The sequence below is a fragment of a genome, unplaced genomic scaffold (genome assembly GCF_019419815.1).
Source record: "Pyrus x bretschneideri cultivar Hongxiangsu unplaced genomic scaffold, Pyrus_bretschneideri_v1 Contig1, whole genome shotgun sequence".
Classification (NCBI taxonomy): domain Eukaryota; kingdom Viridiplantae; phylum Streptophyta; class Magnoliopsida; order Rosales; family Rosaceae; genus Pyrus; species Pyrus x bretschneideri.
Genome location: NW_025999390.1, coordinates 18,327,990 through 18,399,663, shown reverse-complemented (window position 1 = coordinate 18,399,663; position 71,674 = coordinate 18,327,990). Strand labels below are relative to the sequence as shown.

General features: G+C 35.2%; 5 protein-coding genes across 7 annotated transcripts; all 5 read left to right on the top strand.

The window, feature by feature from the left end:
* The first annotated feature begins 18,319 nt into the window (after positions 1-18,319).
* Positions 18,320-21,037, top strand: LOC125476842 (TMV resistance protein N-like). Its single transcript, XM_048583429.1, has 5 exons — positions 18,320-18,900; positions 18,998-20,114; positions 20,215-20,490; positions 20,598-20,967; positions 21,030-21,037. The coding sequence occupies exons 1-5, from the start codon at positions 18,383-18,385 to the stop codon at positions 21,035-21,037; spliced, it is 2,289 nt and encodes a 762-aa protein (XP_048439386.1). The 5' UTR covers positions 18,320-18,382.
* A 153-nt stretch (positions 21,038-21,190) lies between these two features.
* LOC125476801 (disease resistance protein RPP2B-like) lies at positions 21,191-22,269 on the top strand. The gene is made up of 2 exons (XM_048583368.1): positions 21,191-21,681; positions 21,760-22,269. The coding sequence occupies exons 1-2, from the start codon at positions 21,370-21,372 to the stop codon at positions 22,267-22,269; spliced, it is 822 nt and encodes a 273-aa protein (XP_048439325.1). The 5' UTR covers positions 21,191-21,369.
* A 7,441-nt stretch (positions 22,270-29,710) lies between these two features.
* LOC125480054 (PH, RCC1 and FYVE domains-containing protein 1-like) lies at positions 29,711-32,988 on the top strand. Of its 2 annotated transcripts, none has more exons than XM_048590300.1 (5): positions 29,711-29,862; positions 30,919-31,005; positions 31,816-31,902; positions 32,019-32,105; positions 32,762-32,988. In XM_048590300.1, exons 1-5 carry the CDS (start codon positions 29,815-29,817, stop codon positions 32,864-32,866), a joined length of 414 nt encoding a protein of 137 aa, XP_048446257.1. In that variant the 5' UTR covers positions 29,711-29,814; the 3' UTR covers positions 32,867-32,988. The 2 variants fall into 2 exon arrangements, with proteins under 2 accessions (XP_048446257.1, XP_048446255.1); XM_048590298.1 differs by lacking the exon at positions 32,762-32,988 and adding an exon at positions 32,201-32,363.
* Positions 32,989-33,105: 117 nt separating this feature from the next.
* On the top strand, positions 33,106-38,525 carry LOC103957978 (TMV resistance protein N). Its single transcript, XM_048590223.1, has 5 exons — positions 33,106-34,741; positions 34,841-35,957; positions 36,058-36,333; positions 36,441-37,529; positions 37,629-38,525. The coding sequence occupies exons 1-5, from the start codon at positions 34,020-34,022 to the stop codon at positions 38,169-38,171; spliced, it is 3,747 nt and encodes a 1,248-aa protein (XP_048446180.1). The 5' UTR covers positions 33,106-34,019; the 3' UTR covers positions 38,172-38,525.
* Positions 38,526-46,090: 7,565 nt separating this feature from the next.
* LOC103957979 (PH, RCC1 and FYVE domains-containing protein 1) lies at positions 46,091-53,602 on the top strand. Of its 2 annotated transcripts, none has more exons than XM_048590251.1 (9): positions 46,091-46,627; positions 47,681-47,767; positions 48,604-48,690; positions 48,807-48,893; positions 48,989-49,114; positions 49,606-51,708; positions 51,836-51,982; positions 52,373-52,920; positions 53,097-53,602. In XM_048590251.1, exons 1-9 carry the CDS (start codon positions 46,580-46,582, stop codon positions 53,260-53,262), a joined length of 3,399 nt encoding a protein of 1,132 aa, XP_048446208.1. In that variant the 5' UTR covers positions 46,091-46,579; the 3' UTR covers positions 53,263-53,602. The 2 variants fall into 2 exon arrangements, with proteins under 2 accessions (XP_048446208.1, XP_048446211.1); XM_048590254.1 differs by having other exon boundaries at positions 46,092-46,627; positions 48,989-49,108.
* The last annotated feature ends 18,072 nt before the right edge of the window (positions 53,603-71,674 follow it).

Here is a 71,674-nt window from a genome sequence, read left to right as displayed (position 1 = left end):
TAGTTTTCCATCTGTTACTACTCCAGAAAATAACCCAAAAAACCAGCGCTGACGTAGTATATTTTTGGCCGTTCTAGTATGAATTCAAACATGCGGTGCCAAAGTAGAGAAACTTTTGCCCCATGCTAAAATCGACACCATCGACTCGACATCCACAATTTAGGTTTATTTTTGGTCATTCTCTCTCCTCACTCTCGCTTGTAGTTAGTCGAGGTGATGGGATGCGAATGTTCTTCCAAAAGCGTTTTTTGAGCAGTTTTGGAGAGATCAAAATTTCATACCATGCTCAACTAGAAGATGTTCATCTCTTATTGTAATGGTGATTCTACTTCTCATGCCAAACCAAATCTATATTTCCGGCTAGTAATTCTAGTTGGTTTATTCCATTTACTTTAAACTGCATATTAATAGAACTCTCGTTGTCAATTAAAATTCCATAAAACTACAATTTTAATTTTCTAATTAAACTGAATATAATTAAAAATGATTAGTAATTACAAGAACACAAATTTTGTTGTTTTTTAAAAGCATCATCCACATATAGTTTTTAATGTCTTCCATTTAAAAATAAATAAATAAAAGATAAAAGATAATAATAATAAAAAAAAAAATCTTTGTCTACTCTCTCCACGCTCTCACATTCTCTCACACTCTCTTACTCTCTCCATCCATTTTAAAAAAAAAAATTAAAAATGTTCACACATACTTCGTCTTTGGACATTACTATTTATCAAGATGAGAAGAAACTTTTTATCCTGTAAACAATTTTTTATCAAAGCAAATTAAAGTCAGAATTTAATGGTCCGAAGACGGTGAAGAGGTTTTAAATATTCAGACTGGGCTGGGAAGAAGGTAGGTGGAAGTCAAATTTAATAATCATATGGAAACTGCTAGTGGATTGTATTTTGGGTTTAAACCCAATTACCATATTTCATTCAGATTTTCTTGCTGGACCTATAACCGTTATGTATGGGCTTTTTTGAATTTGTTGGGCTAAATGCCATAATTATGTAGTTTTTTCTTATTTGATTCATGCGTAGAATTCGATCTTGAGATTTCTTTCAATACTAAGAAATAAACCAATAAATATTTTCATTCTATTCTCATGTCGTAAACTTTACTAACTACGCTAGAAACCAAGAAGAATGTGGATATGAGTGGATATTATCTACCATCCAAGGGCCCAGATTTGGTGTTAGCAGTTATTAGTACTTCGCGTTCTTCCATGCTTATACTCTTTGATGTCATCAAGTTTCAGCAAGCAAAGTACATCCTTGTGTCAAAGGCTGCAACATCTGCCCTAACTAGTAACTGCTAGGCTGCTTTGGGTGGTCCATCGTTTAATCTGCAGTTGGCCTTTTCCTCAGATGCAATGCCAAAGAATTATCTTCATATCTTCATAGATGTTGGTGCAAGTGTGTTGGGGTTGTGTTATTTGCAGGTAACTTAAGTAAATTTGTAAATATCAGATCATTTGACACAATCAAACATATAATATACAAACAACTTTTTGTTTTTTATTTTTTTCTGCTAATGTTATTGACTACAATAGTAACATGTATTTAATACAATCATCGTCTGACGGTCATATGTAATTCATATGAATATATATATATATATATGTATAATAATCAAGAGACCATATCAGAAGAACTTGATAATTAGTGACACTTGCAGTTTGTTTGTACCCGTCACAACATGGTTGGGTATTACGAAGTGAAAAGAACTTGATGAGTAGAGGATCTCCTGAACCTCTATGGGAGTTTTGTTTGTTGTGTCTTCCTCCCACTACACATCTATATTTCCTTCGGGTTTTAAAAAGCTCACTAGCTACTATGGTAACGATAATGATAGACAACCAATTGCGTAAAATGTAGTTGGCCAATCGAAAAGAGAATTAGGACTTGTTCGACAAATACTTTTAAATGACTAAAAACTCTTTTAGAAAAAATATTTTTAGATTTCAAAAGCATTTGAAAAGCTTCATGCTAAAAAGTACCAGTTATGTACATCTTGCTGGAAACACTTCAAGTGTTTTTCCGTAATTAATTTGCGTTTTACTAAAGTTCAGTTCCAAAAACATTTTATCTAAAAATATTTTCAATATTTTAAAAGCACTTATGAAAAGTCCTCAAAAGAGTGAAAGTGATCCTTAATTTGTATGCAATGGTCCCATATGCATGGCAAGAAGGCGACCATGCCAAGTAGGTAGGTTTTGTAGCTGTGTCAAATCAACTTTGCAATTTTGGCTTCTTGTCCGCAAAGCAAGCCTTTGGAAGCCTCGTTCCTACATTATATATACTTCTCGGTTCTCACATAATGAAGAATTCTTCTTTCGCTGTACTTACCGCCCTACTTTAATTATAATTTGCATCACGAACCAAATACCAAACAGCAAATAGGCGGCTTTCAAGTGGTTATCTGTTATCATCATGCAATTATACTACTGCCATTATTAGTAGCATAAGTTACCCACTCTTCCAAATCCACTTCATCAATAAAATCATGTCCCACCTTGTTGCTTTCAGGATTTTAAACTAAGTGATCAGAGAAATTACCCTTTGGTATCAGATTTTTTTTTCTTTGGTTTGAAATCAGCAAATAGGCTAGCCCTAGCATGGGAAAATTGCGCAATCATGGCACTGCCACAATGGCTGAGCCAGAATTCTTTGTGAGAGAGGGTTTTTCATTATGTATTGAGAAAAAATTGTGAACTTGTAATATGAGCAATTGAAATAATCTTCACAAAATTAAAGATCCGCTAAATTTAATAGAGAGAATCAAAGAAAGTGTATAATACAACTAAGTAGGATGTAGAGACCAGGGTAACTAGTAAAAAATGTGAAACTATATGAACAAAAATACAAAGAAATTTGGTTTGAATTGTTTGACATAAAAAAATAAAAAATAAAAAAATAAAAAAAAAGGAGGGCAAAGAGAAGGATTGCAAATAATAGTTGATTAGGTTGCTTTAGAAATAACATTAAAGTCGATTTTAAAACCTCATTCTTGAGTTTCAAGAAACCACAAAGCCAAAGTAAACAAAACTGTTAGAAAAATATAAGCTATGATGTCGTTTGACTTAACTTATTCACAAGCATAATTCATATTCTTTTCATGTCGCTAGAAATTTTTTTACACAGTTGTTAGGATGGATCCGAAACCACTCTAGTCCCTTAGTGGACCACCATGCACTGCCAGTTGCCACCATTCAGAGTTAACAAAATTAGGGTTAGGGTTGTCGAATTAGGGTTAGGGTTTAGGAAAATGTGTAAACATAAGGTGCTATATATCTATAGTATGAGTTTTTCTCTTTTTAGCATTATTCATGGGTGAGTACGTAGATAAAAGCATCGATCATGTAAGAAGAGCTGAGTGAGAAATCAGAATGCAAAACAGCCACCTTGGTGGAACATGCGCTTCAAATAACTGCTTACCATAATCCCTCCTTATTTTTTTCTTGAAGAACAAAGTCCCACAGGTTTTAGGGGTTTTTGGCTATTTTGACTTCTCAAACTAAAGAAAATTAAATCATGCTCATTGCATGTAAGAATAAATCTTATCTTTAAAGAATCGAGGAAGATGAAGTTATTGTCGACTTCAATAGTAAGTTTCTGCTCTCAATATACATAACGCATAATTGGCTTAAGCTTATTGATGCCCAATATGTATGTATAACAGTGTGAACTTACTTATAGAGCAAACCGAAGTTATTCGCTCCTACTTATCTGGACAAACTTAACGATAATAATGTTAAGCTTCAATTAACAACAAGTTCTGCTAACCTTCACTTACTCAAACACAATAAGTAATATATTAATAATTCAACAAATTGCTTAGTCGAAGTACAATTTGATTTACAAGCATCAAAATGAATTACAACTTCACTAGAGACATGGTCAATTGGGACAAAACAAAGCCAAAATTGTTTGATTCTACTTATCCACATAATGTATAACATGATCATCATTCAACCAATTGGTTAAATAAAAATCTTAAAAAGATCCATACACAACACCATGAATGATTATATAACAATTTCACAAATTGCCTTGTCAAGTCAAAAGTGATTTAAAGCATCGATAAGATATTATAATTCAAAACTACCTAGCCTAAATACCCTTATACTTATACTCACATTCGAACACTTGATTCTCCTGCTGACACCATCCGACCTGGATATCCACCAAAGTGAAGGTACGATAGCTGACAAATGAAAAGTAACGAAACCATATCATGAAAATAAAAAGTGTGAATAAATCAAAACCGAAACTTAAAACTATTGATGAGAGTGCGCAGTACGGAATGTAAATTGCAATTGTTATAATAATGGTGCAGTAAATATACGAAAAGTTCCCATCCTAAGTAAGGATGAATATTACACAAAACTACAATAATTAAAAATTCTCACATTAATTGGACAGTACGTCATAACTGCCCAAAATCCTTTGCTCGCCAAAGAAGTTTAAAGCTCGTTTGGATGTGCTTTTGGTGAAAATATTTTTAGAATCAATGATTAGTAAAGATGCAAGTAAATCCTGAAAAAACACTTAAGGTGCTTCCTGAAAGAATCACGTAACTGGTGCTTCTTGCAGAAAACACTTAAAGTGCTTTTGAAACCCAAAAATGTTTTCTCTAAAAACGCTTTCAGTCATTTTAAAAGCACATCCAAATAAGCTCTTAGCTACTAAGTCTTGGAGGGACACAAAACAGAAAGTGTGAGCTAGAAAAAATAAGTGTAATAAAACTTTTGTTTTTCTCAACATAATATAAAACCAAGTAAAAAAGATAAATAATTTTTTTAATTAATAAGGGTATTAAGGAATTGAAAATATATATTAAAGGTTCAACTCAACTTTTTATGGAAGTAACTTTTAAAGGCAACATGCATGCTGGTTTCAAAGATAATGTCTGGAGGCTACTGCTTTTAAAATAAGCAAGATATTTTGTTTTTACTAGACATTTTTTTAATGTTTAACTTTAAAGTGAAATAGCTTTTAATGAAAAAACAATACCAAACAAATTTTAGTTATAAGTGTTTTTAGTTATTAGAAAACACTTCCTAGTATTTTTTTTCCCAAAAAAGGAACCCCAAACAAACCATATAATCGTTTATACATTCGAGTTCATGCAGTCATTCTTTTATCTTTAGTAAGTAAAGAATGATTATATTTTAACATGCACATTACTAGTTGATATTCATGTTTACAAAGGAGTCGAGTTTTTTTGTTGGATTTTCTCCACTTAAAAATGCATAGAATATTTGTCCATGTATTTCCTTAATACAAATCAATGACATTCGTGCACACAAATTAATATGGATTTATGAAACATTGGTGCAATAGTAGGTATTCACAAACTCCTACATTCTCCTCGTTTGGGTTCAAAATCTGTTACCTTTGGCGTTACAACCGCCACCAAATCCCTCTGAAGTTCTGAACCCACCTTCACTTGTACAATACCTTCTCTACCCTTCTCCAGTCTTGCTTGTGTGTAGACCAACGTACAACTTGGTCGCTTCTCTTTTCTGTGTAGACCAACGTACAACTTGGTCGCTTCTCTTTTCACCACATCACTCCTAATGAAGGCCATTATCGTCATCCTGCTATTCTCACAACGCTCAAAGTCAAACCTAATACCACCTGTAAGGAAGAAAAGGATGCATCACTTGCACTCTTACAAGGACCCAAAATCATCACTAAAGTATAACCACAATCTTATAATGATAAAGTGTTTTCGAAATTGAGTATATCATAACGTATATGAGTAGTTACGTAAACATTTATGTAAAACAAAACGAAAAACGGAACACAAAACTTAGACTGCAATTACATTCAGTTCAAATTTGGTTGAAGACATTACACCTCGCCAATTTTCAGCGATGGCACCTTTAGAAAATAACAAATAAAATTCCTTAAAGAAAGAAAAGTTATACTTATATGGCCGGTCGACACTATTTATATAAAAAAAAAAAATCGAAACTGATTGCTGCAATCTTAATCTTACAACAAAACGTTTTTAAAAACAACATACGAGGAGGACACATCTAAATGGCTTGTTTAACCTTGTTTATAAAAAGAAAAACTTTGAGTAACTTTCCACCTTGGTCATGTAGTTTCAACAAGTTCGTACTCAGTTGCATCAAATTCTAAAATTCTAGATACATATTTTATTTTATTTTATTTTAAGAGTTTGATTTATTTGATTGGTAGTACTCAATTTTTCACAGGTTTGACCAGTTGTGCTTTTTACAGACTCGGACACGCCCCACGGCCCCCACTCCACCCCCCCTAAATTTTCTCTCTCTTCTGTTCCCTCCCTCGCTCCTTCGTCCGGTCCGCTTCCCCTCCCGTCCCATTCTCCGACGCCCTTTCGTCCCTTCTCTTTTCTCTTTCACTCCCTAAATTCCTCTCTGAGGCCCTTTTTGTTTTTAAACCCGACATCGGTCTCTCCGCAACCAGCTTCCCAACAGTCCACGGCTTCGAGCTCAGTTTCTTCTTTGCTCGGAGTCAAAGATCAGAACTGGAGGTCTTAGGGTTTCGGCAGATCTGCGCCGCGTAGTGTAGAGAAAGAGAGAGCTGAGCAGTGGTGGTTGTGGTGGTGGTGACGTGGCCGTTGATGGTATTGCACGGAGGCGCGAGAGCCAGTTGGAAGGTAGATGATGAACGGAGCTCCGGCGGGGGATCGGAGAGGGTGGTGGCGTTACGGTAATTTCTGTCACATGGAATGGCAGATCTTGTTAGCTACGGGAATGCCAACCGTGACATCGACCAGGTCGGTCTCTTTCTCTCTAAATTCTCTTTGCCTCTTTTTAGTTTTTGCAGATGTATCAAAAAATACAAAGAAAATGAAATAAATTCCTAATTATTTATCTGTTTAATTACTTAGAAAAGCAGAAGATTTTTTTTTTTTCCTCCTCTAAAAAGTGGAAATTGGATGGAGAGCTCTTTATTTTAGCTTGATACGTTTAAGTTTTGTAGGTATGTTAAAAATGTGAGGGAATTTTGATTTGGTAATTGAAAAACAACTCTCTAGATATAATTACTGGGAACATAATCTTCAGGTATGTTAAAAATGTGAGGGAATTTTGATTTGGTAATTGACACACAACTTTTTAGATATAATTAGTGGGAACATATTCTTCTCAAGGTTTTGGTTTTGAGGATCACTTCTGGGTTCATCGTTTTCGGCTCAATGGATGCAGTATGGGTGCTTTTACAGAACCAAACAGGGCCGAAGTTTCGAACCTTTTTTAATTTTGTATTTTTCCCATGTGCATTTTCCATATCGACAACTGGGTTTGCTCCGAGGCATATGTAAAGTACTGACATCTTCGAACGATAAATGTCTAGTGATTATTGCGACAGAGTGATCTAATGGAAATGGCATTGCATGGAAACCACATTTTTACTTTCTTCGCAGGGTGTAAAACCTGCTGCTCTATTTGGAACAGTTTTTATAGTAACGTTAGAAGACGCATAGGGTTTCTTAATATCTTAAAAGTTTGGATTTAGTGATTTATTCTCTTAGTCGCAGGATAACAGTTATGAATTATGATATGTTTTGGAAGGTTGTAACTTGTAACTGAATGAGAACTAACTTGGTATGCTTCTTGAGCTGGAAGTCAAAAAGTCATTACTATATGCGGTATGGAGTTCAGTAATGTTATAATTAGAATAGCATTTGATATGGTGTAGAATTCTGTATTCAAGTATAAATGATACTACTCTTTTGTGTGGGTTATTGTGGTCCTATTTTTAGTTCATACAGCGTTTATCCGCCCTTCATATCTTTCTCATGGTTTTGAATGATTCTTAAATGATTTTCAGGCAATAATTGCTTTGAAGAAGGGTGCTCAACTACTGAAATATGGTCGTAAGGGAAAGCCTAAGTTTTGTCCATTTAGACTTTCTACTGTAAGTTTGTATCTAAAGCTTCTCTATTAGGATTTATATTTTATTTTTAAAAATATTGGTGGTTTGTACACTCCATGGAAGGAAAAGAACATGGTGTGCTCAATTATTAAGGTTGAAATAAAAAATTTATTCCACAATTCCTGCATGAACAGACAGTAAAATTTGTAAAAGGATGAAGTCAAGAATGCTACAAAACATATTTAATTGAATTTCCTGCTTAGCAGTGGTAATGTAGTGCCAATTAGGTAATTTCTATCTTCTCCCACAAGCATATAATTTCCATTTGTGCTTATAACGGAAAAGATAAAATTTCTCAAGTTTCCCTTCTGCTAATTAAATTAATAACTCAAGGGGAAATCTGAGTTGATTTAGGTTCTGATCCATATGGCAGATTGGAACCAAAGGGTACAGTAGGCAGTTTGCCAGATTCTATGGCATATTGAATTTGGATGAGAGATTTGAGAACTTATTCGTAGTGTAGTTTGAGGTCAGTCAAGTCAAAATATGGTCTATAGTTCTTGGAGGAACATATCATTAATAGCTACGAAGGTTTGATAGACTATACATTTCACCTTGTAAGGTATTGGAATATGTTAAATGTCAGTTGACATTAGTTGTGCTGCTATGTTGCTGCATAACCATGCTACCTTGTGTTTTGATGTATGCAATGTAAAATACTGCTAATGGGATAGCATTTCACTGGCCTTCTGTGGTAGATAGCATTTCAATGGCCTTCTATGGTTCTTGCTTGTGATTATATTTATTGTATTTTAATTTACAAATTTGTCTGCTTAAATTCTTTCTGTTTTCTACTTACTGCTGCATTTAATAATTTCAGGACGAATCAACTTTGATCTGGATTTCAAGTAGCGAAAGAAGTTTGAAGTTGGCTTCTGTCACAAGAATTGTTCCTGGACAAAGAACTGTGAGAAATTTGATATAATTTTTTAGTACATGATTGGCATCAACATGCTGTATTGGAGCTTTTGAGCTAAATTTGAAATGCTGAAATACTATGATAAATTTGAAATGCTGAAATACTATGATAATTTTTTAGTACATGATTGGCATCAACATGCTGTCGTGGCTTTTCGTTCACTTTTCATTTGCTTTGCAATGGCGATGAGCACCCAAAGAGCCTCTGCACCACTTCTTTCTCTCGAATCAGCTCCTCAATGGAAGTACGATGTGTTTTTGAGTTTTAGGGGTGTAGACACCTGCAAGGGTTTTGTATCCCATTTATACCACGAATTGTGCAAGTTCCAAGGAATTAAAGTTAAAAAACCCCGAAATTTATTTTAAATTTCAATATTCTTAAAGGATTAAAGTTAAAAAACCCCGAAAAAAAAATACCCATCTCTTTGTCGTCTATTCCTACTTTGGTGTGAAGTTATATTAGTTGAAATAAAATTTCTCATAAAATATTTTAGCATTGTGAATATCCAATGATAATTTTTGGTATACGAATGATGCTAGTAATTTTGCCTACTGTATTCAGTAATTTACAAGTAATCATCAACTCATATTCAAACTTTTCACTCACGAACATGTGCTTGTTACATGATTATTTATTTATTTTTGTTATATATAAGGAGATTGAAAACTGTTCATTGATACTATTTAGTTTAAATTAATTCTCACAAACACATCGAGAGTGAGCTTCCTTGAAATTTCGTAACTATTAAGTCCAGTCTTCTTTCACTTGTTTTTGGTTGTCAAGTTTTGTCCTTTCATTTGGTTGTTGGCCAAGTTCAGCTCTTTCTTGTGGATTACTCAGTTTTTTTTTAGTCTTTGTTTTGGCTCAGTAAACAACTGTTTATTTATTTATAGAGATACTTTCGTTCTCGACTGATCAAATAATTTATCGTTTCTTTACTTTCTTGGTTTGATTATGCAATTTAAATATTATTTGATTGTCCAAATAATTAAAAGAGAGGATTGGCGAAAAGAGACATAATCTTCTTTGGGAAAGCTAATAAAACCAGGCCGAGGGTTTTCTGTTCCAATTATGTCTCCTCCACGTCTTATTCTTAGTTTTTTGACACTATTCTTTCACATAATTTTGAATTTAACAATGCTTTTTTTATGGATTGAAAAAAAAAAAAAAATTTCCAAAGCCACGACATATATTTCATAAGGGTAATGCAATGGAGACTAAATTCGTATACTAAATTTACACACTAATTGATGTGTCACTAATATAAATAAGCATGTTTATCAACGTTAACTAATAAACCAATCATCGACTTCTATGTTCTTTAGTTTCCAAAACTTTGTCTACAAATTTAGGGGTGTATATTTTAGAGATATTAATGGATTTATAAATCCATGAAGTTTAAGGGAGTTTAATTTATTTGTATAGATTCCATGAAATTTTTTGATTCAACTATCTCAAAATCTCAAGGGAAGAGGTGAGATTTGTGATGCATAAATTGTAATACGAAAACTCTCAAATCCCCTCAAATTCCTTAATGTTTTAAAATTCTTTAAAATAAATTCATAATCGAATACACCTAGAATGCTATAAACTTCTTTGAAATCTTAATTGAATACAAATATTTTTAAGGATTTTAATATTATCTTAAAATTTTGATTGAATACACGTTAAATTTCAGAAAATCACTTAAAATCATGATTGAATACCCTTAGATTCATTAAAAACATTAAAAACCCTCAAATTCTCAATTGACTACATGAGTGCGCTTAGCCTCACAATAGACTAATAATAATATGGATCAAATTCTTTTTCGGCCTGAATCAAACTTAAAACATTTTATTTAGATAGTATTAAATAATTAACATTTAAAAGTTAACCCGTGATAATACCTCAGCCTCAACCAATTTTTCTCAATTATTTCATTGGTCATTTTCACTTTAAATTAATTCCACAAGTAAAAAACCGCTGCAGTCTTACCAAGCAAGTGGTTAGAAACCATCGAGGTATTTGAAAAAATGGGGTAAGCCACCAATCCTGACTTTTTGGTACCATCTCTTGTTTTGTTTTTAGTGGGAAAAAGAAAAATCCCATCATAACCGACTGAATGAGAAGAGTAAGCCACCAATCCTGACTTTTTGGTGCAATTTCCATCTCTTGTTTTGTTTTTAGTGGAAATATAGTTTTCTTTTTCTTGCATAAATTGTTAGTTTTGGTACTCCTACACTATACTACACTTGTTATTGTTGTTGTTATCTTACCTCTGTTAATTACTCCGTGTTACTTATTTTATCTATAGATAGAATGATGAAGTGAGGAAAAAAAATTTCACACAAGCGTAGAATTACAAACGAATATCTCCCATCAAAGAAAAGAATAAACAGGTTAGACTTTGTCAATACAAGTGTCTCTCGATACCTAAATTTGACCTAAAAGATGAATGAGAATTAAAGAGCTTAGGTTTTTTCCTTTTCTTATTTTTTATTTTTTTTTTTGTGGAGGAAATGTTCTTCCCTTTTTAGAATTTAGTTAATTATTTGGTGTTAATTAAAATTTAAAAGCTACTTGTTTTGAATCTAATCTAAAAATAACTACTAGCGTTGATTTGTTAATTAACATTTAAGAGTTAATAATCCTTGATGATATGCCTCAACCTCAACTAATTTCTCTTCATTATTTCATGGGTCATATTCACTTTAAATTAATCTAATTAATCAGAAATCGCTGCAGTCTTACTAAGCAAGTGGTTGGAAAGCATCCAACAAGTACTTGGAAAGTGTCCATCAAGTAGTTGGAAACCGCGTCTAGAATGCATGGAGGCCCCAGAAGGATTTGGATTTCATCGGAATCCAATTGTGAGAATACTAAGAATTCTCACATTCTAACCGTTCATTATATATCACAAATTATTTTGACATTTTTATTTAAAATTAAATATAAATAGTACTTAATGAAAATTTGATCACACAATATCAATAAACAACTATAATATGAGAATCTCTAAAACTCCAAAAAAAATCCTAAAAAGATCCTCATCCTCTCTAGAAAATGAAAAATTGTTTTTTGGTCCAATTTAGGAGCAGGAGTAGGAGTAAGTAGAGCGCTGCCTGTTCACACTTACTTTTCTCAATCTATTTGTGCAATTTACCTGTCAATAATGGATTTGGTCCTTCGGATCCGGTCCGGATCCAAATGGTTGAGATCTAAGGATTCTCACATCTTAACTGTTTATCATAAATCATACGGTCATAAATCATATAAATTTTATTATTTAAAATTATATACAAATAGTATTTGAAAAAAATTAATTGTACAATATACGATGAATGGTTAGAATGTGAGGGTTTCTAGAATCCCTACCATTTGGATCTCAATGGGATCCTTATCCAATAAAGTCCGCTTCTTGGTCTCTTGCTTTCTTGTTGGATTGATTCGTAGTATCTCACTTGGCTTCCCCACGACTTTCACTCTTTCTCTCTTCCATTATTTCCTTCCCCCAAAACCTCTCTTTTGGTCTGCTCATACTTTTGTGTGAGTATTTTGATCGTGGTTTTTCGTTCACTTTTCATTTTCTTTGCAATGGCGATGAGCACCCAAAGAGCCTCTGCCCCACTTCTTTCTCTCGAATCAGCTCCTCGATGGAAGTACGATGTGTTTTTGAGTTTTAGGCGTGTAGACACCTGCAAGGGTTTTGTATCCCATTTATACCACGAATTGTGCAAGTTCCAAGGAATTAAAGTTAAAAAACCCCGAAATTTATTTTAAATTTCAATATTCTTAAAGGAATATGTAATCTAACACCAAATTTATTTTAAATTTCAATATTCTTAAAGGATTAAAGTTTAAAAACCCCGAAAAAAAATACCCATCTCTTCGTCGTCTATTCCTACTTTGGTGTGAATGATTTTGGTCGTCTATTCCTACTTTTTTTTTTCCTGAGCTTCAATGTTTGGGTTGGGAATGGAATTGTATGTTGGAATTTTTTTTTTTTTTTTTTTTGTTCTTAATAATAAAGAATGTTCTTAATTTTTTGGGAGTAAAAAATATTTCGTCCTTCTACATGACGACATATGATTATCACTTAATGGGCCATAATTCTTAAATTTTAATATTTATATTATATTTATTCATAATATGTTAAAATATAAATAGAATGCGTGAATTTTGTTTGTATTATTAAAAATACTTGAAAATGATATGTTTTAAACGTAAAAAGTGTGTTTTTATGTGTATAATAGTGTCACATCCCGCCCGGGCCCCCACCATATTCCAAGCTTGACTCCACCATAGCACGATATTGTCCGCTTTAGGCCCCGATCACGACCTCACGGTTTTGTTTCTGGGAACTCACATGAGAACTTCCCAGTGGATCACACATCATGGGATTGCTCTCGTACGCTACTCGCTTGACTTCGGAGTTCCTATGAAACCCGAAGCTAGTGAGCTCCCAAAAGGCCTCGTGCTAGGTAGAGATGGGAATATACATATAAGGATCACTCATCTGGACGATGTGGAATCTCACAAATAGTGTATCATACATTAGAATTTTAAAAAATGTGCAATTTAATAGATTATTTATATGCGTACGAAAAACAAAAAGTTTTATTGAAAAATACATACCTATGACACGAATATTATACGCAAGTTTACAAACATGCTGGAAACCAACAACACTGAGGATATGAGTCGATATTATCTAACTATCCAACGACCCAAATTTGGCGTTGGCATTTGTTAGTACTTCACGGGTTCTTCCATGATTATACTCTTTGATGTCATCAAGTTTCAGCAAGCAAAGTACATCCTTGTGTCAAAAGGCTGTAACATCTGCCCTAATAGGCTAAGAGCATCCCTACTCAGGGAATTTATATAGGACTAGAAAAATTATGGATATAGTTCATTTTAGAGCTTCGAATAATCTTTTAGGCTTTATAAAAAAATCTCTCACAATAAGGGACTATTTCTTTTAGGCTTATATAGGGCTGTATATATTTATTTATGTAGTAATTTGATTATGCGATGATTTTTTTTTGTGTTAGCTTTTTAAAGCTGATTTTTGGACGTGTAAACCTAAAAAAAATAAAAAAATAAACAAAAAATTGTGAACCTTTCAACCTAAAAAGTTCAAATTATGATAAAGTTAGATTTCATTACTTAGGAACCGTTCGTTGGATTAGATTCTTATCTCAATCTCTATCCGTTGAAAGATACAAATCTCCAATACACTCTCTGAAATAATTTGATTTTCACGTACAACACATTTTACCTAGCACCAATTGGTAAATTAGTATCATACAATTTTGAAAAACTTTATTTGAAAATTTCACCTACTAATTCCTATGAACTTTAAATCCATTTGAAAGTTTGATTCTTATAGAATTTAAAACAATCATAATTAGCCAAATTGCAAGAAAAATATATAAGAAAAAAGAATTTAAAAAAATAATAAAAGAGAGTATAAGTGTTATCGTAAGTGGAGGGAGAGTGACAGAATGTGGCTCATATGGGCTGCTACTTTTCTCGTGGGACCCATTGTTTTTTAGGGCTAGATGTAACCCAAGTTTATGCTACACAAGAAAGGAAGTTGATAGCCCAAATGGTGGATCTAGCCCCATTTTCCTCTCATTGGAGATGAAATTTCTCACTAAGGCTTGAAATAGAGTAGCCTCTTGGAGGATAAAGCCCCCATTTGGGAATGCTCTAACTAGCAACTGCTAGGCTGCTTTGGGTGGTTCAGGTTCTTCCTATAATCTGCGCTCGGCTTTGGGTGGTCCTTCCTTTATACTTGGAAGAGTGTATTGTAGTGCATGGTGTTGATTTGCTTAGAAAAAGTATGCTATGGAGGATAGGCAATGGACTGAACACACAGGTTTGGATGGACCCTTGGATTTTAGAGAGCCGCTAATCAATAAACTTGATAGCGTTAGTGATATGTCTACGAACTTTGTGTTGCTGCTTACATTAAAGATGGTTGGCGGGATCTAAACAAATTAAGGAATGATCTTCCAGAAGAGCTGGTCCAAATTATAGCTAGTCACCCTCTTGGTGCTTTGTGCGCTGGCACGTATAAGATAATATGGGGACAAAGTTCAAATGGTCAATTCAATGTCAAAACAGCTTATGATCTCCTTTTTTAGGGAGTTGAATGGTCTCATTCTCCATCGTATTATATATGGAAATTGAAGTGCCATCCAAAATGTAAGATCTTTCTTGGTCAATTACCAAAGATAGGCTTTTAACAAATGAGCAAAAGGCCAAGAGAAACTCGACTCTTGATTCTTCTTGTACTTTGTGCTCTTGGCCTTAAGAAGAGCAAGGTTGTCCTTTAACCTTGATGTTGAAGCTTGGTTACTGGCTAATTTGAAATACAAGGCAGTATGGTGTAAACAAACTGGGTGGGGTAGTATATTTATTTTCATGAAGATTTAAAGGCCCAAAAGGTGGTAAAGGGATAAAAGTACAAAATACACAAGTCGAGACCGTAGTAGTACGAAATACAATACCAAACTAAACAGAGGTAGAGTTGAGAATTGAGTATTGACACAGAACACAAGTACTGATCCTATGAGGAGCTACAATCAACTATGATCCAGGTGATGAAGAACATGGAGAAAGCTATCATGGATACCAGGGGAGAGATCATCAAGTTGTGCTCATCCGCTTGCGAGTTACAGACAAGGTTGGAGACAAAATTCTCTAATTTGTAATGAGTTTAAGAATTCTTTTTTTGGTTAAAATAATGCACAAAGTTAATTTTGGAGAGTAAATTAATAATTAAGCTTGCAATCTATACGAAATATTACGGGTATATGGCAAGAAAATGACAATATTATCTCCTATAGTGTGTTATGTGCAACTTGACACACCCCGACCGAAATCAGGGCATGCTGGCCGTCACGTGGAAGTGACGTAACCATGTGCACAGTGCGGAAGCTAATAAAATAATAATAAAAGTACGAATAAATAAAAACCAGCTATACACAATGTAAGAACATACATGTGCAAGCGAAGGTGTGAAAAATAAAGTTCAGAGCTCGAAGACCTAATGCAGTCCGGGAGAAATAACGCTACACAAAACACACCCAAAGGTGATCCTAATGCTTTGTGCTCTTGTACTTAAGAAGAGCAAGGTTGTCCTTTAACCTTGATGTTGAAGCTTGGCTACTAGCTAATTTGAAATACAAGGCAGTATGGTGTAAACAAACTGGGTGGGGTAGTAGCCCAAAAGGTGGTAAAGGGCTAAAAGTACAAAATACACAAGTCGAGACCGTAGTAGTACGAAATACAATACCAAACTGAACAAAGCTAGAGTTGAGAATTGAGTATTGACACAGAACACAAGTACTGATCCTATGAGGAGCTACAATCAACTATGATCCAGGTGATGAAGAACATGGAGAAAGCTATCATGGATACCAGGGGAGAGATCATCAAGTTGTGCTCATCCGCTTGCGAGTTACAGACAAGGTTGGAGACAAAATTCTCTAATTTGTAATGAGTTTAAGAATTCTTTTTTTGGTTAAAATAATGCACAGAGTTAATTTTGGAGGATAAATTAATAATTAAGCTCACAATCTATACGAAATATTAAGGGTATATGGGCAAGAAAATGACAATATTATCTCCTATAGTGTGTTATGTGCAACTTACGTGATTTAAATTGATAAATTACCATCAAATTTTTTATCAAGGATGAAATTGGCAAATAATAATCAGTTTAAGGACATATTTTAGCGAAAAAAGTCAGTTTAGATTCTTGGTTTTTCACTCGCATTATAGTCGATAGACTGGAAGATTTTTTTATTATTTAAGGATGAAATTGGCTTGAATTTCCCCATTGTTTTTTATTTTATTCAAGCTAAATTGTACACTAACTACACTTAGAAGAATAAGAAAGTTTGAACGTGAGAGACTGATTTGAAAAGAAAAATTCAAACCATCAGTTGAATCCACCATTAACTTCCCAGAAAGATTTAAAGTCAAGGCTAGAGTCTAAAAGTACAAAATACACAAGTCCAACCCGTGGTCGTCCAAAACCAAACTAAACAAATCAAGGTTATTTTTTGAATAAGCGATATTATTTATATTAAGGAAGAGTGGCCTAAGTTTCACAACAGATGAGTTCTAATAATGTGGTTAAAATTTGCTTTTAACAAGAATCAAACCTAAAACCTCTCATTTCAAGTAAAGAGTAATATCACTAGACCGTAGTACTAAATAATACTGAAAAAACCAAAGTTGAGAGTTGAGTATTGACGCAGAACACTAGTACTTAATTCGCTCTCCTTCATCCCTCGGATGAAATGGGTTGCCAGGGGATGGGACTAGACTAGCAGCAGCAGAACAATTCCTGTATTTTTTCCACCACAACTATGGCTGACTTAATACAAGAAGGGGTAAGCCACCGATCCTGACTTTTTGGTACATTTCCATCTCTTGTTTTGTTTTTAGTGGAAAAATAATTTTCGTTTTCCGGCATAAATTGTTAATTTTGCCCCTACTACACTACCCTGCACATCACATTTTATTGTTGTTTTTATCTTTACCCTTGTTAATTATTCGGTGTTACTTGGTTTATCTATAAATAGAATGATTTTGTTTCTGGACAAAATCTATAGTTAGAATGATGAAGTGAGGAATAGAATTAGAAACGAATATCTGCCACCAAATAAAAGAATAAACATGTTAGACTTTGTTAATGATGAATCAGGTGTCTGCGGATGCCTAAATCAGACTTAAATGATGAATGAGAATTAAAGAGCTTAGGGTTTCTTTGTTAAGAAAATATTCTTCCTTCTTCATAATTTGGTTAATTTATTCGGTGTTAATTAAGCTAATTGTTTTGAATCTAATCTATAAAAAGAACTTAGTAGCTAGTGTCGATTTTTTAATTAACATTTAAAAGTTAATCCTTGATGATGCCTAGCCTCAACCAATTTCTCTCAATTATTTCATCGGTTTTTCGCTTTAAATTAATCCCACTAGTCAGAAAACTCTGCAATCTTACCAAGCAAGTGGTTGGAACCCGTCTAGCAAGCAGTTTGAAATCGTTCAGCAAGTAGTTGGAAACCGCGCTCAGAATGCATAGAGGCCCCTAGAAAATGAATAATTATTTTTGGTCCAATTAAGGAGCAGGACTAGGAGTAGGTAGTCACACTGACTTTTCTCAATCTTTTCTTGCCAATTAAGTCTGCTTCTTGGTCTTTATTTTGTTGTTTTCTTGTTGGATTGATTCGTATCGATTTTGTTTGCACATTGAGAGGGAGATGGCGAGACTCGGGGAGACAAATCGGGTCTCGCTACAGATGTTCTTTCTCAGGCCGTCAAACCACCCAGCGTCCCACCAGACCGCCTAGCGTCTGCCCAGACAGCACGCCGCCTAACAACCTTGCCGATTTTAGAAACAATTTCGGGTTAATCGCGGCCGAGCACCGCCGCCCAGCGCCTAGGTGGCCGCACCGTTTTTTTAGACCACTGCTTTTGTGTGAGTATTTTCATCGTGGTTTTTGGTTCACTTTTTATTTGCTTTGCAATGGCGATGAGCACCCAAAGAGCCTCTGCACCGCTTCTTTCTCTCGAATCAGCTCCTCGATGGAAGTACGATGTGTTTTTGAGTTTTAGGGGTGTAGACACCCGCAAGGGTTTCGTATCCCATTTATACCGCGAATTGTGCAAGTTCCAAGGAATTACGACTTTCCTTGACGATCGAGAGCTTGAAGAAGGAACAAGTATTCCACTTGAGCTCCCGAGTGCGATCAAAGAATCGCATGTTGCAATCGTTGTTCTTTCACCAAACTATGCTTCTTCCAAATGGTGCTTGAATGAACTTACAGCCATTCTTGAATGCATGGAAGCTAGGAACTCAGTTCTGCCGGTCTTTTACGAGACAGATCCATCTGACGTTGGAAATCAACGGGGATCTTTTGCCAACGCCTTCGCAGAGCATGAAGAAAAGTTCATCACTACCGAAGATAAAAAGAAGGTTGTCCAATGGAAAGCTGATCTAAAAAGACTGTCCAAAATTTCTGGTTGGCATTCGAAGCAATATAAGTAAGCATGCATGACAACTTTAATTTCCCATGTCTTAACAGAGTCAAACTTGAATGCTTCGCTTATGTTTTTTGATTGGTTATTTTATACCATGTAGGTGTGAAAGTGAGCTTATTGAAAAAATCGTCAATAGAGTGTGGTGGAAGGTGCAAGCTGCGTTCACCGTGTCAGATTCCTCACAGAAATTAGTCGGAATTAATTTTGGGCTTGAGCAACTAAGTTTGCTATTAGCTCATGATGCCAATGATGTTCGCTTTATAGGGATAACGGGGATGGGCGGCATCGGTAAGACAACCCTTGCCAAGCTAGTTTATGATAGAATCTTCCATCATTTTGAAGTTTACTGCTTTCTCGCAAATATCAGAGATTGTACTCCAGTTAGTCTTCAACAACAACTTCTTTTCCCAGTCTTGGAAGAAAAGATTGAGAAAGTTCGGGATCAACAGTTGGGAATCATATACACAGAGAAGTGCTTAAGCAACAAAAAGGTTCTTCTTGTACTTGATGATGTGGATCAAATAAACCAGCTACAAGTATTAGCTGGAAAAGAAGCTTGGTTTGGTAGTGGGAGTAGAATTATCATTACAACTAGAAATGAACGTTTGCTAGTCCAGCATGGCATAACTTTATGTCATAGCGTCAAGTTGTTAAATGATTATGAAGCTCTTGCTCTGTTTAGTCAACATGCCTTTAAGAAAGATCTGCCCGAAGTTGGGTTTTTGGAACTGTCTAAGTATTTCATTAATCATGCTGGAGGCCTTCCATTAGCTCTTGAACATTTGGGGTCGGCTTTGTTTAAGAGAGGTCTAGATGCATGGAATAGTGCACGGGATAATCTAAAGAAAATTCCTAATCCAACAATTTTTGATAAACTCAAAATAAGTTATGATGGACTAGAAGAGATGGAGAAGAGAATTTTTCTCGATGTTGCATGTTTTCACAAAGGGAAGCACACGCAGCGAGTAATTGAAATGCTAGACAATTCCTTTGATATTTCAAGCCGGATCTTGATAGATGCTCTAATTGAGAAATCTCTTCTGACCTCTGAAAAATGCTTCCTGTATGATACTTCAGTCAAGTACAGCAGGATAGGGATGCATGATTTGATACAAGAAATGGCATGGAGAATTGTTGGTAACGAGTCTAAAGAGCCTGGCCGGCGGAGTAGGTTGTGGCTTCCCAATGACATTTTTCATGTATTCATGAACAATACGGTAAGAAGTTATGTAAGATTACCAAGTTTGATAGAAGATATTATTTTTTTGGCACGATACTAAATGTGAAATTGACATTTCCTACATTCTTGGTTATTAGGGGACAAGAGCTATTGAAGCCATAAGCCTACGGTTACCCGAAAAAGAAGAGGTGCACTGGAATTGCGAAGCCTTCTCTAACATGTCTGGACTGAGGTTTCTGGAATTTGACAATTTGATCGTTTCTTCAAGTCCCAAATTTCTTCCATGTTCCTTGAGAATTATGAATTGGAGTTTGTATCCTTTCAAGTCTCTTCCACCAAGCTTTAACCCGCGTTTCCTTACTGAACTTCAAATGCGTGATAGCAAACTTGTTCGGCTTTGGGATGGAAAAGAGGTAAGAATATACCCAATGAATGCTATTGAACAATTTTTTTATGTCCAATAAAATTGTAAGGTTTTTGGAATTGGAAGCTTATATACATTATTTCTTGTATTCTGCAGAATTTCCCCAACTTGAAATATATTGATCTTAGCAAGTCACATAAATTGATAAGTACCCTAGATTTTACTGGTCTTCGAAATCTTGAGGAGTTGATTCTTCAGTCTTGTACTAATTTGGTTGAGGTACACTCGTCTTTTGCAGTTCTTAAAAGACTTAAAGTTTTGAGCCTTGGTTTCTGTGAAAGTATTGAGAGTCTCCCAAGTGAGCTAGAAATGGATTCCCTTGAAGATTTAGATCTTAGTGGATGCTCCAAAGTGAAAAAGATTCCAGAATTTTCAAAGCAGATGAAAAATTTGTCCATGGTTTCATTAGGTGGGACTGCGATTGAGAAATTACCTTCAACAATTGGACATCTGGTTGGACTTACAGGTTTGTTTATTAATGAATGCAGAAATCTGTTGGATATTCCTATTGAGATTTGTAACTTGAAGTCTCTTGAAACGCTGTATGTCTGCGGAAGTTCGAAAATAGAAAAACTCCCAGGGAAAGTGGAGTTTTTAAAGGTACTTAAAATGGGGGGAAACGCAATAAGAGAGCCACTTGTTGATATGAAAAATCTCAAAACGCTGCGTGTTTCTGGATCAATGGGTAAGCCAAGGGACGAGTGGGGCCTTCTCCGCTTATTTGGAATTAGAAAGAGCCACTTGTTGGGGTTTGGTGTTGTCTTCTTTAAATTGTTTGTGTTATTTGGAGAACTTAGCACTACCCTATTGTGATCTTGGTGAAGGTGATATCCCCCATGATATCGGGGATAACTTGTCCTCTTTACGAATGTTAGATCTTCGTGGAAACAATTTTATTACCCTTCCAGCAAGCATCAAATGCCTTTCTCGACTTGTGTCTCTTCGGTTGAATGGGTGCCAAAGACTTGAGCAACTGCCAGAACTTCCGTCAAATAGCAAATTACACGTAATCGTAGATAATTGTACCTCCTTGAAAAGGTTGTCGGATCCCTCGAAGTTGAGCAGCAGATTTGCCAATATTTATGATTTTACTTTCAGTTCTCTGAATTGCATTACATTGGTTGAAGATGAAGACTGGATGAATACAATATGTTCAAGGATCGTGAAATTCGCCAGTAAGGTACTCTTGTCTCTCTGTCTCTCTCTCTCTCTCTCTCTCTGTTCTCTGAATTGCATTACATTGGTTCTTTTGGTGCAGGGAATCTGTCGTTCTTTGGATCATAATTACATTGTATGCCCCGGAAAGGGGATTCCCGAGTGGTTCAACAATCAAACTGTGGGACATTCGCTAAACGTGAAGCTACCTCCTCAATCATGTAGCAGCTGGATGGGAATTGCTTTTTGCGTTGTTTTTGCTAAGAAAAACTATCCTTATTATAGTTTCGAAATTAAGTGTTTGCCTGGGATTTCATGTTGCATTTCTGCAACAGAGCATATGGTGTCAGAACACCTTTGCATATTTTATTTGTCTCGAGAACAATGTCAGGAACAGTTTTCATTTGAAACATGTTATCTATTTGGAGGAAATGAACCAAATATGGTGAAAATGTGTGGGGCTCGTTTGGTGTACAAGCAAGATTTGGAAGAGCTCAACCGAACATTGAAAATCTTGAAGCGATCGCATGGATATTGGGAAGAAGCAGCTTCAAGTGAAAGTGGTAGTTTTGATGACCAAGAACAAGCTCACAAAAGGCAGAAGGAAGAATAAAAATTGCTCTCTGCTTTATTTAACCATTCAATGCTTCAGAGTCGTACTTGGAAAGCTAAACATGGTGCTTTTTCTCAGAATCTATGTTAGTAAGTCACCATCTCAATCCCAGTATAACCCACCTGATATTTGATTATTTATTTTTCCCTCAAAGCTAATTTATTTGATCCAGCAATGAAGTATGTGTACATACAGTTAATAATGTGCGTCTCTCATCTATGTCAAATTGAACCAAAAAAGATGCAAAGTTGTATTATGTAAATAAGTTTTCAACAAAAAGTGCAAGGTATGGAAGATATGTAAGCAATATATGTTATTACATTTTCATATCAGCAAGCAAAATTTACTATGCTATGAACAGATAAGTAGCTGTAGGGATAACTCTTGTTGTTAATTAAAATTCCATAAAACTACAATTTTAATTCTCTAATTAAAACTGAATACAATTAAAAATGATGGGCAATTTAGTAATTACAAGAACACAAATTTTACTGTTTTTTAAAAGCATCATCCACATATAGTTTTTAATGTCTTCAATTTAAAAATAAATAAATAAAAGATAAAAGATAAAAATAATAATAAAAAAAAAATCTTTGTCTACTCTCTCCCGCTCTCACATTCTCTCACACTCTCTTACTCTCTCCATCCATTTAAAAAAATAAAAAATAAAAAATGTTCACACACACTTCGTCTTTGGACATTACCATTTATCAAGATGAGAAGAAACTTTTTATCCTGTAAACAATTTTTTATCAACGCAAATTAAAGTCCGAATTTAATGGTCCAAAGACGGTGAAGAGGTTTTAAATATTCGGACTGGGCTGGAAGAAGGTAGGTGGAAGTCAAATTTAATAATCATATGGAAACTGCTAGTGGATTGTATTTTGGGCTTAAACCCAATTACCATATTTCATTCAGATTTTCTTGCTGGACCTATAACCGTTATGTATGGGCTTTTTTCAATTTGTTGGGCTAAATGCCATAATTATGTAGTTTTTTCTTATTTGATTCATGCGTAGAATTCGATATTGAGATTTCTTTCAATACTAAGAAATAAACCAATAAATATTTTCATTTTATTCTCTTGTCATAAACTTTACTAACTACGCTAGAAACCAAGAAGAATGTGGATATGAGTGGATATTATCTACCATCCAAGGGCCCAGATTTGGTGTTAGCAGTTAGTAGTACTTCACGGGTTCTTCCATGCTTATACTCTTTGATGTCATCAAGTTTCAGCAAGCAAAGTACATCCTTGTGTCAAAGGCTGCAACATCTGCCCTAACTAGCAACTGCTAGGCTGCTTTGGGTGGTCCTTCGTTTAATCTGCAGTCGGCCTTTTCCTCAGATGCAATGCCAAAGAATTATCTTCATATCTTCATAGATGTTGGTGCAAGTGTGTTGGGGTTGTGTTATTTCGCAGGTAACTTAAGTAAATTTGTAAATATCAGATCATTTGACAAAATCAAACATATAATATACAAACAACTTTTTGTTTTTTATTTTTTTCTGCTAATATTATTGGCTACAATAGTAACATGTATTTGATACAATCATCATCTAACGATCATATGTAATTCATATGAATATATATATATATATATATATAATCAAGAGACCATATCAAAAGAACTTGATAAATAATTAGTGACACTTGCAGTTTGTTTGTACTCGTCACAACATGGTGGGGTACTACGAAGTGAAAAGAACTTGATGAGTAGAGGATCTCCTGAACCTCTATGGGTGTTTTGTTTGTTGTGTCTTCCTCCCACTACACATCTATATTTCCTTCGGGTTTTAAAAAGCTCACTAGCTACTATGGTAACGATAATGATAGACAACCAATTGGGTAAAATGTAGTTGGCCAATCGAAAAGAGAATTAGGACTTGTTCGACAAATACTTTTAAATGACTAAAAACTCTTTTAGAAAAAATATGTTTAGATTCCAAAAGCACTTGAAAAGCTTCATGCTAAAAAGTACTAGTTATGTACATCTTGCTGGAAACACTTCAAGTGTTTTTCCGGAATTAATTTGCATTTTACTAAATTTTGGTTCCAAAAACATTCTATCTAAAAATATTTTTAATCTTTTAAAAGCACTTATGAAAAGTCCTCAAAAGAGTGAAAGTGATCCTTAATTTGTATGCAATGGTCCCATATGCATGGCAAGAAGGCGACCATGCCAAGTAGGTAGGTTTTGTGGCTGTGTCAAATCAACTTTGCAATTTTGGCTTCTTGTCCGCAAAGCAAGCCTTTGGAAGCCTCGTTCCTACATTATATATACTTCTTGGTTCTCACATCAAGAAGAATTCTTCTTTCGCTGTACTTACCACCCTACTTTAATCAGTAGCACAATTATAATTTGCATCACGAACCAAATACCAAACAGCAAATAGGCGGCTTTCAAGTGGTTATCTGTTATCATCATGCAATTATACTACTGCCATTATTAGTAGCATAAGTTACCCACTCTTCCAAATCCACGTCATCAATAAAATCATGTCCCACCTTGTTGCTTTCAGGATTATAAACTAAGTGATCAGGGAAATTACTTTTTGGTATCAGATTTTTTTCTTCTTCTTTGGCTTCGAATCAGCAAATAGGCTAGCCCTAGCATGGGAAAATTTCGCAATCATGGCACTGCCACAACGGTTGAGCCAGAATTCTTTGTGAGAGAGGGCTTTTCATTATGTATTGAGAAAAAATTGCGAACTCGTAATATGAGCAATTGAAATAATCTTCACAAAATTAAAAGATCTGCTAAATTTAATAGAGAGAATCAAAGAAAATGTATAATACAACTAAGTAGGATGTAGAGACCAGGGTAACCAGTAAAAAATGTGAAACTATATGAACAAAAATACAAAGAAATCTGGTTTGAATCGTTTGACAAAAAAAAAGAGGGCAAAGAGGAGGGTTGCAAATAATAGTTGATTAGGTTGCTTTAGAAATAACATTAAAGTCGATTCTAAAACCTTATTCTTGAGTTTCAAGAAACCACAAAGCCAAAGTAAACAAAACTGTTAGAAAAATATAAGCTATGATGTCGTTTGACTTAATTTCTTCACAAGGACAATTCATCTTCTTTTCATGTTGTTAGAAATTTTTTTACACAGTTGTTAGGATGGACCCGAAACTACTCTGGTCCCTTAGTGGACCGCCATGCACTGCCAGCTGCCACCATTCAGAGTTAACAAAAGAACAAAATTAGGGTTAGGGTTGTCGAATTAGGGTTAGGGTTTGCGAAAATGTGTAAACATAAGGTGCTATATACCTATAGTGTGAGTTTTTCTCTTTTTAGTATTATTCATGGGTGAGTACATAGATAAAAGCATCGATCATGTAAGAAAAGCTGAGAGAGAAATCAGAAAGCAAAACAGCCACCTTGGTGGAACATGCGCTTCAAATAACTGCTTACCATATTCCCTCCTTATTTGCTTAACCGGACAAACGGAATTGGGATCTCTTTTGCATGCAACTATTTCTATCGGCTTATTCAAAGGGCTGATTATTTTTTTTATAACCCCTTTTGCTCATAAGTAAGTAAGCGTTGATAGGAGCGGCGGGATGATGATAGATCTCGGTCAGAGCAGGCATATGCCAAACGTGAATACCCCCTGAAGTCTAATTAAGAATTCTCAGATGTACTAGCAAGTGCATCAAAGATGCAGTCATCGATTCGCCCGAGAGGCCACAATTACCGCGAGCAAACATATTAATGACGAGGAACGTTTCTTGAAGAACAAAGTCCCACAGGTTTTAGGGGTTTTTGGCTATTTTGACGTGGCTTCTCAAACTAAAGAAAATTAAATCATACTCATTGCATGTAAGAATAAATCTGATCTTTAAAGAATCGAGGAAGATGAAGTTATTGTCGACTTCAATAGTAAGTTTCTGCTCTCAATATACATAACGCATAATTGGCTTAAGATTATTGATGCCCAATATATATGTATAACAGTATGAACTTACTTATAGAGCAAACCGAAGTTATTCGCTCCCACTTATCCGGACAAACTTAACGATAATAATGTTAAGCTTCAATTAACAACAAATTTTCCTAACTTTCACTTACTCGAACACAATAAGTAATAAATTAATAATTCAACAAATTGCTTAGCCGAAGTACAATTTGATTTACAAGCATCAAAATGAATTTACAATTTCACTAGAGACATGATCAATTGGGACAAAACAAAGCCAAATTGTTTGATTCTACTTATCCACATAATGACTAACATGATCATCATTCAACCAATTGCTTAAACAAAAATCTTAAAAAGATCCATACACAACACCATGAATGATTATATAACAATTTCACAAATTCCCTTATCAAGTCAAAAGGGATTTAAAGCATCGATAAGATATTATAATTCAAAACTACCCAGCCTAAATACCCTTAGACTTGTACTCACATTTGAACACTTGATTCTCCTGCTGACACATCCTGATTTGGATATCCACCAAAAGGGGTGTGTGGATAGCACACCCGTAAATCAAAACCGAAACTTAAAACTATTGATGAAAGTGCTCAATATGGAATGTAAATTGCAATTGTTATACTAATGGTGCAGTAAATATACGAAAAGTTCCCATCGTAAGTATGGAAGAATATTACACAAAACTACAAGAATTAAAAATTCTCACATTAATTGGACTGTACGTCAGAACTCCCCAAAATTTTGCTTGCCAAAGAAGTTTAGACCTTGTTTGGATGTGTTTTTGAAATGATTGAAAGCGCTTTTGGTGAAAATGTTTTTAGAACCAATCATTAGTAAAGATGCAAGTAAATTCTGGAAAAGCACTTAAGGTGCTTCCTAGAAGAATCACATAACTGATGCTTCTTGCAGAAAGCACTAATGCAGAAAGCACTTTTAGTGCTTTCGAAACCCAAAAATGTTTTCTCTAAAAGCGCATTTAATCATTTTAAAAGCACATCTAAACGAGCTCTTAGCTACTAAGTCTTGGAGGGACGCAATACAAAAAGTGTGAGCGAGAAAAAATAAGTGTAATAAAACTCTTCTTTTTATCAACATAATATAAAACCAAGTAAAAAAGATAAATAATTTTTTTTAATTAATAAGGGTATTAAGGAATTGAAAATATATATTAAAGATTCAACTCAACTTTTTATGAAAATAACTTTTAAAAGCAACATGCATACTGCTTTCAAAGAAAATGTCTGGAGGCTACTGCTTTTAAAATAAGCAAGATATTTTGTTTTTACTAGACATTTTTTTAATGCTTAATTTTAAAGTGAAATAGCTTTTGATGAAAAAACAATATCAAACAAGACTTTAGTTATAAGTGTTTTTAGTTATTAGAAAACACTTCCTAATATTCAAACAAACCAAAAACTCGTTTATGCATTCGAGTTCATGCATTCATTCTTTTATCTTTAGGAAGTAAAGAATGACTATATTTTAACACGCACATTATTGATTGATATTCATGTTTACAAAGGAGTCGAGTTTTTTTGTTGGATTTTCTCCACTTAAAAATGCATAGAATATTCGTCCATGTATTTCCTTAATACAAATCAATGACATTCGTGTGCACAAATTAATATGGATTTATGAAACATTGGTGCAATTGTAGGTATTCACACACTCCTACATTCTCCTCGTTTGGGTTCAAAATCTGCTACCTTCGGTGTTACAACCGCCACCAAATCCCTCTAAAGTTCTTAACCCACCTTCACTTGTGCAATACCTTCTCTACCCTTCTCCAGTCCTTCTTGTGTGTAGACCAACGTACAACTTGGTCGCTTCTCTTTTCACCACATCACTCCTAATGAAGGCCATTATCATCATCGTGCTATTCTCGCAACGCTCAAACCTAATACCACCCGTAAAGAAGAAAAGGATGCATCACTTGCACTCTTACAAGGACCCAAAATCATCACTAAAGTCTAACCACAATCTTATAATGATAAAGTGTTTTTGAAATTGAATATATCATAATGTATATGAGTAGTTACGTAAACATTTATGTAGCACAAAACGAAAAACGAAACACAAAACTTAGACTACAATTACATTCAGTTCAAATTTGGCTGAAGACATTACACCTCGCCAATTTCCAGCAATGGAACCTTTGGAAAATAACAAATAAAACTCTTGCAAGAAAGAAAAGTTATACTTATATGGCCGGTCGACACTACTTATATAAAAAGAGAAAACCAAAACTGATTGCTGCAATCTTAGTCTTACAACAAAACGTTTTTAAAAACAACATACGAGGAGGACACATCTAATTAGTGGCTTGTTTAACCTTGTTTATAAAAAGAAAAACTTTGAGTAACTTTCCATCTTGGTCATGTGTTAGAGTAAATATAAAAATATAGAGAATTTTCTATAGAGAATAATCTGAATGATGACTTTGAGGTACAACTTGAATCGTTTCCTTAAAGTGTTATTTGCCCCCACTAGAATGAGTTTGTTAAAGGGTTCTTGGCAAGTCACTTCGAGGATATAACAAAGTATAAAATATTCGATTAGCAAAACCGAATTGCATTCCCTTAGAAATAAGTAGAAGGAAATTGTATGAATGTGATGGAGAGAAGAGAGAACAAGGAATGTAAAAATAAATTTCTGAAATTGTGTGTGAAACATTATGTCACAATAGGTATTTATAGGCATTAAAGCACCCATTCATCGAGTTTTTTTATTTTAGTTGAAGATATATAACCCTTCTTAATAGTGTTGACCCAAAAGACATATCTTCTATTTAGAATTTTCAGAAAGTAAATTTTAATTATTTATATCTTTTAATTTTATCCATACAATTTGAGTAAGCATCATATTTTTTTAACTAAAAATTGTAACAATGCAGCACCAAGTCAATATAATATATATATATATAAAATAATTTATATATTTATTATTAAAATCTCTAACATCATGTAGTTTCAACAAGTACGCACTCAGTTGCATCAAATTCTAAAATTCTAGAAGATACATATTTTATTTTATTTTATTTTGCGAGTTTGATTTATTTGATCGGTAGTACTCAATTTTTCACACGTTTGACCAGTTGTGCTTTTTACAGACTCGGACACGCCCCACGGCCCCCACTCCACCCCCCTCTAAATTTTCTCTTTCCAGTGAATTTTCTCTCTCTTCTGTTCCCTCCCTCGCTCCTTCGTCCGGTCCGCTTCCCCTCCCGTCCCATTCTCCGACGCCCTTTCGTCCCTTCTCTTTTCTCTTTCACTCCCTAAATTCCTCTCTGAGGCCCTCTTCGTTTTTCAACCCGCCGTCGGTCTCTCCGCAACCAGCTTCCCAACAGTCCACAGCTTCGAGCTCAGTTTCTTCTTTGCTCGGAGTCAAAGATCAGAACTGGAGGTCTTAGGGTTTCGGCAGATCTGCGCCGCGCAGTGTAGAGAAAGAGAGAGCTGAGTAGTGGTGGTTGTGGTGGTGGTGACGTGGCCGTTGATGGTATTGCACGGAGGCGCGAGAGACAGTTGGAAGGTAGATGACGAACGGAGCTCCGGCGGGGGATCGGAGAGGGTGGTGGCGTTACGGTAATTTCTGTCACATGGAATGGCAGATCTTGTTAGCTACGGGAATGCCAACCGTGACATCGACCAGGTCGGTCTCTTTCTCTCTAAATTCTCTTTGCCTCTTTTTTGTTTTTGCAAATGTATCAAAAAATACAAAGAAAATGAAATAAATTCCTAATTATTTGTCTGTTTAATTACTTAGAAAAGCAGAAGATTTGTTTTTTTCCTCCTCCAAAAAGTGGAAATTGGATGGAGAGCTCTTTATTTTTAGCTTGATACTTTTAAGTTTTGTAGGTATGTTAAAAATGTGAGGGAATTTTGATTTGGTAATTGAAAAACAACTCTCTAGATATAATTACTGGGAACATAATCTTCAGGTATGTTAAAAATGTGAGGGAATTTTGATTTGGTAATTGACATACAACTTTTTAGATATAATTAGTGGGAACATATTCTTCTCAAGGTTTTGGTTTTGAGGATCACTTCTGGGTTCATCGTTTTCGGCTCAATGGATGCAGTATGGGTGCTTTTACAGAACCAAACAGGGCCGAAGTTTCGAACCTTTTTTAATTTTGTATTTTTCCCATGTGCATTTTCCATATCGGCAACTGGGTTTGCTCTGAGGCATATGTAAAGTACTGACATCTTCGAACGATAAATGTCTAGTGATTATTGCGACAAAGTGATCTAATGGAAATGGCATTGCATGGAAACCACATTTTACTTTCTTCGCAGGGTGTAAAACCTGCTGCTCTAGTTGGAACAGTTTTTATAGTAACTTTAGAAGACGCATAGGGTTTCTTAATATCTTAAAAGTTTGGATTTAGCGATTTATTCTCTTAGTCGCAGGATAACAGTTATGAATTATGATATGTTTTGGAAGGTTGTAACTTGTAACTGAATGAGAACTAAATTGGTATGTTTCTTGAATTGGAAGTCAAAAAGTCATTACTATACGCGTTATGGAGTTCAGGGTAACGTTATAATTAGAATAGCATTTGATATGGTGTAGAATTCTATATTCGAGTATAAATGATACAACTCTTTTGTGTGGGTTATTATGGTCCTATGTTTAGTTCATACAGCGTTTATCCGCCCTTCATATCTTTCTCATGGTTTTGACTGATTCTTAAATGATTTTCAGGCAATAATTGCTTTGAAGAAGGGTGCTCAACTACTGAAATATGGTCGTAAGGGAAAGCCTAAGTTTTGTCCATTTAGACTTTCTACTGTAAGTTTGTATCTAAAGCTTCTCTATTAGGATTTATTTTTTATTTTTAAAATATTGGTGGTTTGTCCACTCCATGGAAGGAAAAGAACATGGTGTGCTCAATTATTAAGGTTGAAATAAAAAATTTATTCCACAATTCCTGCATGAACAGACAGTAAAATTTATAAAAGGATGAAGTCAAGAATGCTACGAAACATATTTAATTGAATTTCCTGCTTAGCAGTGGTAATGTAGTGTCAATTAGGTAATTTCCATCTTCTCCCACAAGCATACAATTTCCATTTGTGCTTATAACGGAAAAGATAAAATTTATCAAGTTTCCCTTCTGCTAATTAAATTAATAACTGAAGGGGAAATCTGAGTTAATTTAGGTTCCGATCCATGTGGCAGATTGGAACCAAAGGGTACAGTAGGCAGTTTGCCAGATTCTATGGCATATTTAATTTGGATAAGAGATTTGAGAACTTATTCGTAGTGTAGTTTGAGGTCAGTCAAGGCAAAATATGGTCTATAGTTCTTGGAGAAACATATCATTAATAGCTACGAAGGTTTGATAGACTATACAATTCACCTTGTAAGGTATTGGAATATGTTAAATGTCAGTTGGCATTAGTTGTGCTGCTACGTTGCTGCATAACCATGCTACTTTGTGTTTTGATGTATGCAATGTAAAATACTGCTAATGGGATACCATTTCACTAGCCTTCTATGGTTCTTGCCTGTGATTATATTTATTGTATTTTAATTCACAAATTTTGTCTGCTTAAATTCTTTCTATTTTCTACTTACTGCTGCATTTAATAATTTCAGGACGAATCAACTTTGATCTGGATTTCAAGTAGTGAAAGAAGTTTGAAGTTGGCTTCTTTCACAAGAATTGTTCCTGGACAAAGAACTGTGAGCAATTTGATATAATTTTTTAGTACATGATTGGCATAGATTTACTGCAGTTTAAATTTAAGTCTTCTAGCGATGCTTATTCTAATTTCATCTTGCTCCAAAATTTGTTACAGGCTGTCTTTCACCGATATTTACGTCCTGAAAAGGACTATTTATCATTTTCTCTTCCATACAATAACGGAACGCGGTCTCTTGATCTGGTTAGTGGTGGAAGCTCAAAATTATTTGTCTTTACATTGTTTCCTATTTTTATTTACAATAACAATATTTATGATAATCTGTTATTTGCGTCCAGATTTGCAAGGACAAAGTTGAGGCGCAAGTGTGGATTGCAGGCCTTAAAGCACTAATTTCCTCTGGCAGAGGTGGGCGTTCGAAAATTGACGGATGGAGTGATGGAGGCCTCTACCTTGATGTAAATATGCCCACTTAGAAACGTCTTTTGTGGTTAAATTTTATGTTTTCTCTTGTCTTGCAGTGATCTGTGTTATATAGGTATTTGATTCTTAAAGAAATTAAACTCCTCCTTGCATAGACATAGTGTTTTTGCATGTTAAATATATATTTTTCTTTTTTTATAGACATTTTTTTATCTTATTTTTTAATACTTTATATGTTTAATATATATGTGTGTGTGTGTGTGTGTGTGTGTGTGTGTGTGTGTGTGTGTATTCTAAATGAGTCATCCAACCTTATAGTTCAGTTCATATGATTTTATTGTAGTCATCCAACCTTCATATGGTGAAATCACACACGCACATAGACTTTGGATGTATGAAAGTTTCTCTTACATTTCGATATGTATAAGTACACCTGTTGAATGACTGCCTGCTTATCATGTTTTCGGGTACTTCAGGGTGGCAAGCACTTGACATCAAATAGTCCTAGTGATAGTTCTGCTAGTGGTGCACGAGATAGTGGCTCTCCAGATTATGAATTCAAACTGAAAGTATTTTCATAATCTTTTCAATGACAAACACGAAAGGAGTACTTATTTGGATAATTTGAGTAATTCGGAAGAGTGAAGAAATTACTCCTTCTACCGCCAAATCAATAAAGAAGAAGCTTGTAGCTTTGAAAAAAGATGAAGCATAGAAAAGTAGTGGATCCCAACAGTAAACAGACCGAAGTGTGAAAAATCTTGAAAGAGACATGTATAACATGTATAACGTGATTGGAAGCCGTCCAACAAGTAGTTGGAAACCGTTCAGAATAAATGGGGCCCCAAAAAAAGAATAAATGGAAGCCGTCCAGCCTGTTCACACTGACTTTTTTCAATCTGTTTCTGCAATTTCCTTGTCAATTAAGTCTGTTGGTGTTCAATTTGTGGTTTTCTTGTTGGATCGATTCGTATTGTCCCACTTGGCTTCCCTACAACTTTATTTCTTTCTCTCTTCCAGTTCCATTATTTCCTTTCCCCAAAACCTCTCTTTTGGTCTGCACCTACTTTTGTGTGAGTATTTTCGTCGTGGTTTTTCGTTCACTTTTCATTTGTTTGTAAGGGAATTTAGTTAATTATTCGGTGTTAATTAAAATTTAAAAGCTACTTGTTTTGAATCTAATCAAAAAATAACTACTAGCGTTGATTTGTTAATTAACATTTAAGAGTTAATAATCCTTGATGATATGCCTCAAGCTCAACTAATTTCTCTTCATCATTTCATGGGTCATATTCACTTTAAATTAATCTCACTAATCAGTAATTGCTGCAGTCTTACTAAGCAAGTGGTTGGAAAGCATCCTGCAAGTACTTGAAAAGTGTCCATCAAGCAGTTGGAAACCGCGTTCAAAATGCATGGAATTAATTCTGGGCTTGAGCAACTAGGAGTAGGAGTAGGTAGAGCGCTGCCTGTTCACACTTACTTTTCTCAATCTATTTGTGCAATTTACCTGTCAATAATGGATTTGGTCCTTCGGATCCCGTCCGGATCCAAATGGTTGGGATTTAAGATCCTCACATCTTAACTGTTTATCATAAATCATACGATCATAAATCATATAAATTTTATTATTTAAAATTATATACAAATAGTATTTAAAAAAAATTAATTGTATAATATACGATGAATGGTTAGAATGTGAGGGTCTCTAGAATCCATACCATTTGGATCTGAATGGGATCCTCATCCAATAAAGTCCGCTTCTTGGTCTCTCGCTTTCTTGTTGGATTGATTCTTATTATCTCACTTGGCTTCCCCACGACTTTCACTCTCTCTCTTCCATTATTTCCTTCCCCCAAAACCTCTCTTTTGGTTTGCTCATACTTTTGTGTGAGTATTTTGATCGTGGTTTTTCTTTCACTTTTCATTTTCTTTGCAATGGCGATGAGCACCCAAAGAGCCTCTGCCCAACTTCTTTCTCTCGAATCAGATCCTCGATGGAAGTACGATGTGTTTTTGAGTTTTAGGGGTGTAGACACCCGCGAGGGTTTCGTATCCCATTTATACCGCGAATTGTGCAAGTTCCAAGGAATTACAACTTTCCTTGACGATCGAGAGCTTGAAGAAGGAACAAGTATTCCTCTTGAGCTCCCGAGTGCGATACAAGAATCGCATATTGCAATCGTTGTTCTTTCACCAAACTATGCTTCTTCCAAATGGTGCTTGAATGAACTTACAGCCATTCTTGAATGCATGGAAGCTAGGAACTCAGTTCTGCCGGTCTTTTACAAGACAGATCCATCTGACGTTGGAAATCAACGGGGATCTTTTGCCAAAGCCTTCGCAGAGCATGAAGAAAAGTTCATCACTACCGAAGATAAAAAGAAGGTTGTCCAATGGAAAGCTGATCTAAAAAGATTGTCCAAAATTTCTGGTTGGCATTCAAAGCAATCCAAGTAAGCATGCATGAACAACTTTAAATTCCCATGTCCTAACAGAGTCAAACTTGAATGCTTCGTTTATGTATTTTTTATTGGTTATTTTATACCTTGTAGGTGTGAAAGTGAGCTTATTGAAAAAATCGTCAACATCGTGTGGAGGAAAGTGCAAGCTGCGTTCACCGTGTCAGATTCCTCACAGAAATTAGTCGGAATTAATTCTGGGCTTGAGCAACTAGGTTCGCTATTAGCTCATGATGCCAATGATGTTCGCTTTATAGGGATAACGGGGATGGGCGGCATCGGTAAGACAACCCTTGCCAAGCTAGTTTATGATAGAATCTTCCATCATTTTGAAGTTTATTGCTTTCTCTCAAATATCAGAGATCGTACTCCAGTTAGTCTTCAACAACAACTTCTTTTCCCAATCTTGAAAGAAAAGATTGAGCAAGTTCGGGATCAACAGTTGGGAATCATATACACTGAGAAGTGCTTACGCAACAAAAAGGTTCTTCTTGTACTTGATGATGTGGATCAAATAAACCAGCTACAAGTACTAGCTGGAAAAGAAGCTTGGTTTGGTAGTGGGAGTAGAATTATCATTACAACTAGAAATGAACGTTTGCTAGTCCAGCATGGCATAACTTTATGTCATAGCGTCAAGTTGTTAAATGATTATGAAGCTCTTGCTCTGTTTAGTCAACATGCCTTTAAGAAAGATCTGCCCGAAGATGGGTTTTTGGAACTGTCTAAGTATTTCATTAATCATGCTGGAGGCCTTCCATTAGCTCTTGAACATTTGGGGTCGGCTTTGTTTAAGAGAGGTCTAGATGCATGGAATAGTGCACGGGATAATCTAAAGAAAATTCCTAATCCAACAATTTTTGATAAACTCAAAATAAGTTATGATGGACTAGAAGAGATGGAGAAGAGAATTTTTCTCGATGTTGCATGTTTTCACAAGGGGAAGCACACGCAGCGAGTAATTGAAATGCTAGACAATTCCTTTGATATTTCAAGCCGGATCTTGATAGATGCTCTAATTGAGAAATCTCTTCTGACCTCTGAAAAATGCTTCCTGTATGATACTTCAGTCAAGTACAGCAGGATAGGGATGCATGATTTGATACAAGAAATGGCATGGAGAATTGTTGGTAACGAGTCTAAAGAGCCTGGCCAGCGGAGTAGGTTGTGGCTTCCCAATGACATTTTTCATGTATTCATGAACAATACGGTAAGAAGTTATGTAAGATTACCAAGTTTGATAGAAGATATTATTTTTTTGGCACGATACTAAATGTGAAATTGACATTTCCTACATTCTTGGTTATTAGGGGACAAGAGCTATTGAAGCCATAAGCCTACGGTTACCCGAAAAAGAAGAGGTGCACTGGAATTGCGAAGCCTTCTCTAACATGTCTGGACTGAGGTTTCTGGAATTTGACAATTTGATCGTTTCTTCAAGTCCCAAATTTCTTCCATGTTCCTTGAGAATTATGAATTGGAGTTTGTATCCTTCCAAGTCTCTTCCACCAAGCTTTCACCCGTGTTTCCTTACTGAACTACAAATGCGTGATAGCAAACTTGTTCGGCTTTGGGATGGAAAAGAGGTAAGAATATACCCAATGAATGCTATTTAACAATTTTTTTATGTCCAATAAAATTGTAAGGTTTTTGGAATTGGAAGCTTATATACATTATTTCTTGTATTCTGCAGAATTTCCCCAACTTGAAATATATTGATCTTAGCAAGTCACATAAATTGATAAGTACCCCAGATTTTACTGGTCTTCAAAATCTTGAGGAGTTGATTCTTCAGGATTGTACTAATTTGGTTGAGGTACACCCGTCTTTTGCAGTTCTTAAAAGACTTAAAGTTTTGAGACTTGATAACTGTGAAAGTATTAAGAGTCTCCCAAGTGAGCTAGAAATGGATTCCCTTGAAGTTTTAGAACTTGATGGATGCTTCAAAGTGAAAAAGATTCCAGAATTTTCAAAGCAGATGAAAAATTTGTCCAAGGTTGGTTTAGGTTGGACTGCGATTGAGAAATTACCTTCAACAATTGGACATCTGGTTGGACTTACTGTACTGAATATTTTTTATTGCGTAAATCTGTTGGATATTCCTATTGAGATTTGTAATTTGAAGTCTCTTAAAACGCTGTGGGTCTGCGGAAGTTCAAAAATCGAAAAACTCCCAGGGAAGATGGAGTTTTTAGAGGAACTTCGTATGGGGGGAAACGCAATAAGAGAGCCACTTGTTGATATGAAAAATCTCAAAAACCTGTTTGCTTATGGATCAATGGTTATGCCAAGGGAAGAGTGGGGCCTTCTCCGCTTATTTGGAATTAGAAAGAGCGAAGAGCCTTGTTCGGGTTTGGTGTTGTCTTCTTTAAATCATTTGCGTTGTTTGGAGCTCTTAGTACTATACAATTGTGATCTTGGTGAAGGTGATATCCCCCATGATATTGGGGATAACTTGTCCTCTTTACGAATGTTAAATCTTAGTAGAAACAATTTTATTACCCTTCCAGCAAGCATCAAATGCCTTTCTAGACTTGAGTCTCTTTTATTGAATGGGTGCCAAAGACTTGAGCAACTGCCAGATCTTCCGTCAAATAGCCAATTACACGTAGATGTAGATGATTGTACCTCCTTGAAAAGGTTGTCGGATCCCTCGAAGTTGAGCAGCAGATTTGCCAATATTTATGATTTTACTTTCAGTTCTCTGAATTGCATTACATTGGTTGAAGATGAAGACTGGATGAATACAATATGTTCAAGGATCGTGAAATTCGCCAGTAAGGTACTCTTGTCTCTCTGTCTCTCTCTGTCCTTCTCTCTCTCTCTCTCTCTCTCTCTCTCTCTCTCTCTCTGTTCTCTGAATTGCATTACATTGGTGCAGGGAAACTGTCGTTCTTTGGGTCGTAATTACATTGTATGCCCCGGAAAGGGGATTCCCGAGTGGTTCAACAAACACACTGTGGGACATTCGCTAAACGTGGAGCTACCTCCTCAATCATGTAGCAGCTGGATGGGAATTGCTTTTTGCGTTGCTTTTGCACTACCTAAGGGAAACTTCGAAATTTTCCGTGTAAATTTTGTCAATCTTAACTGTTTGCCTGGGATTTCTTGTCGTATTGGTGCAACAGAGCATATGGTGCCAGAACACCTTTGGATATTTTATTTGTCTCGAGAACAATGTCAGGAACAGTTTTCATTTGAAATAGAACTCGACCGAACATGGTCAGGAACAATGTCAGGAACAATGCCAAATCTGGTGAAAATGTGTGGGGCTCGTTTGGTTTACAAGCAAGATTTGGAAGAGCTCAACCGAACATTGAAAATCTTGAAGCGAACGCATGGATATTGGGAAGAAGCAGCTTCAAGTGAAAGTGGTAGTTTTGATGACCAAGAACAAGCTCACAAAAGGCAGAAGGAAGAATAAAAATTGCTTTCTGCTTTATTTAACCATTCAATGCTTCAGAGTCGTACTTGGAAAGCTAAACATGGTGCTTTTTCTCAGAATCTATGTTAGTAAGTCACCATCTCAATCCCAGTATAACCCACCTGATATTTGATTATTTATTTTTCCCTCAAAGCTAATTTATTTGATCCAGCAATGAAGTATGTGTAGATACAGTTAATAATGTGCGTCTCTCATCTATGTCAAATTGAACCAAAAAAGATGCAAAGTCGTATTATGTAAATAAGTTTTCAACAAAAAGTGCAAGGTATGGAAGATATGTAAGCAATATATGTTATGACATTTTCACATCAGCAAGCAAAATTTACTATGCTATGAACAGATAAGTAGCTGTAGGGATAATAATGTAACAATGCTTGGACAGTGCCGATCATGATATGTGAAAACGGACAAGGAAGCTGTCTGTACATTTTGAACTCAAACTGAAACTAGATTCTTAATGGCAAGACTAAGACGCAACCAAACAGTGAATATTTATTTATGTGCAGGATGAGAAGAAGTTTGTCGTACCGGGTTAATTTCGGCTTGGTTATTTTCAGAATGCAACTTCAGCTGCAGATGTTGCCTAACTGAACTATTTTAAACGTGGTTGGAACTTGTAGAATATATCGAAAACTATATTTTTAAACTTTCCAAAACACGTTTGTTCTCGGCCTCCAGGACCTCTTGTTCTTTTTCAGTTGCCCTTTCTTTCTGTATAGTTTCTGAATTTTATGCATATGCCTTAATGCAACTTGCAAAGAGAGCTGAGGCTTTAGTTTTCCATCTGTTACTACTCCAGAAAATAACCCAAAAAACCAGCGCTGACGTAGTATATTTTTGGCCGTTCTAGTATGAATTCAAACATGCGGTGCCAAAGTAGAGAAACTTTTGCCCCATGCTAAAATCGACACCATCGACTCGACATCCACAATTTAGGTTTATTTTTGGTCATTCTCTCTAGTAATTTTATTTTTGGTCATGCCAAACCAAATCTATATTTCCAGCTAGTAATTCTAGTTGGTGTATTCTATTTACTTTAAACTATATATTAATAGAACTCTCGTTATCAATTAAAATTCCATAAAACTACAATTTTAATTCTCTAATTAAAAATTAAAAATTAAAAATTAAAAATGTTCACACACACTTCGTCTTTGGACATTACTATTTATCAAGATGAGAAGAAACTTTTTATCCTGTAAACAATTTTTTATCAAAGCAAATTAAAATCAGAATTTAATGGCCCGAAGACGGTGAAGAGGTTTTAAATATTCAGACTGGGCTGGGAAGAAGGTAGGTGGAAGTCAAATTTAATAATTATATGGAAACTACTAGTGGATTGTATTTTGAGCTTAAACCCAATTACCATATTTCATTCAGATTTTCTTGCTGAACCTATAACCGTTATGTATGGGCTTTTTTGAATTTGTTGGGCTAAATGCCATAATTATGTAGTTTTTTCTTATTTGATTCATGCGTAGAATTTGATCTTGAGATTTCTTTCAATACTAAGAAATAAACCAATATATATTTTCAATCTATTCTCGCGTCGTAAACGTTACTAACTACGCTAGAAACCAAGAAGAATGTGGATATGAGTGGATATTATCTACTATCCAAGGGCCCAGATTTGGTGTTAGCAGTTATTAGTACTTCACGGGTTCTTCCATGCTTATACTCTTTGATGTCATCAAGTTTCAGCAAGCAAAGTACATCCTTGTGTCAAAGGCTGCAACATCTGCCCTAACTAGCAACTGCTAGGCTGCTTTGGGTGGTCCTTCGTTTAATCTGCAGTCGGCCTTTTCCTCAGATGCAATGCCAAAGAATTATCTTCATATCTTCATAGATGTTGGTGCAAGTGTGTTGGGGTTGTGTTATTTGCAGGTAACTTAAGTAAATTTGTAAATATCAGATCATTTGACACAATCAAACATATAATATACAAACAACTTTTTGTTTTTTATTTTTTTCTGCTAATATTATTGGCTACAATAGTAACATGTATTTAATACAATCATCATCTGACGGTCATATGTAATTTATATGAATATATATATATATATATATATATATATATATATATATAATCAAGAGACCATATCAAAAGAACTTGATAAATAATTAGTGACACTTGCAGTTTGTTTGTACTCGTCACAACATGGTGGGGTACTACGAAGTGAAAAGAACTTGATGAGTAGAGGATCTCCAGAACCTCTATGGGTGTTTTGTTTGTTGTGTCTTCCTCCCACTACACATCTATATTTCCTTCGGGTTTTAAAAAGCTCACTAGCTACTATGGTAACGATAATGATAGACAACGAATTGGGTAAAATGTAGTTGGCCAATCGAAAAGAGAATTAGGACTTGTTCAACAAATACTTTTAAATGACTAAATTTTTTTTTAGAAAAAATACTTTTAGATTCTAAAAGTACTTGAAGTGCTTCATGCTAAAAAGTACCAGTTATGTACATCTTGCTGGAAGCACTTCAAGTGTTTTTCCCGAATTAATTTGCATTTTACTAAAGTTTGGTTCCAAAAACATTTTATCTAAAAATATTTTCAATCTTTTAAAAGCACTTATGAAAAGTCCTCAAAAGATTGAAAGTGATCCTTAATTTGTATGCATTGGTCCCATATGCATGGCAAGAAGGCGACCATGCCAAGTAGGTAGGTTTTGTGGCCGTGTCAAATCAACTTTGCAATTTTGGCTTCTTGTCCGCAAAGCAAGCCTTTGGAAGCCTCGTTCCTACATTATATACACTTCACATCATGAAGAATTCTTCTTTCGCTGTACTTACCACCCTACTTTAATCAGTAGCACAATTATAATTTGCATCACGAACCAAATACCAAACAGCAAATAGGCGGCTTTCAAGTGGTTATCTGTTATCATCATGCAATTATACTACTGCCATTATTAGTAGCATAAGTTACCCACTCTTCCAAATCCACTTCATCGATAAAATCATGTCCCACCCTTGTTGCTTTCAGGATTATAAACTAAGTGATCAGGGAAATTACTTTTTGGTATCAGATTTTTTCTTCTTCTTTGGTTTCGAATCAGCAAATAGGCTAGCCCTAGCATGGGAAAATTTCGCAATCATGGCACTGCCACAACGGTTGAGCCAGAATTCTTTGTGAGAGAGGGCTTTTCATTATGTATTGAGAAAAAATTGCGAACTCCTAATATGAGCAATTGAAATAATCTTCACAAAATTAAAAGATCTGCTAAATTTAATAGAGAGAATCAAAGAAAATGTATAATACAACTAAGTAGGATGTAGAGACCAGGGTAACCAATAAAAAATGTGAAACTATATGAACAAAAATACAAAGAAATCTGGTTTGAATCGTTTGACAAAAAAAAGAGGGCAAAGAGGAGGGTTGCAAATAATAGTTGATTAGGTTGCTTTAGAAATAACATTAAAGTCGATTTTAAAACCTTATTCTTGAGTTTCAAGAAACCACAAAGCCAAAGTAAACAAAACTGTTAGAAAAATATAAGCTATGATATCGTTTGACTCAATTTCTTCACAAGGACAATTCATCTTCTTTTCATGTTGTTAGAAATTTTTTTACACAGTTGTTAGGATGGACCCGAAACTACTCTGGTCCCTTAGTGGACCGCCATGCACTGCCAACTGCCACCATTCAGAGTTAACAAAAGAACAAAATTAGGGTTAGGGTTGTCGAATTAGGGTTAGGGTTTGGGAAAATATGTAAACATAAAGTGCTATATACCTATAGTGTGAGTTTTTCTCTTTTTAGTATTATTCATGGGTGAGTACGTAGATAAAAGCATCGATCATATAAGAAAAGCTAAAGAGAAATCAGAAAGCAAAACAGCCACCTTGGTGGAACATGCGCTTCAAATAACTGCTTACCATATTCCCTCCTTATTTTTTTCTTGAAGAACAAAGTCCCACAGGTTTTAGGGGTTTTTGGCTATTTTGACGTGGCTTCTCAAACTAAAGAAAATTAAATCATACTCATTGCATGTAAGAATAAATCTGATTTTTAAAGAATCGAGGAAGATGAAGTTATTGTCGACTTCAATAGTAAGTTTCTGCTCTCAATATACATAACGCATAATTGGCTTAAGATTATTGATGCCCAATATGTATGTATAACAGTGTGAACTTACTTATAGAGCAAACCGAAGTTATTTGCTCCCACTTATCTGGACAAACTTAACGATAATAATGTTAAGCTTCAATTAACAACAAATTTTCCTAACTTTCACTTACTCGAACACAATAAGTAATAAATTAATAATTCAACAAATTGCTTAGTCGAAGTACAATTTGATTTACAAGCATCAAAATGAATTACAATTTCACTAGAGACATGATCAATTGGGACAAAACAAAGCCAAAATTGTTTGATTCTACTTATCCACGTAATGACTAACATGATCATCATTCAACCAATTGCTTAAACAAAAATCTTAAAAAGATCCATACACAACACCATGAATGATTATATAACAATTTCACAAATTCCCTTATCAGGTCAAAAGCGATTTAAAGCATCGATAAGATATTATAATTCAAAACTACCTAGGCTAAATACCCTTAGACTTGTACTCACATTTGAACACTTGATTCTCCTGCTGACACATCCCAATTTGGATATCCACCAAAAGGGGTGTGTGGATAACACACCCCTAAATCAAAACCGAAACTTAAAACTATTGATGAAAGTGCTCAGTACGGAATGTAAATTGCAATTGTTATACTAATGGTGCAGTAAATATACGAAAAGTTCCCATCGTAAGTATGGAAGAATATTACACAAAACTACAAGAATTAAAAATTCTCACATTAATTGGTCTGTACGTCAGAACTCCCCAAAATTTTGCTTGCCAAAGAAGTTTAGACCTCGTTTGGATGTGTTTTTGAAATGATTGAAAGCGCTTTTGATGAATGTCACATCCCGGCCCGGGCGGGACCACTTCCCGGGCCCGACTCCACTACCGTAGCACGATATTGTCCGCTTTGGGCTTACCATTCCTTCATGGTTTTGTTTTTGGGAACTCACGAGCAACTTCCCAGTGGGTCACCCATCCTGGGATTGCTCTCGTGCGCTACTCGCTTAACTTCGGAGTTCCTACGGAACTCGAAGCCAGTGAGCTCCCAAAAGGCCTCGTGCTAGGTAGAGATGTGAATATACATTTAAGGATCACTCCCCTGGGCGATGTGGGATGTCACAATCCACCCCCCTTAGGGGCCCGACGTCCTCGTCGGCACACCACGACCAGGGTTAGGCTCTGATACCAAATTGTCACATCCCGGCCCAGGGTGGACCACTTCCCGGGCCCGCTCCACCACCGTAGCACGATATTGTCCGCTTTGGGCTTACCATTCCCTCACGGTTTTGTTTTTGGGAACTCACGAGCAACTTCCCAGTGGGTCACCCATCCTGGGATTGCTCTCGTGCGCTACTCGCTTAACTTCGGAGTTCCTACGAAACTCGAAGCCAATGAGCTCCCAAAAGGCCTCGTGCTAGGTAGAGATGTGAATATACATTTAAGGATCACTCCCCTGGGCGATGTGGGATGTCACAGTGAAAATGTTTTTAGAACCAATCATTAGTAAAGATGCAAGTAAATTCTAGAAAAGCACTTAAAGTGCTTCCTAGAAGAATCACATAACTGATGCTTCTTGTAGAAAGCACTTTTAGTGCTTTCGAAACCCAAAAATGTTTTCTCTAAAAACGCATTCAATCATTTTAAAAGCACATCTAAATGAGCTATTAGCTACTAAGTCTTGGAGGGACGCAATACAGAAAGTGTGAGCAAGAAAAAATAAGTGTAATAAAACTTTTGTTTTTATCAACATAATATAAAACCAAGTAAAAAAGATAAATATTTTTTTTTAATTAATAAGGGTATTAAGGAATTGAAAATATATATTAAAGGTTCAACTCAACTTTTTATGAAAATAACTTTTAAAAGCAACATTCATGCTGCTTTCAAAGATAATGTCTGGAGGCTACTGCTTTTAAAATAAGCAAGATATTTTGTTTTTACTAGACATTTTTTTAATGCTTAGCTTTAAAGTGAAATAGTTTTTGATGAAAAAACAATATCAAACAAGACTTTAGTTATAAGTGTTTTTAGTTATTAGAAAACACTTCCTAATATTCAAACAAACCAAATACTCATTTATGCATTTGAGTTCATGCATTCATTCTTTTATCTTTAGTAAGTAAAGAATGACTATATTTTAACATGCACATTACTGGTTGATATTCATGTTTACAAAGGAGTCGAGTTTTTTTGTTGGATTTTCTCCACTTAAAAATGCATAGAATATTCGTCCATGTATTTCCTTAATACAAATCAATGACATTCGTGTGCACAAATTAATATGGATTTATGAAACATTGGTGCAATTGTAGGTATTCACAAACTCCTACATTCTCCTCGTTTGGGTTCAAAATCTGCTACCTTCGGCGTTACAACCGCCACCAAATCCCTCTGAAGTTCTGAACCCACATTCACTTGTACAATACCTTCTCTACCCTTCTCCAGTCCTGCTTATGTGTAGACCAACGTACAACTTGGTCGCTTCTCTTTTCGCCACATCACTCCTAATGAAGGCCATTATCGTCATCCTGCTATTCTCGCAACGCTCAAACCTAATACCACCCGTAAAGAAGAAAAGGATGCATCACTTGCACTCGTACAAGGACCCAAAATCATCACTAAAGTCTAACCACAATCTTATAATGATAAAGTGTTTTTGAAATTGAATATATCATAACGTATATGAGTAGTTACGTAAACATTTATGTAGCACAAAACAAAAAACGGAACACAAAACCTAGACTACAATTACATTCAGTTCAAATTTGGCTGAAGACATTACACCTCGCCAATTTCCAGCAATGGAACTTTTGGAAAATAACAAATAAAACTCCTTCAAGAAAGAAAAGTTATACTTATATGGCTGGTCGACACTACTTATATAAAAAATGAAAATCAAAACTAGTGCTGCAATCTTAGTCTTACAACAAAACGCTTTTAAAAACAACATACGAGGATGACACATCTAATTAGTGGCTTGTTTAACCTTGTTTATAAAAAGAAAAACTTTGAGTAACTTTCCACCTTGGTCATGTGTTAGAGTAAATATAGAAATATAGAGAATAATTTGAATAATGATTTTGAGGTACAACTTGAATCGTTTCCTTAAAGTGTTATTTGCCCCCACTCGAATGAGTTTGCTAAAGTGTTCTTGGCAAGTCACTTCCAGAATATAACAAAGTATGAAATATTTGATTAGCAAAACCGAATTGCATTCCCTTATAAATAAGTAGAAAGAAATTGTATGAATGTGATGGAGAGAAGAGAGAGCACTGAATGTAAAAATAAATTTCTGAAATTGTGTGTGAAACATTATGCTACAATAAGTATTTATAGGCATCAAAGCACTCGTTCATCGAGTCTTTTTATTTTAGTTGAAGATATACAACCCTTTTTAATAATGTTGACCCAAAGACATATCTTCTATTTAAAATTTTCAGAAAATAAATTTTGATTATTTATATCTTTTAATTCTACTCATACAATTTGAGTAAGCATCATATTTTTTAGCTAAAAATTGTAACAATTCAACTAATTACATTTGCTGCGCACTGCAACACCCTTTATCATACACACAAACGCTGCACAATGCAGCACCAAGTCAATATAATATATATATATATGTAATAGTAAATATTTATTATTGAAATCTCTAACATCACATAGTTTCAACAAGTTCGCACTCAGTTGCATCAAATTCTAAAATTCTAGAAGATACATATTTTATTTTATTTTATTTTGCGAGTTTGATTTATTTGATCGGTAGTACTCAAATTTTCACAGGTTTGACCAGTTGTGCTTTTTACAGACTCGGACACGCCCCACGGCCCCCACTCCATCCCCCCTAAATTTTCTCTTTCCAGTGAATTTTCTCTCTTCTGATCCCTCCCTCGCTCCTTCGTCCGGTCCGCTTCCCCTCCCGTCCCATTCTCCGACGCCCTTTCGTCCCTTCTCTTTTCTCCTTCACTCCCTAAATTCCTCTCTGAGGCCCTCCTCGTTTTTCAACCCGCCGTCGGTCTCTCCGCAACCAGCTTCCCAACAGTCCACGGCTTCGAGCTCAGTTTCTTCTTTGCTCGGAGTCAAAGATCAGAACTGGAGATCTTAGGGTTTCGGCAGATCTACGCCGCGTAGTGTAGAGAAAGAGAGAGCTGAGCAGTGGTGGTTGTGGTGGTGGTGACGTGGCCGTTGATGGTATTGCACGGAGGCGCGAGAGACAGTTGGAAGGTAGATGATGAACGGAGCTCCGGCGGGGGATCGGAGAGGGTGGTGGCGTTACGGTAATTTCTGTCACATGGAATGGCAGATCTTGTTAGCTACGGGAATGCCAACCGTGACATCGACCAGGTCGGTCTCTTTCTCTCTAAATTCTCTTTGCCTCTTTTTTGCTTTTGCAAATGTATCAAAAAATACAAAGAAAATGAAATAAATTCCTAATTATTTGTCTGTTTAATTACTTAGAAAAGCAGAAGATTTGTTTTTTTCCTCCAAAAAGTGGAAATTGGATGGAGAGCTCTTTATTTTTAGCTTGATACTTTTAAGTTTTGTAGGTATGTTAAAAATGTGAGGGAATTTTGATTTGGTAATTGAAAAACAACTCTCTAGATATAATTACTGGGAACATAATCTTCAGGTATGTTAAAAATGTCAGGGAATTTTGATTTGGTAATTGACATACAACTTTTTAGATATAATTAGTGGGAACATATTCTTCTCAAGGTTTTGGTTTTGAGGATCACTTCTGGGTTCATCTATTTCGGCTCAATGGATGCAGTATGGGTGCTTTTACAGAACCAAACAGGGCCGAAGTTTCGAACCTTTTTTAATTTTGTATTTTTCCCATGTGCATTTTCCATATCGGCAACTGGGTTTGCTCTGAGGCATATGTAAAGTACTGACATCTTCGAACGATAAATGTCTAGTGATTATTGCGACAAAGTGATCTAATGGAAATGGCATTGCATGGAAACCACATTTTACTTTCTTCGCAGGGTGTAAAACCTGCTGCTCTAGGTTGAACAGTTTTTATAGTAACTTTAGAAGACGCATAGGGTTTCTTAATATCTTAAAAGTTTGGATTTAGCGATTTATTCTCTTAGTCGCAGGATAACAGTTATGAATTATGATATGTTTTGGAAGGTTGTAACTTGTAACTGAATGAGAACTAAATTGGTATGTTTCTTGAATTGGAAGTCAAAAAGTCATTACTATACGCGGTATGGAGTTCAGGGTAACGTTATAATTAGAATAGCATTTGATATGGTGTAGAATTCTATATTCGAGTATAAATGATACAACTCTTTTGTGTGGGTTATTATGGTCCTATGTTTAGTTCATACAGCGTTTATCCGCCCTTCATATCTTTCTCATGGTTTTGAATGATTCTTAAATGATTTTCAGGCAATAATTGCTTTGAAGAAGGGTGCTCAACTACTGAAATATGGTCGTAAGGGAAAGCCTAAGTTTTGTCCATTTAGACTTTCTACTGTAAGTTTGTAACTAAAGCTTCTCTATTAGGATTTATTTTTTATTTTTAAAATATTGGTGGTTTGTCCACTCCATGGAAGGAAAAGAACATGGTGTGCTCAATTATTAAGGTTGAAATAAAAAATTTATTCCACAATTCCTGCATGAACAGACAGTAAAATTTATAAAAGGATGAAGTCAAGAATGCTACGAAACATATTTAATTGAATTTCCTGCTTAGCAGTGGTAATGTAGTGTCAATTAGGTAATTTCCATCTTCTCCCAAAAGTATACAATTTCCATTTGTGCTTATAACGGAAAAGATAAAATTTATCAAGTTTCCCTTCTGCTAATTAAATTAATAACTGAAGGGGAAATCTGAGTTAATTTAGTTTCCGATCCATGTGGCAGATTGGAACCAAAGGGTACAGTAGGCAGTTTGCCAGATTCTATGGCATATTTAATTTGGATAAGAGATTTGAGAACTTATTCGTAGTGTAGTTTGAGGTCAGTCAAGGAAAAATATGGTCTATGGTTCTTGGAGAAACATATCATTAATAGCTACGAAGGTTTGATAGACTATACATTCACCTTGTAAGGTATTGGAATATGTTAAATGTCAGTTGACATTAGTTGTGCTGCTACGTTGCTGCATAACCATGCTACTTTGTGTTTTGATGTATGCAATGTAAAATTCTGCTAATGGGATAGCATTTCACTGGCCTTCTGTGGTAGATAGCATTTCAATGGCCTTCTATGGTTCCTGCTTTTGATTATATTTATTGTATTTTAATTCACAAATTTATCTGCTTAAATTCTTTCTACTTTCTACTGACTGCTGCATTTAATAATTTCAGGACGAATCAACTTTGATCTGGATTTCAAGTAGCGAAAGAAGTTTGAAGTTGGCTTCTGTCACAAGAATTGTTCCTGGACAAAGAACTGTGAGAAATTTGATATAATTTTTTAGTACATGATTGGCATAGATTTACTGCAGTTTAAATTTAAGTCTTCTAGTGATACTTATTCTAATTTCATCTTGCTCCAAAATTTGTTACAGGCTGTCTTTCAACGATATTTACGTCCTGAAAAGGACTATTTATCATTTTCTCTTATATACAATAACGGAAAGCGGTCTCTTGATCTGGTTAGTGGTGGAAGCTCAAAATTATTTGTTTTTACATTGTTTCCTATTTTCATTTATAATAACAATATTTATGATAATCTGTTATTTGCGTCCAGATTTGCAAGGACAAAGTTGAGGCGCAAGTGTGGATTGCAGGCCTTAAAGCACTCATTTCCTCTGGCAGAGGTGGGCGTTCGAAAATTGACGGATGGAGTGATGGAGGCCTCTACCTTGATGTAAATATACCTACTTAGAAACCTCTTTTGTGGTTAAATTTTATGTTTTCTCTTGTCTTGCCCTACATGCTGCATTGGAGCTTTTGAGCTAAATTTGAAATGCTGAAATACTATGATAAGATTCTTTTATTATTTTTAATTTAAATTTTAGTATTTGATTCTTAAAGAAATTAAACTTCTCCTTGCATAGACATAGTTTTTTTGCATGTTTAATTATATTTTTCTTTCCCTTTGTAATTTTTGGATTGGCTTTTTTTATAGACATTTTTTTATCTTATTTTTTATTACTTTATATGTTTAATATATATATATATATATATATATTCTAAATGAGTCATCCAACCTTATAGTTCAGTTCATATGATTTTATTGTAGTCATCCAACCTCTTTATGGTGACACATAGACTTTGGATGTATGAAAGTTTCTCTTACATTTCAATATGTATAAGTACACCTGTTGAATGACTGCCTGCTTATCATGTTTTCGGGTACTTCAGGATGGCAAGGACTTGACATCAAATAGTCCTACTGATAGTTCTGCTAGTGGTGCACGAGATAGTGGCTCTCCAGAGATTTCTGTTAATTTCAAACCAAATACTTCGCCCAAGAGTTTTCCCCCTGAAAATTCTCCAGTTTCTGAGAGGTCACATGCTGCATCAGACCTGACAAATATGCAAGTTAAAGGATCTGGTTCAGATGCATTTCGAGTTAGTGTTTCAAGTGCTCCTAGCACTTCAAGTCATGGTTCTGGACAGGATGATTGTGAAGCTCTAGGTGATGTGTACATATGGGGTGAGGTTATTTGTGATAGTGTTGTTAAGGTTGGGGCTGATAAAAATGTGAATTATTTGAGCCCGAGATCAGATGTGCTTGTCCCTAGGCCATTAGAGTCCAATGTTGTTTTGGATGTCCATCATATAGCCTGCGGGGTCAAGCATGCAGCCTTGGTCACGAGACAAGGTGAAGTGTTTACATGGGGTGAAGAATCTGGAGGACGACTAGGGCATGGTGCTGGGAAGGATGTTGTTCAACCTCATCTAGTTGAATCTCTGGCAGCTACTAGTGTTGATTTTGCAGCATGTGGAGAATTTCATACATGTGCTGTTACAACGGCTGGGGAACTTTATACGTGGGGAGATGGTACGCATAATGCTGGGCTACTTGGTCATGGCACTGATGTCAGCCATTGGATACCAAAGAGAATTTCGGGTCCTCTTGAGGGACTCCAAGTTGCTTCTGTAACTTGTGGTCCATGGCATACAGCCTTGATAACATCAACGGGGAAACTCTTCACATTCGGCGATGGCACATTTGGCGTCTTAGGCCATGGAGACAGAGAAAATGTTCCTTATCCGAGAGAAATAGAATCCCTATCAGGGTTGAGGACAATATCTGTTGCATGTGGGGTGTGGCACACTGCTGCTGTGGTGGAGGTTATTGCAACACAATCTAGTGCAAGTATTTCATCAGGTAAGTTGTTTACTTGGGGTGATGGAGATAAAAATCGTCTCGGGCATGGGGACAAGGAAGCCCGACTTAAACCGACATGTGTTCCAGCCCTTATTGACTACAATTTTCACAAAATTGCTTGCGGGCACAGTTTAACAGTTGGCTTGACGACATCAGGACATGTTTGTACAATGGGCAGTACTGTTTATGGTCAGCTTGGGAATCCCAATTCTGATGGAAAGCTACCTTGCTTGGTAGAAGAGAAACTCGGTGGGGATTGTATTGAAGAAATTGCATGTGGTGCTTATCATGTAGCAGTATTGACATCCAGGAATGAAGTTTATACATGGGGAAAGGGAGCTAATGGTAGATTAGGCCATGGAGATGTTGAAGATCGGAAAACACCGACTTTGGTTGAAGCTTTAAAGGATAGACATGTGAAATATATTGGTTGCGGTTCAGAATATACAGCAGCTATTTGTCTTCACAAATGGGTATCTGGTGCTGAGCAGTCACAGTGCTCTGCTTGTAGACAGGCTTTTGGGTTCACAAGGAAGAGGCACAACTGCTATAATTGTGGACTTGTGCACTGCCACTCATGCAGTTCAAAAAAAGCAACAAGGGCAGCTCTGGCTCCTAATCCTGGAAAACCATATCGAGTTTGTGATCCTTGTTATATGAAATTGAATAAGGTGTCAGAAACTGGTAGTAATAACAGAAGGAATGCTATACCTCGGTTGTCAGGTGAGAACAAGGACAGGTTGGACAAGGCTGACATAAGATTATACAAGACTGCTGTACTATCGAATATGGATTTGATAAAGCAATTAGATACTAAAGCAGCCAAGCAGGGAAAGAAAGCTGACACATTTTCACTTGTCCGCTCTGCTCAAGCACCTTCATTGTTGCAATTAAAGGAGGTTGTTATGTCAACGGCTGTTGATCTGCGACGAACAGTTCCCAAACCAGTTCTTACACCATCTGGAGCAAGTTCAAGGTCCGTGTCCCCTTTCTCGAGGAGACCAAGCCCTCCTCGTTTTGCAACTCCTGTTCCTACTACATCAGGACTTTCCTTCTCAAAAAGTATTGCTGATAGTCTGAAGAAAACAAATGAACTTTTAAATCAGGAAGTGCTAAAATTACGTTCACGGGTAAGTTCATACTTTTCTGGACTTTATTGCTACTTTTATAAACCTCTTGAGAGGGGTGGTGGGTTTCATGTTTGACTATTTGTAGTTATCGTATTTTAATAATTTGATTGTAAATGTTTTTTGTAAGGTTGAGAGCCTTAGACAGAGATGTGATCGTCAAGAATTAGAGCTTCAGAATTCTTCAAAGAAAGTACAAGAAGCAATGGCATTGGCCGCAGACGAATCTGCTAAATCTAAAGCTGCAAAAGAAGTTATAAAGTCACTAACCGCACAGGTCATTTCTTCTGCTACTTGCTTTCATTTCCTAAACTTATTCACGATCATCAACTTTTGTGTCTTCTATTTAGTAAACATTTAATTTAATCGTTTCTTTTTGAAATATTGAATTTAATAAAATAAACTTCAGTTCAGAGTAGAATAGTACATGATTGATGTAGGTTTATCTCTATGAATGAAACTGTAGGCTGTAGCAATAAGGATCCAATGGTACAAGTTTTTCATACCTATTTTTTGTCAGTTGCAATCTTTTAAACTGTCGGACTTGAATAAGTTAAAAGGTGTTATTTACTATTGAGTTGGGTAGCTGAATACCTCTACCTTTATTGGTTTTTATTTTATGTTGGACTGCCATAGTGATCATCATCATCGTTGATAATAATTTCAGCTCAAGGATTTGGCGGAACGGCTTCCACCTGGGGTTTATGGTTCAGAGACCATAAAGCAGGCATTCCTGCCAAATGGTTTGGAGCCAAATGGCATTAACTATCCAGATGCTAATGAAGAGCAGCATTCAAGATCAACTTCCATCAGCAGTTCTTACTTGATCTCCTCCTTGGGAATCGACTCTGCTACAACAAATGGGAATCACGGCCCGACTCATTCACCCAAGGGTCAACTTGGAACAAATGAAACAATCATGCAGCACAGTCGGGACCCTCTGACCTCCAACGGGATGATAAACTCCCCAGATAAACTACCCAATGGCGGTGGATCATTTCAGACAGTTAGTAGTAGTGTGTCTGAAACTGTTGATGGCCGGGAATCCAGGCCTTTTCAAGATGGGGAGAATGGTGCGAGATCCATGAATTCTCCATCGCCTGCTAATGGTAATACAGTTGAGGCAGAATGGATTGAACAATATGAGCCTGGTGTTTATATAACTCTTGTGGCTCTGCGGGATGGAACTAGAGATCTCAAACGAGTGCGCTTCAGGTACTCTTGGTTTTGGTAGTTTCTTACTACAATAAACGTGTCAGCTGGTCGGCCAATGATCTCTTGATCATATTGGCCGTAACATGCCACATACTCGGTGCATAACTTTGCTGTTATGGATCAAAGATGGAATAATCTTGTAATCAAAGTCTGATAATATATATTTTCATTTGTAGCCGAAAGAGATTTGGAGAGCACCAAGCACAGATCTGGTGGTCGGAGAATCGTGAGAAAGTGTATGAGAAGTACAATGTGCGTGGGTCAGACAAATCTTCGGTTGCTGGCTCAGCTGCACGTAGATCAGACGGAGCTCTCTCACCTGCCTCATCTCAACAAGCTTAGCAGAGGAGGGGCAGGAGGAAGGCAGTCCTCCGTTAACTTATTTTGTATGAATTACTGTGTAGGTGGTGTTGAGAGGAAGCAACAAAAGGGTGGTGGGTATGAAGGGAAGCATGCAAACAACCTCTTTTGCCTTTATTTTGTTTCTCCCCTTTCATTCCTTCCCACTTACCCAATTTTTTCTTCTTTTTTTTCTTTTATTTTCCTTTATAAATTGATTTTCTCTCATCCATTTAATTTATGGGTATTTACCCTTTTATACACCTCTTGTATTGTAGTGTATATAAAATCTTCATTTATGAGACGATGATCTGAGCAAATCAAAGTCTCTTCTTGCTCTTCCGTACTTTTGGTACTTAAGTTTTTCTCTAGCGAAAATCATCTAAACTTGGTAGCGAAACGATTAGCACAAGCGTAATGCTTTGTAACTAACCTTATGATTATTGTAGGTAATCCAAAGAGATTGCTTTCTCTTTTTTTTTTTTTTTAATTATTTATATATATATATATATATATTTTGTTTGTACATTGACATTTTTACACTAAGGAGAGGGGGAGTTTGGTTAAGCCATACAATGAGCATCCCAATTTGGTATCGAATTCGCCATCCACAACCTCTCATTTTCGAGTGAAAATGAATACCACCATTAGTATGTTTTGGTGGTATTCCTCTTCACTTGAATGTTAAGTAAAAATAAGAAGTCGTGTTGAATGTAACCTTTAGGGCCTCGCTCAATAGAGAGAATTAGCTTGGATAGGATTGTTCACTACTACATTAAAGGCATTTGGAAGGTAGAAATGAATGACAACTTATCCATTTTGTTCAAGTTACAGGTTACTCATGAAGAAAATTTGTTCTTTTTAATTCTATCATTTATGAGGGGACTAGTAAGGATATCTTTTTTCCATGAATAATCTTTAACTTGGATAAAATTTGGAAGTTCTTATCTGTTTCTTCTTTCAAAATGCTTTCAATGCAATGGATAGTCATATCCAAGTTAATTCAAATGTAGGCGCACCATGTAAGTATATGCATTCATTTCTCTCCACCAATGACTTATTCACTTGCCCTCTTTGGATGACGTTTTATTAATTAGACAAGAAAGGCCTCGTTTTGTATCGAATCTGAAGATTGGATTGAAATCAATATCAAGTATTTTTATGGTAGACAAGAATGATTTTTCAATTTGAGAAGATTAGACATAAACAAAATTCCTTCCTTCTCTTATATATTTAAAAGACGATTGTAATCAATAAGTTTATTTTTAAATAATTCATCTACTACTTTCATGTTGATCACAAAATTTTCATTTCTTCTTTCAACATATATTAAAATAGTGACATATCCATTCCAATTCAATCTTCTACTTCTGTTGCCCCCAAAAAAAACATACAAGCTCCGCGTGAGGATATCGAAATTTGTATTCTAGATAACAAAGTATTTCTTCATATATTTAATGCTAATTGAATAATTGTAGATCATTCTGGCTCCATTATTCAAATACTAACGTGATCATTTTCATAACCTACCGACACTGAAACTTGCATTGGAAATTCAAACATCAGTCAAAAGTGAAAAGCCAGCAGGGACCCCTCTTTGCATTAAGTTTTAACCAAACCACTTTGAATCTTGCTCCACCACAATCCAAAGTAAAATGTAACAGTCACAACTTTTGACCCTAGGGACTTTACTTTGAGAATCACCAGTTCTACGAGTGCAATTTGTATGAACAAGATTCACAATTGTATAAATCGGATTCATCGCTGTTGTAACATTTTAATTTGATAATATATTATTATGTGAAGAAAATTTATACATTATAAGGTATTACAGGACAAGAACGCGAGATGAAAGTGAACTCACTCTCAAGTTCTACTGTTCTGTTGTTCAAAGGTTTTAGTCTCACATCTCTCCCGGTGTGGCAGTTTGAATTTAATGCAAGATGTGATATGGCTTAACCAACTTATAACTTTTATGAATTAGTTGGTCAACTTATCCTACCCCCCTCCAAAATCGCAGTCCAAATTAGACTTTAATAGATAGACATTGGTAGTGTTATTTGCAATTTTTTTTTATCTCTTACATATTCTTATTAATTTTTTTATTAATCTTCTTAATTCATTCAATTCGATGATCAAAAATTAAAAGTGGTGTGTGAAAAGTAAAAACAAATGTGCAAATAGCATCACTTTATTTATTTTTGTTCCGTAGGTGACTTTTTTTTTTGGTACTGGCTTTGGTCTACTTTAATAAATAAGATATATAACAAAATTTAAAATTAAATTAATTAACAAACATAAAAGTCAAATTAAAAGTGGATTATTCTCCCCTTGTGTTTGAAAAAAATGTTGGAAATAATAAACTAAGAAATGTGAGTCTTAGGTTCTTTCATCACTAAGTGAGACTTCTTGTTTGAAAACTCATCCTCCTCCCCTCTTTTTCCACATCACCTTGCCAGCTGCACCAACCAAAAGCAAAAACACAGAAGAGAGAGAGAGAGAGAGAGGGGGGGAGAGAGAGAGAGAGAGATGATGATGGAAAGGCGTGGAGCAAAACTAAATAAAAGGATGAGATGATGACATGTCAGCCTATAATATTTAACAGGATCACGCACGTCATCATCACTCACTCACTTGTTGTCAAAATATTTTGAGTTCGCGTTCACTCAATCTTTAGTACTGCATTACTGTTACTAGCTGGCTAGCTATGTGATCACATCAAAAACTTACGGAAGGGACAATTTCATCTCATTGGATTGAATATAATTACAACATATATAACTTCACTTCCATTACATGTGAAAATTACATGCAGAATTCAATTAAATTAAAAAAAAAACAGGATTAATTCCACAGAAATAGCAGAAAATATGAATTAATGTTTTGATTTTCTTTTTCCCCTTTACAAAATTCCCATAAACATTAACTTGCCAAGCTATTTTATGCTTGCTTCTCATAAAATTAGACTGCATAAACAAAAATTAAACCAAAAACTGTGAATATATATTCATCAACCCCATCTGCATTACCCATCACCAATATTAGTTCTCTGAGTTGAAGAAGATTTATGAGCAGCAGCAGCTACATCTACCTTTTTTCTGTAGAAATATATCTCTATGTCTTCTTCAAGGTGAGAACTGCGAGGAACTTTGTAAACCAATTGCATTGTGCTTCCTGGAAGGACCAGACGGTGGGATAGGCCTTGCTTTTGGTAAGAACGCAAAAAAGCTGCTGTCATGCAGTTTCTGATGACCGGATCTGCTGCTAGGCTTCATTACCTTGAACACTTGACTGCTCCGATGAAGCACTCTAGAGCTTTGAGTGTGGCCTACCAGAAAGATGAGCAGCAATACCGCTACTACAACCAACAGATCATGTTTCTTTCCCATTTCACCAAACAAGTGAAATGAAAAAGCCTAGCTATATAGGAAGAAATACAAGAAGGAAGAGCAAATCGAGAAAGAGAGATGGGGCCGCGGAGGAAGGGAGGGAGGGGGTGTTTTGCTGTCGCCAAGCCTGAAAAGTGCAAGGAAGTGAGAGATTAGTAATAATGGTGGCACAAACTACAAAGACTGATTACTTGTACTTTATAGATATTCATAATACTGGGTATAATATTGAGTATGTAACTGAAGTAGTTGAGAGCGTTTACTTTTGCATGCACATGAGATTTTGTGACTCTCTCCAAATGTAAATAAGTAAGAAATTAAGGAACAAGCTTTGTAGTTTTACGAATAGCTTTTGGCGTATGAATGAATGATTATGACATGAAATGGTATATAACTGAATCAGTTGATAACATATATATACTTCTGCATGCACTCCGAGATTTTTTGTTCAGTTCGCCCCTCCCCGAATATAAATAAATAAGAACGGAAGAAGCTAAGAATTTTGGTGAATGGCTTTGGGGTATGTATGAAATGGAGGCACACATACAAAACAATGAGGAAGGGAATGTGGAAACACTAGGAAATAAATGCAGGAACTAAGTCATGTGCCTTTGGATGGAGATGTTGGCTCTGTACATGAATTTGTGTGTGACTAAGCAAGGTGCAAAATCAAACAAAGGTAACATGTAGTAATAGTGTTTGAACCTTTTTTCTTTTAAGATTACTTGAACGGATCTTTAGGAGGTGTGTTTCTGAGTCATCACCAAAGGTTTGATGGAACAAAAAGGCCTAATTAAGGGATATATGGTGAGAAAGTTTAATGGAAAGATATTTGGTAGTGAAAAATGGGAGGGTGTGGGATGGTTAGGTAAATGTGTGGGTCTCTATCACAGTTAATGGCCGGCTAACAGTTCTCATGTGTATATCTTGCACAAATTGAAAAACTTGTCCCTAGTTCAAGCATTAAAGTAGAGTCTATGTAGTCTTTTCAACATATGATGTCACAAGTTGCGTTCCTAAATTCAGTAAGGCTTTCACTTTAGGTACATATCAAATTTTGTGATAATATGGGGTATGATATATCAATTATCAAATTGTTATGCTAATTAATCTAATAAATGGATTTCATTTGTAGTAGGAGAAGCAAGTTCTAGTTATGTTATGGTCAATCGTTCATAGAACGATGTGTTTCCAGGGAAACAATGCTGATCATTCCATGTTCGTAAAGGAGAAAAGAGGAATGAGAAACTCTCAACGAAAAAAGTGCTCTCTGAACCGAACGTGAAAGTAGTTTTCCATTAGACTTTAAATCAATGATTTTATCACCATTTGAAAGAAATTACAAACGACCACTCTTCAATAGGTTTGTTTATAAAACATTAGAAGTTGAGAGAAACTCTAATTTTTTTTATATATACGATGAATAACACATATCAAATTAAAGCTCTAAAAATGATTTAAAGAGTCTAAGGAAACCAGAAAAACAAAACAAGAATTTACAAAAAATTTGAAAAATAATCTTCAGATTTAAAAGTGTTTTTAACCTACTAAACTTATTAAATCGCCAAAATCATCATTTTTTTTTGCAACAATGTAGTAAGTTGGTCGTCTTGTCCTTTCAACCAAAAATGGAAGATGTTAAAATATCAAAAATCACTATTTACCGTAGAGATGCAATTCACAAAATTAAGAATTAGCTTTTTTTTTGCTATGTTTTTTCAGTCTTATGTCACATAGGTGATATTTGGCCATTAATGCCCATAGAGTTCATTTTCTACCAACTGTCAGGCGCGAACGACTAAACTTAACGATACACACAAACAGAGACCATTCTAGAGTGTATAATTGGTTTGTGTCCCTCCATTCTTGGAGGGTGGGGAGTGGTGATGCAAATACTGGTTATTTTATGTTGGATATAAATCCAGTTGGGCGCCCATTGGGACTCACCTTCATCGCTTTCGGGATTTTGGACAAATGCAGACAGGGTCTCATGTTATGTTCTTCAAAAAAAAAAAAAAAAAACGGAATGAATGAAGTGGTCCCACTTGTGGTATATAAAGAGAGATTTTTTGGTATGTCGAGTACTTGATCCGGCATATCAAATGTTATAAGATAAATAGTTAAATATTTAAAAAAAAAATCAACAAATTTTATTATAATATTTAATGTATTGAGTCGTGTTTTTGGTACACTGAACAATTTCTCATGTAAGAATAAGATGTTGGGACTTGGGAGAGAGATGGACTGATGGAAAGCCGAATCCGTGTGTAATCTGATCTCAAACCTATGAGTTTTATTAAAGGGAGGTCTCTATGTCCGTGTAGACGAGGACAAGCTGATGCTGTGAGGAAACAGTAGAGTGATGGGAAATATGTCGATCAATTGACATGTAACCTTTTTATCTTTCACTAGCATTCTCTATCATCTTTTTTCCATCTCATTTCATCCATTCCTCTTATATTCTTTATTTTATCTTTTTTTTTATAAAAAATTAATATAAGATGTTGACGTGACTTAACCATATCTATTCAAATAAGAAGGAAAGGAAGAGGAGGAAATACAAAAAAAAAAGAAAAAAAAAAAAGGAAAGAATCCTACTCCTTTTATCTTGTCCCAACAGTTATCAATTTCTAATATATAGAAAACTTGCGTGGAGAATGGATATAATCACATGGTTAGGTTTCTTCACAAGTATCCGTTTACCTATGGCATATAGTATAGAAGATCTAAAATATAAATGCTATTTAGTTGTTATCACTTTCTTTATTTTGTTATCATAAGTTAAAAAATGTTAACTCATTATGAGTTTAAGCCAAACTCTCTCTCTTAATGTATATGATGTTATTTTTTATTTTTTTTTAGATAATAATAATAAGGTTAAGGAATACTAACAGTGCTTTTCCTCCAGACTTCTCTTTTGTTTTGCAAGCAGAGGCTACAACATTGAAAAGGGCTTTCATCCATTGGGCAGTTTGAATGCGTTATCCTAAAATTGACATTGAAGGTGATTGGAAGATCTTGGTAAAACAAATCAGAAAGATATTCAAGTTTCTTGACAAATTTCATATACTGTAAAGAACATTCGGCACCTACTGCATCAAACTCCTAAGTATACTATAAATTACTAGTCTTCGCGCGTGCAAAAGACATTTTTTGAATTACGACGTGCTACGTCCAACTTATACGTTTTAAATGTATTTATATGCGTAAATTGACAAAAGAAAAGTTAAATATTTGAAGTAAATGAATAATCTTATATCATGTTAGAACAAACTCCTCATAAACCAATTAAAACAACTGAATCCACATAATAAAATCGGTTTCTATATAATTTACATTAAAAATAGAGAAAATAATATTTAATAAATAACTGATTAAATCACATTATTGCCAACCCATTGTGAGGCTAAGCCCATCCACCTCCCCTTTAGTGTAGATAATATTGTTTGTTAAAATTTGTAAAAAAAACTTATTATATTAATACCCCACAAATTGTTGAATAAACCTCACATACTTAATACACCCCACATTTTCTTTTTCACTTAAAAATTATCTTAATACACCCCCACATACTTTCCTATAATACTCTCACACCCCACATTCTTAATATACACCTTATATTTTCTACATACACCTTACATTTTCTATACACCCCACATTTCTCAAATCTTATAACATTTATTTTTAGTTTTCAGGGACTCAATGTAAACATTTGAACGTTTAGTTTGCTGAATGATTTCAAATTACGTTAAACTTCATTTGCTGTCTTAACTCGTAATTCCAAGTTGCGTTCATCAAGAGAGGACTTCAAACTTTCAACAAGAGCCCATGCCTTGCATTCTAAGGGCTGGTTTGGTATTGCTGTGCTTTGAAAAAAAGCTGCTTCTGCTGTGCTGTAAAAATAAGCAGCTGTAAAATAAAGCAGAAGAGTGTTTGGTAAACTTTTTTGTAAAAGTGTTTTTGAAAAAAAAAAAAAAACAGTATTAGAGTGTTTGATAAACTTTTATGTAAAATAAATGTGAAAAAAGGCCGGCTTTTCAAAGCTGGGTTTTGCAGCTTCTTGTTTTTGGCTTTTTTTCATCCAAAACTGTGAAAAAAAGCTGAAGTTGAGTGTTTACCAAACACAAAAACAGCTCCCAGCTTTTTTTGATATCAGCTTTTTTCAGAATCACCTCAGTACCAAACCAGGTCTAAATCTCTAGATTCCAAGACATCCCTGTGAATAGAGAAGAACCACATGCTATGAACATATTACATTTGCACTACGAAACCAACACACGACAAGAAAACCATCTGTTTATGTATAATCACATTAATTTACGGAACTCAATTAATACAGTTGAGTTATAACACTATTGAATTAAAGACAACACTATGCAAGTGAACAAGAACATGAGATCTCAAAAATTCAGTTGTAAATAATTAAGTAAAATCCCTGTTGCACACTACAAAATTTGTGCTGATTTAGTTAATATAACAGAAACGATTTAATACCAGAAAATAGAAGCACACTTCAAAAAGCCTTTGATACACTGAGAAGATGGTTCAAGTGTCATTCTTTGCACAATATGCAAAGTTGAAGTTGTGCAACTAAATAACCAAAAACCAGTAAATGCGCCTCACCTTGAATCAGTCAACTCATTTCTATACATTTCCAAGACTAGATTTAACTCTGAGTCACTTTCCTTTAAATCTTGGACCTACACCAATAAATGAGGGAAATGAAAAATTGATCTAAACAAATCACATGAGAGCGAAAAAGTACAAAGCAAATTTATAATCTGAGAGCCACTGATATTTAATAATATACGAACATATGCAACTCAATTTCATGCGTGTGGCTGTCTAACATTCAATTGAAATACATTCCTGTAGTTGCTACCCTTTTTCTCAAGGGTGGCCATATAAAATGTTGCTTTTTTTAATTGCTAAACTTTTCTTTTTAGGATGAAAAGGTGGGTTTTCCCAGACATAGGCTGTCATTCATATATTGAAGAACTAGGTCTCCATCTTTCTAATACAAATAACATAAAAGAACCAACAAATTTGATGGGGATTGGCACCAAATGATTCCATTAGACTTTCAAAATTACCTTCTCTCAATACATATGGAAGGTACATCGATTTCTTATTTCATTCGTAAAAAATAATTTTTCTCAATCAACATGTATGTAGTTTCATTGGTTAGGGTTTCGCTCAATAATGGAGGGTGGGAGAGATTTTGATAGTTGAAGAGAAATAATACGCTAAAAGTGATTTGGGGTGTATTTAGAAATTTTTTATTTTTTTTAAACCTAATAAGGTCAAAATTGTCATTGCATAGTGGGGTAAATAAGTTATTTAATATTAAATTTTAATGTGAGGTGCATTCAACATTTTGTGGGGTGCTAATATAAAAAGCCAAAAAAAAAATCATTTGACAACTAATTTAATCACATTATTATCCGTGTGCAAAAGACATTTTTTATAACCAGCATTACATGCCTTTTAAGATGTTTTGAACGTGTTTAAAAATAGAGAAAATAATATTTAATAAACAACTGATTGAATCATATTATTTCTACTTGCTAGCCTATTTGAGGCTAAGCCCACCGCTTTTCCCCTTAATGTAGATAATATCATTTGTTAAATAAAAAAAAATCATTTGACAACTAATTTAATCACATTATTATCTGCGAGCGAAATATTTTTTTTATTTTTTTTTATAACTGACATTATACATCTCTTAAGATGTTTTGAACGTGTTTAAAAATAGAGAAAATAAAAATTAATAAACAACTTATTGAATCATTTATTGCTAGCCCATTGTGAGACAACTTATTGAATCATTTATTGCTAGCCCATTGTGAGACAACCATTGTGAGACTAAGCTGTCACACCCCGACTTGGGATGTCCACTAGGATTCCGAATCGAGCTGTGTTGGCCGACACCTGGAAGGTGACGAAGCCATAAAGTGTATTGATGTTTAAGATATGAATAAATTTAAACCTATAAGTACCTAAGTACAAAGAGTGCGCGGTGATCAGGTATGAACTCACTTCACACGTGATGACAGAGCATAAGTGCAGTATAGTAAAATAGGGTGAGAATTATACCATCGATGATAATCGTCTACCCTAAGATTTACCGATAATCCTCGTTGGTACGAAAACTCTGCTACTAGAATCTGGAGCGGTGAAAAACAAGGGTGAGTGGGCCTGAAAATAAAATGTTAATAAAAACCTTTTGAAAGCGTTATAACTCCTCGCCGTAAAACCCGTATAGTTTCCAGAAAATAATATTACATAGGCACGAAAAATGAATGCACAGATGCAGTAAAAATAGAAGCATGCCATGCCACAATATCTCAACAATAATAAATGTAAGCCAGGTGTGAGATCAGTCTAAACTAACATGCTAGTTGGAGTCACTTTAATGTGACCTGTACGACTGGACCTATTGCTCATCAGTCTATGCTAGCACACGAGTCGAAGTCACCTATTGTGACCTGTACGACAGGCTGGATGTAAATATATACGCTTTAGTGCCACGATCACGTGAAAGTTAGTGCTATGCGCGGGTCACCTACGAGTCAGAGTCGCCTAATGTGACATGTACGACAGGCTAGCACCTAACTTGGATCCAAGGTGAGCGTGCGGTGCGGGAGGTGAACAATCACGTGAAGGCTGTGCCCTGACCCGGGGCGGGAGCACTAACACTGAGGTGTAGCAATGATGAGCTTTAAATGAATATATGCATGCTCATATAATTCAACCATTTCAATCGCATAATAACTCAACTGAACTTACCTGCGCCTCTAAAGCATCATTTGGCATAACCACAAATCTTATCACAATGCAATATTTAAATATAACACATTTAAATCATGGCATGTTATGCATAATCAATTTAAAACATTTTTGGAAAACTGTAAGGTATATATACACTATAAAAAGGAAAAAAGCCCACTCACCTGAGGTCCGCACTACAACTCTCTAGCACGAATATGAAGGCGTCACGAACGATCAGCTCCTAGAACAATTATCAAATCATGTCTCGGAATTCTTATCAATAGAACACGTAATTTACATATCCTATTCGAGAAGATCCATACGTCGGATTTCCAATCCATAAGTTTTTGATATCCTCAAATATTATGTACTATAATGTATCAAAGTTTGGTGATGATCCAATGGTCGGATTGTCGATTGCTATAATAATCAAATGACGGACCTTAATGGAACTAGGTTCAAATGACGGAAATTCGTCAATCAGACTTCATGTATGAAATTGAAGAATCAAATTTAGCTTAGAAAGGTCAGGGGATGCCTTGACCCAAGTGCCGCTGCCACGCACCACCGTATACAGCGGTCAGCCGCCCCGACTCATTGGAAAAATAAACTATTTCTAAAAAATGTCAAACTTCACAGAAATGAAGATCTCAATGAGTAGAGAAAATTTTATACCTGTGGCCAAGTCCAATTTGGCCAGGAAAAACTTCAATTTAGCTCGAACCCGCCAGAAATCCTAAGGTGGGTGTTCTTCGATTCTCCTTCCTCGGTGTTCCAATGCCCTACCACTGGTTGGTTCTTGTTCCTGGATCCAAGGAAAGTTGATTAAGGGTAGTGGTGGGTGGTGCAACTCGCCGGAATGGAGAAATCATCATCAAGCATCTCTGCTGCTCCGGTGGAGTTCTACATGAAAAGGACCTAAAATCCTTCGATCTTGGGCGGAAATGGTAGATGAGAGGTTATGAAAGAGGCTGCAGATGATGGATGGGTGTAGTTGGCCTGAAAAAATGGTGGAGGTGACCAGAATCACTCCGAGTCGAACTGGGTTGCTACAGGGTGTACAGGTCGAAGGGAAAGCTGTGAGCTTTCTCTCTCTTTCCTGATTGGTCCCTATTTCCTCCCTAATTTTTGATTGGTCCATTACTCTTTTAATTTGATTGGTCCCTAACAACACATACCTGATTGGGTCGAAACCAAGCCTCTAATTGGTTCTCATTCCATTAATTCAAAACCTATAATTTAGTAGAATGATTTCAAACGTTCATAACTATACCGTTATAATCCAGGCTCACAAACGGCTTTTGCCTATACGCTCGTGGCAATGATTACTACGCAAATACTCCAAAAGAATGATTCATACGTCTCTCTAAACAATGGCCAACAGAAGTCAAAATCTTTGCCTCTAGGGCATTTTCGTCAATTCACGCTTTTAAAATTTATAAAACGTAATATTAGGGATGGGTTGTCACATAAGCCTACCCCCTTCCCCTTAGTGTAGATAATATCATTTGTTAAAAAAAAAAAACAATCATTTGACAACTAATTTAATCACATTATTATTCGCGTGCGAAGGACCTTTTTTTATAATTGACATTACATGCCTCTTAAGATGTTTTGAATGTGTTTAAAAATAGAGAAATTGAATCACATTATTGCTAGCCTATTATGAGGTACTCATTAAAAAAAAACACAAAAAATTAATTATTAAAAAAATACTTTTAAAATGACAAAAATACCCCTAACTTATTTGATGCATTATTTTGGAATGCCTTTGAAGTTTTTTGTCTTGGGGGCATTTTGTTGAAGCTTGATGACACCAAAATCACTATTCACCTTTCCATTAGCTTTATATATAAGATATATTTTGAGAGGCTAACATGGCAGCATATGGTTTTGCTATGTTAGGACACAATTGTAGTCAATCTTGTAATAGTTCATAAGGTAAGGCCATCTCCAACCGAGGGTTGGCTAGATGGCTCGTTTTAGCCCTCTGGCCCTTCAAGATATTAACATTTTAATGAACAATACATGACTATATTTGCCTTCATCTCCAACCGAGAGCCAAAGGGCCATAGGGCCAAACATAATTTATTATTTAAAACCTACAACTTAAATTCAAATCCAATTGCTAAGTGACGTTAGTATGACGTTAGCTAGCCGTTGGATTTGAATTTTTTTTTGTTGTAAATAGGGTGGATATTGGGCTATAATTCACACAACTTTCAATTCAAGTTTGCAATGAATTCCATTTTTGGATCCTCTTCGGATTCCAACTGGGGGTCCTTACCCAATTCCAAATTGGAAGAAAAATGGGCACAAATGAGACGAGAAGACGAGGAGTCTGATGAAGAAGTTCAAGTAAGGCGCAATAAACAAAAGAGAGCAGCAACCGTGGCTACGGTCATGGTGTGTTAGCCAACTGAGGAACAACCTTAATGGGGTAGCTCTGTTGCTGGTCGCTCTTACAAACCATGAAACAGAGCAATAACGCATGCCAATTTGATGAACAACTACTTCAATCCTAACTCGGTGTACACAGAAGAGGATTTCAGACGTTGCTTCTAAATGAAGCGTCATGTCTTCGAGCGTTTACTTCGTGATGTCCATCAGGTCAATCCATACTTTCGACAAAAGTGGGACAGAGCAGGCCATCCTGGTTTTTCACCTTATCAGAATGTTACTATTACACTCTAAATGATGGCCTATGGCTCCCCAGCTGATTCGATGGATGCAACCCATGGTATGTCTGAGTCTACATGCCTTGATACTCTTGAACAATTCTGTGACACAATTGTTTAGGTTTACAAAGATCAGTACCTCCGTGAGCCAAATCAAAAAGATCTGAATCGGCTCATTCGCAAAGCTGAAGATCGTGGGTTTCCGGGCATGATAGGGTCATTAGACTGCATGCATTGGGATTGGAAGAACTATCCCACCGGATGGCAATGAGGCTTTTGCGGAAGGTCAAGAAAGCCAACTATTGTGTTAAAAGCGGTTGCCTCATATGACACATGGATCTGGCATGCTTTCTTTGGAGTCCCTAGATCCCAAAATGACATTACAATTTTTAGGCGTTCACCCCTCTTCAATTGCCTGATGGAAGGTAAAGCACCTCAACTTGACTACTACATCAACGACCGTCAATACAATATGGGGTATTACTTGGCAGATAACATCTACCCAAAGTGGGCGACACTTGTCCAAGCAATTCCAAATCCTACGAATGACGCGGAAAAGTTTTTTACCTTACACCAAGAGGCACACCGGAAAGATGTTGAAAGAACTTTCGGTATTTTACAAGCACGGTGGAAGATCATTAGTGAACCGGCAAGATGGTGGAGTTGAGAAAATTTGGACTCCATCATGATGTCTTTCATCATATTACACAATATGATAGTGGAGGATGAGCGAGATGGGTATATTGATGAAGAGTACGATGACGACCAAGAAGATCCAAATAGGTCAAGAAGGGCTCGTGCAAAAATATGTGATGGGCCTAATTTGCTTTTCAATTCAAGAACTGATAGTATCTCTATAAATGAGTACATAAGGTGCTATAGAATGATACGTTCCCGTGCCACAACCAAGTATCGACAACAGGATCTTGTTGCACATCTTTGGGCCAAAAGAAACATGGAGTAGGCGTTGAAATTTTATGTTATTAAATGTTTTTAAAAATGTTGTTTTAGTTTCATATTGTTAAATGTTTTTTTTTTATGTTGTATAATTTTTATGTTGGTTAATGTTATTTAATGTTGTTTCATATTTTTAATGTTATTTCAAGTTACTTAATTTAATTTAATGTTGTATAATGGCTTAGGAAGATATAGGGAAAAAAAAAGAATTTAAAAAAAAATGAAACAAATTTTGTAAAATATAAGTTATAGGAAAAAAATGGAATTTAAAAAAAAAATACGAAGCAAATTTTGTAAAATAGAAGTTATAGGAAAAAAATAGAATTTAAAAAAAAAATACATGAAACAAATTTTGTAAAATAGAAGTTATAGGAAGTTATAGAAAAAAAAAATAGAAGTTATAGGAAAAAATTTTTGTAAATAAAAAAAAATAAAATTGTAAAAAAATAAAATAAAAAATAACAGATAGCTGACGTCAACCAGCCATTGCATTTGAAATTTGGCCTAGCTTCGACAAGAATGCTCACATTTTTGGCCAGCCCAAGGCTGGCTGGCTAGTTGGCTGGATTGGGCCAGCCTTTTGGCCCTTTCAGATTTTGTGGGGCCCACAAGCCCTCCAGCCTAGCCCTCGATTGGAGACGATTTTCGAACGTTTTTTGACCATCTGATTCTCAAAACCCTTCAGTTGATGGCCTAAGTATAGACATGTGGTAACAGGATCCCCAGAGGAATCTACTTGTAAATTTCTTCTATTTTTTTATTAAAAAAATCAAGGAAATACTAAAATATTAACTTTAGGTACGTTTGGTAGTATTTTTCTAGTAAAACCATTCTCTTTTTGGTATATGACCGCCCAACAGTATTATTTGTTGTAAATGAATCCTCATTGATAGAATGACGGACCTTGTATGAACTTATAAGAGATTGGGTTACTCTCTATATTGCCAATTGGTTTTATAGTGGAATTTCAACTTTTTTCATTATTATCTTCGTATATCAAGTGTATGCGCGTACATTAGAAAAATAAAAACTAAAAAAGTTGTTCAACATAAATTCCTATTTGATTAATTTTATGTGTTTTCTGGTATTAGCAAAATTATTTGCTACCTGGAAAGAGTTGATGAACAATTAAGTTCAATAAAAAATAGTCGGAAGAATTAATAGTAGAGGAGATTATGTTTTCAATTAATTATGAACAGGAACTCAACCAGAAAAAGAAGGAATATTAGTAGAGGAGATTGACTGTGCCAAAACATCCTCGATCCGACTTCAAGCTTCACTGGTGCGTGCGTGCGTACTCTTATGAATTGCAGACTTGCAGTGAGATGTCCAGCTGCTCTGGTCAGGCATATATACTTCAAGCTTCACTTGCACCATTTATGGCAGAGAATCCCACCACAAAAGAAGATCACACGAAAAATGAATCCATTAATCATGATTGTTTAGATGATACTTGATAGTCATAAGATATAGTTTTCTTTTAGGGTAGTGCTATTCGAACATCTTTTTTTTACCTCTCACGCAATTTTGTTAATTTTTGTTCATTGATCTTATTTAATCTTATTAGATCCGACATCCGAAAATTGAGAGACGTTTGTGAGAGGTTAAAATGGGTATGTGGTAGCACCACTCTTTTTTACTCCATTATGTGGTTACAAGTTTTGGTGTCTAAGTTTGATGTATTTTTGTTAAATATTTCATGATAATATTAGAGCCATGTATACTGAATTTGTAATTAACAAGGCTTAAGCCGATCTTCACACATGGAACGCTAATCTTAGCCTCGATCTCAAGTTATATTTTAGTCCGTCAAAAAATTAGATTTTATAAAGAATAGTGCATGTCATCTTCATATCCAGCACTGCATGACTATATTCAAATCCCGTTTATATTTTAGGGAAATGTTTTAAAATATCATATAAACTTGTACCCATTTTTTAATTTGTCATATAAACTAAAATTTTAAGCAATTTGTTACACCAACTTTCTGAAATCATCAATTTGTCATCTCATCCTAACTCCATTATGTTTTCCATCCAAAATAAGTCATGTGCCTTGCACATGGCTTGTGTTGAGGGTTATTTTTGTCATTTTAACACCCCACTTCCTTCTATTAAGTTGCATTCAATCAAAACAATTCAAGAGTGTTTAGTTTAACATGTCATGAAATCGAATTTTATATGGGCCCTGTAATATGAGAAACAAGTTGAGGTTTGGTGCCCATAAATGGAGTTGTAGATGCATATACGTTGCTCGAATATAACGATCCTCATGAATACCCTCGAACACAAAATTTAAGAGTTTTACTAAAGAAAAGTAAAGAACTTGTAAAAATATCTTAAATGACAGAAATAACCTTGAACATAAGTCATATGCCTCGCACATGACTTATTTTGGATGGAAAACTTAACGGAGTTAGGATAAGATGTCAAATTGATGATTTCAAAAAATTGGTATGACAAATTGCTTAAACTTTTAGTTTATATGACCAATTGAAAAAGATGTACAAGTTCATATGACATTTCAAAAAAATTCCCTATATTTTATACTTTGATAGAAAACAAGAGTTGGGTATTCTTTCATGGTGGAAACTGGAGCAATTTCATTATCCTGTACTTTCTCATATGACTTCTGATGTGTTAACAATTCCTATCTCAACTGTTGCCTCGGAATCAGCATTTAGAATTAGTGGTAGGGTGCTTGATCAAATCGAAGTTCTTTGTTGCCTGAAACCGTTCAAGCCTTGCTATGTACTAGAGATTGGCTTTTTGGCAAATGAGGTAAATTTTATATGACTTTGTATTTTTTTCTTACATAATAGATTATAATTGTTTTCCTTTATTTCCTTTTATGTTTAGCTTTAGAGAAAGATGGTGCTGACTTGAAAGAACTCACTGAAGAAATTTTTGACATGAGCCTTAACGAAAACTCGAGACAATGCTCCTATAGTTTTAGTCTTGATTAAGCATGGTCTGCGTCTCAACCTTATCATTTACAAGAAAGAGAAGCCGTAACAAAGTATCCAAAAATGAAATCCATTGTACTGAAAAGATTAGCAACTTCTTCATTCAGTACAGTTAATTTGATACTTAATTGATTGGTCTGCACTAAATTGATTAGCTTAAAACAGCCCAGAAGGTAAGTGCTAGTTAATAGAGGTAGGAGCAAACATGCATGGAGTTTGACATTCATGAAATGAAATGATAGGTTGGTTCATCGGTCTACTCCCCCACTAACTAATTAAGCTGTATGTTGACTAATTAATTAAGAAGAATCAAGTAGTTAGGCTGCTTCCATCAGCTTTACCAACTACTATAAGTTCCAATAATTATAATATTAATCTATATGGCGCCAACAAAAAATGAACATGTAACATCTCATTTACAATTTACCATTAGTATTTAATGTGATATTCTGCATGCAATAGGAAGTTATCAAATTGAAATCCAAGTTGCTTTATATGTATAAGGTGAAAACGTGAAACATGTTTGTGTTGTAAATAGTGTGTTTATTTAGAAACATGATTGTGTAAACTTAAAAGTAGAATTTCAATAGGATTTGGAGATCAAATCCTTTAATGATTTGCATTACTTGCAAGGCAAGAAAGCTCATCATGATTAGTATGAATAAAGCCCTTCTCTCTTTCTCTCTTCTCTTTGCCGCACCCTCTATACTCTCCATAAAGTATAAGTTTTACAAAACGTTATCAGCACAAATAACTTTCAAAGTTGTTCATGGAGTTCTAAAGAAGAATTATCCTGGAGATTCGCCATCTTCAAATTAAGGAGAGTATTAGTTTCATATCATCTTTATTTTGATTAAACTATTTTTTTATTTATTGAATTGATCTAGTTGTTAATTGAATCAATATTTCTCCCTCCATGCATATGCTTGACAAGACGATATTTAGATCTGGAGAAGTTCCTTCAAGACCAGGTTTTGCCACGCAAACCACGTAACCCTAACCTTAATTTATGTCTCCACATTAACCGCTTGTATATGCATACTTTACAAAGCAATCTCATGATTGGAAGTGTTCATATTTTAGGTCATCATTCAGATATCATTCTTGTAAATTTTCATACAATCAAATAAAAAATCGTTTAGCCTTTAATTATTATTTTGAACATTTCATTGCTTGTTACAACCATATGTTTGTTTATTTATCTAGTCGCAGTTAGATAATTAAAAGATTTGCAATTTTATAAATTTGTTGGGATGATTTTTCAACGTTAATCATAAAAATAATCAATTGAGATTATGAAAAATATTGTAAATTGAGTCCAAATGAATGGTTTAATTTCAACTATTTCGTTTTTTATTTTTAGTTTTTATTTATTCTCTGTTAGTGATAGAGGAAAATAGATAAAGAAAGTGAGGAATGAAAATAGTGGATGATGAATGGTGGAATAGAAGTAAAAGATATTTACAATAACAGACATACAAAGTGAATTTTAAAAATAAAAAACCAAAAACCAAAAACCAAAACTATTTTAATTTTTTTCACTTTCAAGATTTTGTTTTCATTCCCGCATCGCTTATGCCTCTTATCATTTCCCATATATGATTTCCTCTTATTTCAAACAGAAGAAGCGAAACAAAATTTAAAAACAAATAAGT

Coding starts and splice junctions, on each gene's coding strand:
- LOC125476842 (XM_048583429.1), top strand. CDS start 18,383: ATGGCGATGAGCACCCAAAGAGCCTCTGCACCGCTTCTTTCTCTCGAA. Junction 18,901..18,997: donor TGGCATTCGAAGCAATATAA/GTAAGCATGCAT, acceptor TATACCATGTAG/GTGTGAAAGTGAGCTTATTG. Junction 20,491..20,597: donor GGCTTTGGGATGGAAAAGAG/GTAAGAATATAC, acceptor TGTATTCTGCAG/AATTTCCCCAACTTGAAATA.
- LOC125476801 (XM_048583368.1), top strand. CDS start 21,370: ATGTTAGATCTTCGTGGAAACAATTTTATTACCCTTCCAGCAAGCATC. Junction 21,682..21,759: donor TCGTGAAATTCGCCAGTAAG/GTACTCTTGTCT, acceptor CTTTTGGTGCAG/GGAATCTGTCGTTCTTTGGA.
- LOC125480054 (XM_048590298.1), top strand. CDS start 29,815: ATGGCAGATCTTGTTAGCTACGGGAATGCCAACCGTGACATCGACCAG. Junction 31,006..31,815: donor GTCCATTTAGACTTTCTACT/GTAAGTTTGTAT, acceptor TAATAATTTCAG/GACGAATCAACTTTGATCTG. Junction 32,106..32,200: donor GAACGCGGTCTCTTGATCTG/GTTAGTGGTGGA, acceptor ATTTGCGTCCAG/ATTTGCAAGGACAAAGTTGA.
- LOC103957978 (XM_048590223.1), top strand. CDS start 34,020: ATGGGATCCTCATCCAATAAAGTCCGCTTCTTGGTCTCTCGCTTTCTT. Junction 34,742..34,840: donor TGGCATTCAAAGCAATCCAA/GTAAGCATGCAT, acceptor TATACCTTGTAG/GTGTGAAAGTGAGCTTATTG. Junction 35,958..36,057: donor ATGTATTCATGAACAATACG/GTAAGAAGTTAT, acceptor CTTGGTTATTAG/GGGACAAGAGCTATTGAAGC.
- LOC103957979 (XM_048590251.1), top strand. CDS start 46,580: ATGGCAGATCTTGTTAGCTACGGGAATGCCAACCGTGACATCGACCAG. Junction 48,894..48,988: donor GAAAGCGGTCTCTTGATCTG/GTTAGTGGTGGA, acceptor ATTTGCGTCCAG/ATTTGCAAGGACAAAGTTGA. Junction 49,115..49,605: donor GCCTCTACCTTGATGTAAAT/ATACCTACTTAG, acceptor CGGGTACTTCAG/GATGGCAAGGACTTGACATC.